At 38.5% G+C, this 72,089-nt stretch overlaps 3 protein-coding genes across 3 annotated transcripts in view; 1 reads left to right on the forward strand and 2 right to left on the reverse strand.

Annotated features, from left to right (window-relative positions):
• The window catches only part of LOC140172483 (uncharacterized), an 18,700-nt gene extending 16,627 nt beyond the window's left edge, over positions 1–2,073 (reverse strand). Inside the window, exon 1 of the mRNA XM_072195630.1 lies at positions 1,836–2,073. The gene's annotated coding sequence lies outside the window, so the exon portion shown is untranslated. The remainder of the gene's footprint in view (positions 1–1,835) is intronic.
• An 18,311-nt stretch (positions 2,074–20,384) lies between these two features.
• On the reverse strand, positions 20,385–39,007 carry LOC140172485 (uncharacterized). The gene is made up of 2 exons (XM_072195631.1): positions 38,919–39,007; positions 20,385–25,453 (listed from the first exon to the last, which is right to left on the reverse strand). The coding sequence occupies exons 1-2, from the start codon at positions 38,932–38,934 to the stop codon at positions 20,385–20,387; spliced, it is 5,085 nt and encodes a 1,694-aa protein (XP_072051732.1). The 5' UTR covers positions 38,935–39,007.
• A 23,876-nt stretch (positions 39,008–62,883) lies between these two features.
• LOC140135707 (uncharacterized) lies at positions 62,884–68,728 on the forward strand. The gene is made up of 2 exons (XM_072157302.1): positions 62,884–65,801; positions 67,297–68,728. The coding sequence occupies exons 1-2, from the start codon at positions 62,930–62,932 to the stop codon at positions 68,259–68,261; spliced, it is 3,837 nt and encodes a 1,278-aa protein (XP_072013403.1). The 5' UTR covers positions 62,884–62,929; the 3' UTR covers positions 68,262–68,728.
• Positions 68,729–72,089: the final 3,361 nt, after the last annotated feature.

The following is a 72,089-nucleotide window of genomic DNA, read 5'->3' on the forward strand; positions in this document are numbered from 1 at the left end:
TGCCTTAACCTTAGCATATCGCATTCTAAACCCAGATAAGGCATTTAAACCTCAGATAATGCGCCGTAACCCCAGATAAGGGACGTAGACCGCCGATAAAGCAGTCCAACCCCCAAATAAGGCGCTTAAACCCTAAATGAGGAACATAAACCTAAGATAAGGCATCTAAACCCCACATAAGGTGCCCAAACTCTAGATAAGGGTTGTTAACCCCAGATAAGAGACGTAAACTCAGATAAGACATCTAAACCCAAGATAAGGCGCCATAAATAAGGAACATAAACCTAATATAAGAGAAGTAAACCCCAGACGGCGCTTTATCTGGGGTTTAGACTGCCACATCTGAGTTTACGTCTCTTATCTGGGGTTAAGGCGCCTTATCTTGGGTTTAGATGCCTTATCTGAGGTTTACGACCCTTATTTGGGGTTAACAACCCTTATCTAGAGTTAAGGCACCTTATGTGGGGTTTAGATGCCTTTTCTGGGGTTTATGTTCATTATTTAGGGTTAAATTTGATTTGTGGGTTTAGAAAAGTGCTTTGTATCTGGGGTCTCGTCCCTTATCTGGGTTAAGCGATTATCAGGGGTTTATATGCCTTATCTGGGTTTGAACTGCGATATGCTAAGTTAAACATCTTAGCCACAGGTGAACGTAAACCCAGGACTAACGTCTAAATCCACAGATAAGGCACCTTTCCTAGATGAGATGTAAACCCAAGATAAGGCAGTTGAAACCCCATATAAGAACATGAACCCCAGATGGTGGTGGAAATGACACTTCTGCTTCTGCTCTACCAAATGGGGCCATCTGGATTTTGGCTCTGCAAATGGGGCCATGATTGGGACATTTGTTCAAAACTAAATTTGTCTGGGCAAAATGGTCCATAGAAGTCAAATTAATGTCGATTGATTTCTTGGGGTCGATCAAAGTCAAACCTGGATACAGATCAAATTTGAAGATCGTGGTCACTTGATGCCATAATGTCAAACTAATGTCAGAATCGAGTCAAATCCGAAAAAGTCATGATTGGTGGCTATTTTGATTTTGGCCCTAAAAAATGCCATGATTTTCATGAGGGACATGAATCTAAAGAAGCCTAATCAATCGTCAAACCTTACTAGCCAGAGAGTGGTCACCAAAGTGAACTTTTTCCCCTAACTATGTAGTATACGAGGCTGCATTGCGCTGTGTTCAGGTTTATACGACAGATTTATTGCTATTATTATTACCTCTTACTTGACAAAAGAAAAACAAATTTATTACAATTAAAATTCTACCAGGTTTCGAACCCTCAACTGTTGAATCCACAGTCGAGAGCCTATACTTCTACGCTAGGAGTCGTTCTAACAAAAATGTGTTCATCATACTTAATATTGATTATGGAATAAAGTGAATACACACAATATACTATTACTTGTCTATTACTAATAAATAATCAATCAATCCGATCAATAATGAACCTTGCCTCTGACTATGCAGTCCCTATGCAAATGTTTATCGGTAAAAAATATCGCGGCATGTACACAGGATTAATATTGGGGGACGTGGGACTTCCATAAAATGGAACTTTTTTGAAGATTTTTTGTACCTTTTTGGACTTTTGAATGCCTTATCACTATAAATTTAACTTTTTATCAATTATTTTGATTCCCTTTTTGGACTATTTTTTATCGGATAACATAGCAATAGCAAAGAAATGGGCCTTTGAAGATATTTTTGGGATGCTGCTGTACTGCAAGAGATGAGTTATAAAAACTGATTCTTTTTCATTTTGAAAAGGTCTTTTCCTTCGGACAAATTGAAAATTACAAGCAGACCTCAAAATTGTACCTACCTTGTTTACCTGCTTGCATTTGCAATCTGATATTTGCTTCAACCTGAAGAACATATGCTAGTGCCACAGAGTACTGTCAGCACAAATCAAGCTGAAGAACATGAACTGGTGCTCACTGAATACTGGCAGCACACCTCAGGCTGAAGAACATGGGCTGGTGTTCACCAACTACTGTCAACAAAACTTGGGCTGAAGATCATGGGCTGGTGCTCACGGAATACTGCCTGCGCAACTCTGGTTTCCTACAGTATGAAAAAAATTAAAGGCATTATTACATAAAGAAATGGAGGCTCAACATGTCTAAATTCTGTTTTTCACATTACATAGGCCTACATTGAAAACTAAAATGTCCTGTAATATTTTGTGCCAAATTTGAAATTTTTAATAAATCCTGAGGCTGAATCATAATAGTTGGTTTACCTTCCTCAAGGCAGTAAAGTCAACTCAAATTTTGTGGTTTTCTCAAAAACTTCTCATATACAAAAACTTTTGCAGGAATCTGTTATGCTTATTGAATTTCTTGCTTCATTTCCTTTCTGAAAATGTATACTTTGATGTATGTTTAAAGATGACAATAAGAAACAACAGAGTCCTTCCGATTTCCAAACATCGTATGCCCATACATCTATTCAAAATCACTCTCATGTGACTAGATTTTGAATAGATGCACGGGCGTATGATACTTACGATGTGCTTACTATGGAGCGCTTTTGAAACATGCAAACATATAGTGTACAGGGTTTTGAGCAAATCATCTATACACATAGTTACATACGAATAAGTAAACCTGCAAATTTGTGTCTCAACTCCATTAGCTCAGTTGGTAAAGCACCAGACTTTGGTACAATTTTATCATGTTTTCAAATGTGCTCAATAGTAAGTACATGTACATATGCTAACTATCGAATTTTTACGGTAGTTCAAATTATGATGGACATCCCCTTTCATGTCTGCCTTGCATAGCTCTTTGCCATTTTTTCCTAACCATTGACAAAAGTACTATGCCATTTCTCATGGCTAGACTTGCAACAACAGCAGCTGAAGGAAGTATCCCATCATGCATCGCAGGCTATCTGCTTGCACAATAGCAAATATGTACTAAAAATAAGTAAGAGATGCTAAAATATTGAGAGCTATGGATAGTTTCACAATACTTTCGATGTCATATTTTTTTCAAACAAAAGCACCCTCTGAAATGAGAGATATTGTGTACACTTTCTATGGCATGTGCAGTTCTATTATTATGATATCGCAAACTTGCACAAAGCATGATAGGATTTGGCCTATCAGCTGCCGTGACCTGCAACTAGTCTCGGTCCCAGCCGATTTGTGATCCTTCGTTACTTAACAAACCATCTGGCGGCAACCTCATAGTACGTCTTTTCTGATTGGCCAATCATCGTTATAAGAAAATGTTCCGATTGAGAATTGGCTGTCAATCAATGATGGGCTGAGCAACGCCTGCAGAGGTTGAGTGACAGCTATGCGGTTACATAAATCCACACAACATACGTGAGTAAGTGCTGCGAGTCGCTGACATGAAAGGCGATATCAGACGATTGGCGCCTCAGTGGCTGTAAGCTAGCGTATATTTTGCGCTTGCAGTATCTACAAATAGTTGAGGGGTCAACGATGTTTAGTGTCACTTACACAAGTTTACAAGTCCTATAGCCAATTGAAAAAAGTTTTATTTGGAAATTCATTAACCAATCAGCTATCGTCATTTCGGGGTTGTCGCCAGACGGTTTGTTTAGTGAACACAACCCGGCTGGGACCGAGACAAACTTGCAACTATCGTATCTAGGTTCCAGGAAATTGTTTTCCTGTCTCTCCATGTCACTTGCAGAAGTCTCCTGTAACACCAAATCTCAAAAGCATCAGCTCTTTTCATGTAATTCTTGGTCATAGCCCAAGACTCGAATCCTTAAGTACATGTAGCAATGAAAACAGTTGCACGATCTTGAGATCAATGGATGGGCCTTAGATTTTACATGTTTCTCACACCTTGCACAGTCGTCCTTGTAATCGCCAATCTTTTCTTAATTTCAGTTGTGCTATCCATTGAACCAAAGTATTCAAATTGCTTCACCTTAATCTGCTGTCCATATATTCAAAACTCATCATATTCTATCTCTACAACCATTATTTCTGTCTACTTTGTGTTCAGTATCTATACTATTAAAGAGGAACTTGTCGATAATCGATACTTTGAAGAGGAACTGATCGATTCATCGGTATCATCTCGGAGATTATAGATAAATTATAAATTAATAAATAGATAAATAAATAAGTTCTAGCATTTCCAGATAAATGGTAAATGCATAGATAGATAGATAAATTAATAAATACAAATAATTATTTGGATTTATTCGGTGAATCAACCAATGGTGGCCCGCTTATTTACGGTCCGTTGCTGCGTTGCTATCGCGGATTACGCACAGGTCGTGGCAACTTCCCGACGCCGCTAATGGTAACAAAACTTCCAGTTTCATCTAAGGCGGAAAATATCACATCTCTTAGACGGAACTAACAAATTAATGGCTGAGACAAAGGTGGTTTTAAGTTACGTATTTTGAAAATAAATGGTCCAAGTGATCTAATAATTTTGAAAGTGATATTAGTTTATCCGTTCGTGGTGACTTTCGACGGAGAGTGGGCATTATGCGGCATGGTAACCGCAACGGCTATAATAATAAATCAAACAAATCGTTTATGCAAATTATGACTTTCGGAAACTTCTTTTGTGATGACTTTCCGAAGATTTTAAATTCAAGGTAGGCCTAGGCATATATACGGTATTTGAAAGTAATTTGAGTTTATTCGTTTGTCATGTTGTGATGAATTTCGATGGGGAGTGTGGGACATTATTAGCAGATTATAGCATGGTATAAAACCGCAACCGCTAAATATCCGTGGCGTAGATTTCTTTTTGACATTAGGGGAGGGATGAAAACATTTCTTGAAGTAGGCATATTAATAGTGAATCCGGCATCTTTAGGCAACATTAACAATGGCGTAGATTTCTCTTGACATGGCATGGGGGATGGGTCCGTTTAAATCAATTTCTTGCAATAGGCCTACAGTGAAGCCAGCATCTTGGCGACAGAATAATTTATGGCAAGCTAATTAGGCCTACTGGTGAATTATATTGTGCAAAAGTGGAACAAATTAGCACGAAGGCCGCAAAAATTGGCACTTTTTAGTTTGGCCAAAAATGAGGTTAATTTTGTCAGAAACCCACATCTATTATACATGTGTGAACTTGGGGTGATTATGCGGACCATTGACCTTATCAAAACATTGGGGGGGGGGGTATACCCACCCCCACACCGGAATTTACGCTATGTAACTCAACCTTCTTGAAACCCAATGTTGCTATAGGCCTACTTGATGAAACAGAAAGACATATAAAAAAGAACGAACGAAAGAAATAAAGGAACCCACATACATGCGTCTACATGGAGGTGATTCAGTAGATCATGCCCCTTATCGAAATATTGAGGAATTTATTACTCATCCCGGGATTTATGCCTATGTAAAGAAAGAAGAAGGAAGGAAAAAAAAAAGGAAGGAAAGAGGGAAGGAAAGAGGGAAAGAAAGGGAAAGAGCGAAAGAAAGAAAGAAAGAAAGAAAGAAAGAAAGAAAGAAAGAAAGAAAGAAAGAAAGAAAGAAAGAAAGAAAGAAAGAAAGAAAGAAAGAAAGAAAGAAAGAAAGAAAGAAAGGAAAGCAAGAAAGAAAGTGAGGGAAAGCAAGAAAGAAAGGGAGGAAAGCAAGAAAGAAAGGGAGGGAAAGCAAGAAAGAAAGGGAGGGAAAGCAAGAAAGAAAGGGAGGGAAAGCAAGAGAGAAAGGGAGGGAAAGCAAGCAAGAAAGAACGGGAAAGCAAGAAAGAAAGAACGGGAAAGCAAGAAAGAAAGAACGGGAAAGCAAGAAAGAAAGAACGGAAAGCAAGAAAGAAAGAACGGGAAAGTAAGAAAGAACGAACGTCCCGGTTTGCAAAGTAGAGGCAACAAATGGTAGGCCTACCACATCACTAACCGCGTAATAATTGAGCTGTTAAAAGCGATACCAATTGACATGATTACCATTTCCATCGTTTATACTAACCGATCCCGTTTACTAACCGCTCCCATTTACTCATCTAGCGGGGGCCCGCGCGAAGCCCGGGTACCCGCTAGTAGTCTATTAAAGTCAAACACAATGGTTGCTGATATTCATTTGCTTTCTCTATGATCTGGTTAACTACATGTAGGTGATCTGTGGTAGAAAATCAGCTTCTAAATCCGGCTTGTTCTCAGGGCTGGTTGAATCCGCTTCTAAATTCCGGCTTGTTCTCAGGGCTGGCTGAAGTCCAAGGTAGTAGTGAGCCTATTGGTGATGATTTAGGTGAAAAGCTTATAAACATTGGACGATAGTTTCCTAGATCTGTGTTGTTGCCTTTCTTATGAAGAAAGATGATAATGACATTACTCCAATTGTCTGGTATTCTGCCTTCTTGGATACACTGAGTGATGAGATCATTACAACTTCATCTCCTTCCTTCATGTCAGTCATATCTTTAAGGGCAGATCTTACTTCGTCTGCATTGATGTGTGGTATATTGGCATCACTGGTTGAGACTAAATGTGGGCCTTCTACTGGGATCTTGCTGCTGCAGAGGTCCTGGTAAAAATGTTCAACTCTGGATACAATTGGTTGAGAAGGCCATTGATTTCTTCAAATACTTCATCAACTGCATCATCTTTATGGCTTGTGGTTGGCATATAGATCTGGATTCTCAGTTTCTGTTGGTTTGATAACTTGATGATCATCTGTGCCACTCTTATCAGATGTGCTCTTATAGCGTAAGACATTAGTTGTGAAGTCTTTTCTTATGATGAATCCTCCTCTACTAGCACCACCCTTCTCTGTGCCTCTGTAGTATATTATATTCCAACTTTGAAGATCATATAAAACCTCTCCTTTTCGTCTTACTTCACCGAGTCCAATGATGTCCCATTTTAAGTTGTCTAGTTCATTCTCTAGTTCGCACAATCAATCATCACTCAGAAAGGACCTTCTGTTGTACGTTCCAAAGGTCAATTCCTTTAGGGAGCCTGTCCTAACCCAGAGATTCTTAGCACCCTCTACTCTCTCACCTTTCCTACCATTCCCGTGGTTGGTGGCTTGAAAGCTGCTGGGGACTGAGGCCTTGTCCTTAATTGTGCCGTCATAAATACTTGGAGGTTGTGGCATACTCGCCATGCTTGCCACAGATGCATGTTGGTGAGACTTACATTACTTGCTTTCCAGCAACGTCATATATATGACAAAGTTTTGCCAGCCATTGTCCTAAAAAACATTATCCTCCGCCCGCCAGAATGCAGAAATTGCCGGTGACTACTTCTGTAGTTCATATGGCATCTTTGCTACTTTGACTTTGCTGGCCAATAAGCCAAATCAGCATTGGAAGTTTGCAATGCATTGTGGGACATTTTTGCAGTTTTGGGACACTTTGCCCTCTGACCTATTGGGAAAATTCAGGAAAATTATTTTTGTGCATACAAAATATAATCTAAAAAAATGTTTTACAAGAATATAAACAAATCCCAAAAAACATAGTTATTTTAAAAATTAATTATTTAAATATTTTTAATGATAACATTATTACAATAAATAAATTCATAATAATTACAACAATTTCCCTGATATGTCAGAGGTCAAAGTGTCCCAAAACTGCTCTCAAAAACCGGAAGTTACAATGCTGATTGGGCTTATTGAAGGAGGTGCTGGATGGCCGATGGCTCCTATGTGAGCTCATACGGCCTTGTAGGTGAATCTTGTTTTTAATTTCACCAGGGTGTCCAGCCACCCTCCACACCAGTGATTTCCTCCCGCAAAAAACTGGTGATTGTGACGGTTTAGTCGCCGATAGCTCGACCCTGAACAGGTAGCACTGGTTACAGGTTACCAGTGGCAGTTAATGGGATCTCACAACTAACTGACCTGACCCCAGGGGCTATTTTAACGTGTCTCACTGTCACGTTCGTGCAATGAGATAAAAGTGTTGATGAAGTAGAGTGCGTTTCAAAAATTGACATTTTTACCTGAATGTGACCGTAAAAAGGCTCTACCATTGTCTACTATTAAAGCATATATACTCGGATTGTTAATTGTCACTGCACAAATATTTTATCTCGTCACGTACGTGACAGTGAGGCACGTTAAAATAGCCCCTGCCTGACCCTTCATTATCTTTGTCTTCTTTGTGTTCAAGAGAAGGCCTTTTTTCTTCACTAACCTTTTTGATGAACTTCAAAAGATCAATCAGCTCTTCTCTGCTGCCAGAAATAAGAGTGTTATCATCAGCGTACCTTAGGTTACAGTCAGTCTGCTCTTAAGTACAAAGTACTAACATGGACGCACACATTGTAATGCAACTGTTATGAATTCGCTTACAGAACTATTAATTGTATTTACAATAAGGTGGTTTATGTACACACATTTTGATACCCCATTCGCCTATTTTGTTCAATATCAACAACACACCATTATTTTTAAAATGAATACCTTGGAATTTTAAAGTTGCGCTTACAACAACCAATGGTTATTAAACCATTGCATTGTGCCATGTAAAAACCGCCATTATCTTTGCGCTGAATTCAAACCAATGCAATTGACTGCAACTTTTAAATTTGGGATGTTTTTCTTTAAAAAATAATGTTGTTGTTAAACAAAATTAGGATATAAAAATGCACATATATACATCATCTTTCTTTATGTTTTCTATGTTAAAAAATTGTGAGTACAATTAATATTTCTGAGGCTAAATAGTCCTTGTCATGTGGGGCAGGATTAGATTAAGGCATAGAAACGAGGATATGAGATATTATACAAATATTGAATGTTTATGAGTTCAATGGTAAGAATATTTTCACAAGGTGAAATATGGACAGATATTTCAACCGAATTAAAATAGTCTTTCCATTGAACAAATCAAACATTCAATATTTCTTTTATATAACGCATATAAAAATTCTTGTTCTTCCACTTAATTTATAAATCACCAGTTAAACAAAATATATTAAACAAATATTACAAACTGTATTTATTTTAGAAGCGAAACCCACACCTATAATTGGCGAGTCGAGGTGGTGCACCGTGCCCCGCTATACATTCGAGTCTGTCAGCGTTGCTACGGTGGCTGTGCATAAGTGAAATGGAAAATGGACTATTGCACTGGCAACAAAGTTTATCGACAAAAAAACCCAGGTTTTTCTGTTCTATTGTGCAATATACTTGCCATACATGCCAGCTTTAAAACACACCATTTTTTGTTAGCTTAAGTGGTTTCTTAGACTACTAATTATTGAGTGATCACTACCAGGGCCGGATTTACCATTGGGCCATATGAGCCCAGGCCCAGGCCCAGGACCCTCAAATTTTGGGGGCCCCAAAAACACCATGCTGTGGGTTAAAATAGGGTAAAATTGCAACATTTTGTGCACTTCACATGCACTGACACATTTTATGGCAATATTCTTCTTCAGTTGGGCTAAAATAGTCTGAAATTGAAATTTTTTCTCGCGCTTTGCGTTTAAATGTCCTAGTGAAATCAATGCTCGTATCATGCTAAATTGCAATGCTCCCACCGCCACTGTCGATTTTATACCTAAACCAAAACTTGGCCACTTGAGAGCACATGCCTTCCTCATAGTGTGTTTGAGGGCCTCCAAATTTTGGCCTGACCCAAGGCCCCCAAAAAGGTAAATACGGCCCTGATCACTACAATTGATATTCTGTAACACAGAGGAAAAAAATAACATAAAAACACTGAATACAAGAGCGCACCTTTTTTTATTTACAAACAACGTCACAAAAATGAGATTTGACACATTTTGAAAATTGGCTAACGCAGAGACGCTTTCAGACATCACTACCAATTTTGAGGCAACAGGAATTATATAGAAGAGTTACTTTTGGACAGAACAGGTCACATAAATCCCCCAATATTTTGCCAGGGGATGATCCATACAATCATCCCCAATGTTGGCGCCTGTATGTGGGTTTCTGACCAAATTAACCTCATATTTGGCCATTTTTGCCCCCAAGTCCAAATTTTTTGCACTACGCGTGAAATTATTCCACTTTTGCACAATATTTCATCAGTTTAGCTTCAAAATGGCAAAATTTTTGCGCGCTTCATGCGCATTTGTACCATATACTTATTCTGTCGCCAAAAGGTGCGGATTCACTATATTTCAAGAAAGTTTTTCTAACCCCATCCCCCCAATGTCAAAAAGAAATCTACACCACTGCATGTAGTTACAGTACTGTTTGCATGATGTCATAGTATAAAAATAGGTACCTTTAATGAGCTGTTACTACCTGGAAACAAACTGATAAAAAAACTATAAACAATACAAAGAGTTAGTTGTAAATACTGATAAACTATATTACATTTCTGTTAAATCTCACTACGTTAAAGGTCCTTGACCAAATCGACAGCCTCATCCCCCAACTTGCTTCATCAAAATTGAGATTTTGCTATCAGAAGAAAGCTCATATTTTCTCATAAATCCCAGTGAAATTGAATGCCCAAGGCATTATGCATTTAAGGGATCAGATAGCAACGTTTGCACAGAGCACATCAGACACACCAAATTGCATTCTGAATAAGAGGAATGTCCTTCTGATATCAATTGTTTTTTAATTTTGCGATATTTATACAAAGTTTATGGCAAATTATTTTAAAAAAATATTTTTAATATTCAACAGTCTTTTAAGTAAACTTTATCAATCTAATGATATGTACTTACATGCAATGTGTATGTAGCTGGGAGGAAAAGCAGTCCATCAATTGAAAATTTTGACCTTTCGTATTGAAGATATACATTCCCCCCGACCAAAAAAGTTTTGTTGCTTTTGGGAAAAATTGTATATCTTCAATACAGGTAGTCAAATTTTCAAATGATGGATGGCTTTTTACAGCTACTGTACATAAGTACGTATCATATAAAGTTTACTTTAAGGACTGTTAAATATATCAAAAATATGTAAAGTGTAAGTACTATCCTATGGCATTGTCATACATGTTTTTGCTTCTCATATCAAAAGCACTAAAGCAATACAACTCAAAATTTGGAAACACATTGTTTTATTGGTTAGGCCTATATCTAAGATAAAAAAAGAGAACATGAAAATTTGGACCATGCCTCTATAAGTTACTGTTAAAGCTCACTTCTTGATAATGAAAATAATCTACTGTGGTTACAATGGTACATATGTGATGCGATGAAGCAAAATCAGTCGGAACTCAGAAATGTTAAATTTTCAGTTTCTTATAGGATAGTAAAAAGCATTTACAAAGCTGGAAAACCCCATTGAAACTGAACAACCAGTTCCAAAGATATGAGCACAATTAAAGAGTTTCCAAAACAACTGGAAACAACAGGAAATTTTTCTTTTGTTTGGCTATATCTCAAAATCAATATTTCCGAGTTCCGACTGATTTTGCTTGATTGCATCACATATGTGACATGATCAAGGGGAATGAGTCACATGTCGACCCTGGTCGAAAATGAGCTTTACATATTTTTCTAAAGAGGACATTCAGAGCTTTCAGAAACTGAAAACTCTGTCTTGATACTTTTCTTTGCGAAGTTACAACAATTGATCAGTTGCTGAAAACAATAAAAAACAAAAGAATTTCAACACTTTCTTTGCCAATATCTCAAAATCAATATTAGTGACATCCGACTCATTTCCCTTGACCGTGTTACATATGTGCATCTCAAAAAATTTTACAATAAAGAAAACGTATCCAATATACATGGGCTCTCTTTGTTTACCCAACTCATTATGTTAGTAAGTGGAATAATTATTCAACACAACGGCTTTTATCTACTCCCTATTCTAGAAAAATACAGAACTTATTTTTTTGGAATTAAAAAAATATTATCTTGTTTTATCAAATGAAACATAGCTAAATCCTAATTGTTTAGTTAGTTCTAACTGGCAATATAATATAATATTTGGTCAATTTGAGGGAAAATGGGCCAAAACTCCATGTTTTCTTGTAGAGTCACAAAATTTTAAGACTTGACACACTGATTTTGAATGCTTAAAAGCATTCAAAATCTTGAGTACAAGCCAAGATTTAGCTCAAAATTTGAATATTTTATGTTATTTTTGATCATTAGTTATGAAAAGGATTAGAAAATGTGTTTTCCAAAAATGAGAATGCATAACTTGAAATTAGTCTTTGTACAAGTCTTTGGGCTTGATTGTCACAGCATACAAAAAATGCCCTAAAAATGCATGTTTTTTTGGCCTTAAATTCAAAAATTGACCAAATAGTAAAATTTGACTGACTTGGACAACATCATGCTACACACCACCAATGAAAACATATTTCTGATATATCCCTTTTCTTTCAATCAGAAAAAAAATCTTTAAAACTGCGGAAAAAATCATTTAAAATTGTAAATTTTTTAGATACACCCTGTAGGTTTGGAATTTGTAACAGTGAAATAAATTCTAACATGATTTTTAATTACATCTTAAAAATATATATATATCAGTGAAGTAAATTTACACTAAATATCACAATACCATTCTATGCCTTAATACGAAGTACTACAAACAATGCAAAATATTATGTATGGCCATGTGTCAAAAGTTGGGACATTTTTTTGAAAATGTGTCTCTTTTTTCGAAATATTGAAGAAAACATGTGAAAAAAAAGCAATTTTGTCACTCTATTAAGCTAAAAATTGCACATGATGGTGTATATAACCTTCCCTAAGTCTCTTCTTCATGAAAAGCTAACTAAAATTGATTTATTCTGAACCAATTTGTTTTTATCTTGTCACAAAAAAATTTGGGTAAAAAAGTGAAGTCCTTTCTAAAATGTACAGTTTTATATACTTTGGACATATAATTCAGAAATAATGATGCTCAAAAAGGTCCATGGTTTCTCCCCGAACTCTGGCCTTAAGTATTCAGCTTTATTTTGAAAATATCATTTCATTTTGTCAAGAAAAATGTCATGCCGCCAGCCTTTTGGGGTGTTAACTTGTGACACATGGCCATAGCTAGATGTTTCCTTCTAAAGTAAACAATAAATGCTTATTTATTTAAACGAGTTGAATTTCACTATCTTTGACCTCCCTGATTTTTATTACAGTTTTTGTCAGAGAAGAAAGAATGGCACTTGTTTACATTTTGAGAGCCTGCAGAACGTAAACACGGAAGTGGGGTTCTGATTGGCTGAATCAATCATCTGACAATCATAGCAACAGACCGATAATCTGATTGGCCGATTGTGCGTCAAATCGTTGGTCGGCGCAGATCGGCGTCCTTGAAGTGAACACAAAGCTCTGAGTATGTCGCTCATTAACAGGGTTCGGCGTTAATCTGAGCAAGGGACTGCCGCTCTTCTCTGAAACCCAATGTAATTAACATTCCTGCCCTGACAGAGAGTTTAAAGAGTACAGCGTGCATCTCTTTAATATTTTGTTTCTTTATAATTTGGACTTTCATAAAAAGTGGACCTTTTTGTCAAGTGGGTGTCACACCCCCTGGCTACAGACGAGTAAATGCATTTTAGGAGTTAAAATTAGAGTTAGAGTTGAAGTTAGAGTTAGAGTTACAATTTAGAGTTTGATTTAGAGTTAGAGTTACAATTTAGAGTTTGATTTAGAGTTAGAGTTGGCATTAGAGTTGCATTTTCGAGTTTACAGGCCTGTTATGACATGTATAAGTAGTTGTAGTACAATCTGATCCAATCAGGCCTACAGTTTGATCAGCTTGTAATCGACTGGCCTTATAACATCGCGGATTAATATCAATATATTTTATTTTGAGAATTACCTTGTGATGTCTCGCCAGAAGCATCACAAATTTTTAATTGAAGTCCTATGCTTTGTCTACTTTATTTAACACCCACAATATACTCCAGACAGGTGAACGTGGGTCTTAACGTGGGTCTACTTTTTGGCGTAGTGGTAAAGCTTAACAATTCCCGCACAAGCTGATCAAAGTACAAGTAATTTTTGAAATTAAATTCTTAAATAGTTGTTGTTTTTCCTTTTAGAGCACTGCTGGGTGCTTATTGAACCGCACCATTGCTTGTATCGTTTGCGTTACGTATAACATGGTAATGCGGAAGTGAACCCAACCATGCCAACAAACTTGTTATTTGTTAATATTTTTCATGTGTTAATATTTTCATTATTGTAGCCATGGTCCTGCGTTCGTGTTGTATTTTGAAATACAAATCATATGATCATGGTCAAATCGCGTACAGCTGTTGGCAGCTATGTTCATTCAAATGAAATTTTTACTATAGCACTTCTCAATGGAAAATAATTCAAATATACAGAATACATGTAGCGAAGTACGTACATTTGTACAGTCCAATCTCTCTTATCCAGACCTCTTTTATACGGATCTCTCTGTTATCTGGCTGTGTGATCTTCATAGGAAAGCATCTTAATAATTTTCATGTTTCACAATACAATGGGCCACCAGCAGTCGATGAGTCGAGGCCAAAATATGCAGTGCATCATGGGACCGAGCCCCATGTCGACATCAAAAGCCGCGTAATATGAATACAATACAGGAACATACATCATTGTGGGTTTAAATGTCATTATAATGATGTTACATGCGAATGCACACTAAAACAACAATTTACAATTGTAGTACATCCATTTTGTATCTATCGATCACAGGGAATCTTATGTGGAGCTGTTTTCAACGTATTTATTATCATACTCGCGTAAAAATTCAATAGCAGCTAGAATGGCAATGTCGACTCTGGAAAAATTTGACAACCAAGACCAACCGCTGGCTGCTCATTGTATTGTGAAACGGAAGAATTCTTTAACACCTTAATTTCAGGCTCTGATGCATTTAGCAAGACGAATTTATGTTGCATACAGCACTCAAATAGCTAATCCTTCAGTGTTATATTAACCCATAAAAATAACACTAGGGATAAGGTACAATTTATCCTATACTGATCACTCACTACTTTTCTCTTGACCCACCACCACCACCGACATCTTTTCTCCAAGAATTACTCAATGATGTCACATGCAGGATGACTGGTAATACTTCCGTTGCTTTCATCGCCAACCATCTCGCCCCATCACTGCGCACTCTCTACATGACCACCAGCCTCTCTTTGGTACAAGTGTTGTCCAGGATGGGTCACAATAGGAAGCCTCCTGTTTTGTTCTGCATCAAAATAAAAAGAACGTAATGGAATTTAATAGAACTCATCTCATTGCATACAAGTCAACTGAATCGGTGTTGCTAATGGATCATTGTTAAATATTATCAGGAATTAGACAATTTAAATTTAATGCATTACTTTAACTATTTGTGTCAGTAGCATGGCCAAGGGATAGTCAGTGCTGGCACCATGGGGAGGGGGATGGAATTTTCTTTGCCCCCCCCAGACACCACCACTGGGGATAGCTTCACCCTATAGGACGTAATGTGGGTTGTTGGCTGCCATGATATTTTAGATTTGCAAGTCATTTTCATCACATTTTCTCTCTGACTGAACGTCCCCAGATCCCCCCCACGGCAATTGCAAATACCAATATCTTTGTTCGGGCCCTGGTCAGATACTGCCTGTGTGACCAAGGATCACACCCATATTACGCTACAACCTGGGAAGCAACAGAAGATGTAGCTTTTTAAATTCATGTTGTAGTAACAGTTTTGAAAGCATGAATGCTTGTGACCATAGAACTTTATGACCCCTTCAGTTCCTTACTTCTACATCAGTCTTTAATTAAAGAAACTAAAATTAAGCACTTACTGGCCCTAGATGATATGATGTCTGGTACATGTCCAAATGGTCCCTCTCTTCTACCAGTCCATTGTGGTGGCACATGATGAGATGGTTGCAATCCCGGATGATCTCTACCACTTGGATATGGACTGACACCAGTCACAGTCTGATGCCCACTAGAAGGATGTCTTTGGCTCTCATGTTGACTATAGTCATCTTGCATGGAGTACTGTGACCTGTTCTCTAGGATATCTCTCAGGTGTGATCTGTTGGGATCAGCTACTGAAGAATGTCCTGTGGACGTACTTCTTTGGCCCTTTTTGGAGTGTTGATTGGAGTCATCCATCATGTGGTACTGAGAAGACCCGCTCTCTTGTGTTTCTCTGGGGTATCTACATGTATTTAGATCAGCCACAGCAGAATATCCAGTGGAAGTACTACATCGGTTCTTGCTGTAATGTCGACTAGGGTCATTCACCATGTGGTACTGGGATGTTTTACTCTGTTGGATCTCACTGGGGTATCTATTGCTATTGTTAACCACTGGGTATACTTGGTATACCATTTCTTGGTTCTGACTTAGGGAAGGGTTTGCATGGAACACTGGAGAAGTAGGCATAATTCTTGGATCTACTGATGAAGGATGAATTCTGGAAGATTGTATACCTTGGACTGCTTGCCCAGACAATGCATGACTGAAAAGACTGGAATGATTGGGAGTAGTGACTATGCTTTGTGCTGGGTTTTCTCCATACGGGAATGACATGTTCCTACTAGCTGCAGAGCAAGAGTGGCTCAATGCAATCTGTAGATGATCCCAGTGATGAAGACATACAGGGCAGACAACTTGTTGAGTTGATGGGTCTATCTCCAAGTACGAGCACTTCTTGTGAGATCTTTGGATGTGGTCAACCATCAGGGGAAGCTGGAATGACTTAAATCCACATGAAGAGCAATGATAAAACTCTGCATCTGAATGCAGTGGACGACATGCTCTCTTCCCAGATGCTCTTGGATTGCACAGCGTAGCTCCATTGTTTCCAACAGTTTGCCATTGACATATATGAAAGAAATGGCAAAGGTCAAACAAACTGGCCGGATGTAGTCGATTGACATGATCTACCATGGTCTGTATGTTCATTGAAGAGAATATACAACGGCAACATCTGAATGGGGTCTCACCACTGTGATGTTCTCGCACATGGCTCATCACTTCTTTTGTAGAGTCTTTTTCTATGCTACACACTGGACATTGAACAACCTGTTCTTCCCATATTAGTTTCTCACTAGCACTTGGGGCATAGACAAAGTCAACTGATATTTTTGATGTGGACGATGGTTGAGGATTCCAGCTGCTGGTGGAAGATGGTTGAGAATTCCAGCTGCTGGTGGACGATGGTTGAGAATTCCAGCTGCTGGTGGACGACCAGCTGCTGGACGAGCTGCTCTGGTTATGGCTTGTGTTATTGGGATTAACATTACATGTCCTATTCCTGACAGCTGGCATTGAGTTGTTTCCTTGCGATGACTGGAAACCTGACTGATGTGATACATTTTGATCTTGATCTGTGCTTTCTCTCACTCCTGCATTTCTATGGGAGTGTGCATTAGTGAAACTAGCTTTGTTAATTGCTGGAACACTCTGCTTATTCACCTCCCTCATATGTGATGAATTTTGCATCCTGTTGACATGCAAACCTTCACCTGGAACAGTATTTAGCCCATCTTGTTGTAGTGCTGGCTCTTCTGAACATTGATTTGAATTTGATTTTGGATCTGGGACCTGGTTTGGCAAATTGCGCAGTTCAATAATCCAATCTTCAACTTGTAGTGCTGGCTCTTCTGGACATTGATTTGAGTTTGATTTTGGATCTGGGACCTGGTTTGACATATTGGGCAGTTCAATAGTCCTTTCTTTAACTTGTTGTAGTGCTGGTTCTTCTGGACATTGATTTGAGTTTGATTTTGGATCTGGGACCTGGTTTGACATATTGGGCAGTTCAATAGTCCTTTCTTTAACTTGTTGTAGTGCTGGTTCTTCTGGACATTGATTTGAATTTGATTTTGGATCTGGGATCTGGTTTGACAAATTGCGCAGTTCAATTATCCAATCTTCAACTTGTAGTGCTGGCTCTTCTGGACATTGATTTGAATTTGATTTTGGATCTGGGACCTGGTTTGACATATTAGGCAGATCAATAGTCCTTTCTTCAACTACACTACTAGATTGTCCATGAGAAATCTGTCCTGTTCTGTCTTTACTTTCTTGTGTATGCCTGTCTTCAGACTCTTCCACATTAGTACAATCATTGTTATATGCTTCCATATCTCGAAAAGTGGTGCCAGTACTTAATACACTCTCTTCATGGCTTTGGTGGATACCATCTCTTAAACCAGCTATGGAGGAATCCATGGAAGCATCACATTCTCTAGGACTCGTTGGTTCTGCCTTGACACAATTGCGAGTGATATCTACATTGGCTACTTGCATACCTGCATCCGAGTTCTTCACTATGTCATCAACTACTTGCATTTCATTCTTGAAGAAATTGTCGTCAGTGTCAGTGTCTTCAGAATCTCTGTGCAAGGCATCAAGTTCAACTGCTTGCATTTCATTCTTGAAGTACTCATCATCAGTGTCAGTGTCTTCAGAATCTCTGTGAAAGGCATCATCATCATCATCACTTTTCTCATCCAACATTCCCGTATTCTTCTGCTGGTTGCTTTCTTTGTCATTGATATCAATGTTTTCTGATGCACCATCAACCAATCTTTCCTTGATCATCTTTTCTAACTTTGCTTGAAAGGAATTTCTATCTAATATGCCCTCATTTGTATCATCATCATCACCATTCTCATCAACCTTTTCTACTTTTACCTCCTTAGCATCTGAAGTGTTATCACCTTTCTTGCCAATCTTTTCTGTTGTTACCTCTTCAGCAGCTGATGTTTCATTACCATTCTCATCAATCTTTTCCACTGTTACCTCCTTAGCATCTGAAATTTTACGACTTTTCTTGCCTATCTTTTCTGCCATTACCTCTTCAGCAGCTGAAGTTTCATCACCTTTCTTGTCAATCTTTTCTGTCGTTACCTTTTCAGAATCTGAAGTTTCATCACCATTCTCTTCAACTTTTTCTGTTACGTCCTTAGCATAAGAAGTTTCACTAACTTTATCTTCAACTTTTTCTACCATTACCTCCTTAACATCTGAAGTGTTATCACTTTTCTTGCCTATCTTTTCTTCCATTACCTCTTCATCAGCTGAAGATTCATCCCCATTGTCATCAATCTTTTCTACAGTAATCTCCTTAGCATCTGAAATTTTACCATGTTTCTTGCCTATCTTTTCTGCCATTACCTCTTCAGCAGCTGAAGTTTCATCACCTTTCTTGTCAATCTTTTCTGTCGTTACCTTTTCAGAATCTGAAGTTTCATCACCATTCTCTTCAACTTTTTCTGTTACCTCCTTAGCATAAGAAGTTTCACTAACTTTATCTTCAACTTTTTCTACCATTACCTCCTTAGCATCTGAAGTTTCATCACCTTTCTTGCCAATATTTTCTGTTGTTACCTCTTCAGCAGCTGAAGTCTCATCACCATTCTCTTCAACTTTCTCTGTCACCTCCTTAGCATCTGAAGTTTTAACACCTTTCTTGCCAATCTTTTCTGTCGTAAACTTATCAGAATCTGAAGTTTCATCACCATTCTCATCAATCTTTTCTACAGATACCTCCCTAGCTGCGTAAGTATTATCACCTTTCTTGCCAATCTTTTCAGCAATTACTTCTTCGGCATCTGAAGTTGCATCTGCTTTCTCGTCAATCTTTTCTACAGTTACCACCTCAGCTTCTGAAGTTTCATCATCAATCTTTTCTACTGTTACCTCTTTAGCATCTGCAGTTTCATCATCTTCCTTGCAATTTTTTTCTACTGTTCCTTCCTTAGCATTTGCAGATTCAACATCTTTACAATCAATATTTTCTACTGTAGCCTCCTTTGCGTCTGAAGTTTTGTCTGAAGTTGAATGGTTTGCTGCTTCATCCGGATCACTGAACAAACCATCATCACCTTTCTCACCTAACTGTTTGTACATCACAGCTTCACTCTTCCTCACATCAACCCTTCCATCTGACGCATCAAACACAATTTTTTCCTTACATCGCTTACTACTTTTCCCTCTTTGTAGTTTTGCTACGCGCCTCTGAAAATTGTTGCCATGCTTTGCAAAGATATGAGCTTGTGCAGCCATTTTAGACGTGAAGTGAGATGCACACACAACGCAACAGAAAGGCCGAATATCTGGCTGTGTACATACATGCTTGTGTCTCATTTCTTTACACACCTTTGATCTTGTCCCTGCTTTCTTGCCGGTGCCACACCATGCTATCATCTTAGCAAATACTTCATTCGATCTCTCCCAGTGCTGACGGATGATATGGAATAGCATATTTTGTCTGTGTACACAGCGGTGCTTGCAATGAAGGCACACGTATGGGTTAACACCTGTATGCAATCGTGTGTGAATTATTAAATTGGAAAAACAACCACATATTTTGCCACAATATGGACATTTATTTGATCCAGCACACTTCAACTTCTGTGCGAGTTCCTTCTCTGCTTTACTCTCTTCAATGATGTAGTCATGGTTAAGCTTAATTATATTATCACCATCAGTGGCATCCCCAAAGTGTGCTCTCCTTTTTCTTACTTGATGTTTGGCTCTACCAGTAACACGGCCTCCACCAGTAACACTGCCTCCATTACAGTACTTCTCTTTTCATCTCTTTCATTCTGATGTCTCCACCACTATCAGTATCTCTATTTTGAGCTCTTCTCTTGGCATTGTCTACACCATTGCCATTGTCAGACTTTCGCTTGCCAACCTTTGGAGAGTCTCCCACCATAATTCTCTGTCTAGTTTCACTCCTAGTTCTTGGCTTTTTCACTTCAACCAAGTCTCGATTACTAGCTATCTCATCAGTCTGAGTCCTTTTCTTTGTCACCTTGGTACAATCTCCACTGCAATATCCACCAATGGTTAATCCGCCACAACTGACACACCAGCCTAGTCCTTGTAACTTTCTGGTTTTTGTAGGCGAAACAAAACCAGGATCATTGCCCTTTTCTTCTACATATATTCTTTTTCTAGATTGGTTCCTATATAACCTATTGGCTGCGGTTTGTTTAGTATTGCAATTTTTCACATGTCTTTGGTGAAACTTAGGTGGCTTTTGACATCTTACTCTGCTGACATAGTCCCCAGTTTTGTTTTCTCTGTCGGAATATAAAACCGCCATCTCATTTTCGTCATATGGCACCTCTGGAATTTCACAATCATTGTGAGATCTGTCTGGATTCATTTTGCAGAACCACTCTTCCTCTTCGGTAACTTCACAGATATTGGAATCAGCAGGCAGTTTCCTCCATTTTGTGCACAAATCACACTGAACCCACCAGCTTGGCCGTGATTTCATTCTTTTTGATTCTTTGTCTGCACTTGATACTTGATTGACTTTGACAACCACTTCTTCATTGTCCGAGTCTGCATTGTCACTTTCTGTATCTGTGAAATCATATTCATCCCTTCTCCGATTTCGACAGTTTTTTGTTTTCATACCTTGCAAACTGTTTGCACCTGTTGGTAAAGATGCACTTGGTGAATACAAGATATCACCTCTGGTTCCATCTGTTTTCTGAGATGTTTGCTTGGAGGAATTCAAGCTAGCTATTTGCTGGTCTTGCAATTCTTTCTCGTTTTCTTTTTTCTTTGTTATTTTGGCATTCATCTGCGTGTCCCCATTTCTCTCATCTTTGCCACTGGCAGCAGACATGACATCGCAACTTTCCTCTGTCAAACTTGGATGAAGATGTTGAAGATACTTGCCCAGTTCACTAAATATTCCCTGAAATTGGTCTGCCCCATTTGATGTGGCACGTAAACATTTGTCTAGGCTTCTTAAGTTTCCATCTGGGCAATCTTCATGGTGAGAAATATCTATTGGTGCATTCTTGCTTGGCAAATGCATATCCTTAAAACCTGCACAGCTTGATGTTGAAGCATTACTTCCATCTCTTTCTTGACTCCCATCTTTTTTAACCAAACATTTGTCGATAGCATCCTCTGCATGCATCTTCCAGATGTGAGTTGCCATTTGGTTCCGTTGACTTGTACCTTTGCTGCACAATCTACACTTAAATGGGAGTTCACCAGTGTGAATTCTGATATGGATTTTCAGATGAAATCTAACTGTGAATGTTTTCGAGCAGTAAGGACACTTGAAGAGCTGACTTCTAGCATCTTGTTTCAAGTTCATCTTCTGCTCTATTTCTCCACATTGGAACGTAAAGAGCTTGGATATGGATGAGCTAGTTCCCCAATGCTGGCTACGTATATGCTTTACAACATCTGCGGACTTTGCACTCTTGAAATCACACACTTTACATCTATGCATCCCTTCAGGTGATACTTGACTTGTATCTTCAGGCAGACTCAAGCCATCCTGAGTGGTAGTGTCATTCATATCAGATTCAGTAGTCTGCATTACAACCAATTTATCTTGCTCTTTGTACATACACTGATTGATGGCTGCAGCTTTGTGTACCTTCCATATATGTTGAGCTATTATCTGCTGCCTTTTTTTCTTGCAACCGCACATACTACACTGATATGGAAGCTCACCAGTATGACCTCTAATATGGTATTTCATGTGCATTTTCTGGCTTATTCTTTTAGAGCAGTAGGGACACTTGAAGAGCCGATTTCTAGCATCTCGTCTCAAGTTCAACTTCTGCTCTATTTCTCCACATTGGAACGTAAAGAGCTTGGATACGGATGAGCTAGTTCCCCAATGCTGGCTATGTATATGCTTTACAACATCTGCGGACTTTGCACTCTTGAAATCACACACTTGACATCTGTGCATCCCTTCAGTTGATACTTGACTTGAATCTTCAGGCAGACTCAAACCATCCCGAGTGGAAGTGTCATTCATATCAGATTCAGAAGTCTGCATTACAACCGATTTATCTTGCTCTTTGTACATGCATTGATTGATGGCTGCAGCTCCGTGCATCTTCCATATATGCCGAGCTATCTTGTGCTGATATTTTTTCTTGCAACTGCATACATTACACTGATATGGAAGTTCACCAGTATGAGCTCTAACATGACATTTTATGTTCGTTTTATTGCTTGATCTTTTAGAGCAGTAGGGACACTTGAAGAGCCGACTTCTAGAATCCTGTTTTAGGTTCATCTTCTGCTCTATTTCTCCACATTGGAACATAAAGAGCTTGGATACGGATGAGCTAGTTCCCCAATGCTGGCTGTGTATATGCTTTACAACATCTGTGGACTTTGCATTCTTGAAATCACATACTTGGCAGATATACAGGCCACTTGGACCAGACTTTATGTCCCTATTCTTGTTGATGTCATATACTTGTATAACCGGTTTATGACCTCCGATAATTACAGTTATATCCTCACTAGGTATGTGTTTGACTGGATTCTCAGTACCGAGATTAACATCAACTTCATTTGTTTCCTTCCCTTGTTGTCCTGTTTCCGGTTCCAATCTGTCCCCCATAGTTCTTTTTGATTTACTTGGATCGCCACTGTTTATTTTGTCTGGTTCTTTTCTTGGTATTAGGTTGGTATCCTCAAACAGAGTCTCAATCGGAGTGAAAGTTTCATCTGTATCAGGTTCAGTAGTCTGCATTGCAGACATTTCATCTGGCTGTTTGTGCATATATAAGTTGATGGCTGCAGCTTGGTGCATCTTCCATATATGCTGAGCTATTGCATACTGTTGTTTTTTCTTGCAGCCACACATATTACACTTAAATGGAAGTTCACCAGTGTGTAGTCTTATATGGGCTTTCATATTTTCTTTAAGAGCTGACTTCTTGGCACAATAGGGACACTTGAAGCATCTTTTTGAATATCTTTTCAGGTTTAGCTTCCGTTCCCGTTTTCCAGGCTTGAAAGTGTAGATCTTTGATATGACTTGACTGGATCCACCATGAACTTGACAAATGTGATCCACGACAGCAGCTCGTACTTCATTCTTGAAGCCACATACTTTGCAGCTATACAGGCCCCTTGGATCAGATTTTGTGCCCTTGTTCTCGTTGTCATCTATGTCTGGTTTATGATGCCCTGTAACTACAGCTATACCCTCACTAGGCATGTGTTTGACTGAATTCTCAGTACCAAGATTAATGTCTACTTTGTTCGTTTCCTTCTTCCCATCACTTGAATCATTACTCTGTACCCTCATATTGCTCCTCAGCACTCTATCTCGATGTCCTTTCCTAGATATATCTTTGTCTGCTACACTTCCAAATACCGAGACTATATTACTTACAGATTCACCTTCTGCTTCTTTCTCGGATGCAGAATTCTCTTCCAACTCTCTATCTAATTTTCGAAGTTCATTTGTGGATATTTCAGGCATCACATTGCAAGCTACATTGTGGGATTCAGTCCTTGACAACTCAGCATCATCAAGCAAGTCAAGATCATCTCTTGATACACTGAAGCCATCTCCTGCATTCATGGCTAACTGTGCAGCATCAAACAAATCCTGGTAGATCTCTTCTGTGTGTTCTTTCACATATGATGAAGCAGAAGTAATCACTGGGCTTAAATTCTTTGAAGGATGCTGCGATGGATCGTCGCTCTTCACTGGTGTCAAGTTGACTTCCAGTAGATCAGAACTTGTATCAGACTGAGTCAGACTGTCACCATCGCTAGACCGTGAATCTTCTGAGCTTAGCTCCAATGTTGACTTTACCAATGCAACTTCCCCAACATCTTGCTGAGATACATTCCTCTTATGACAATTCCTTTGAAATAGATGCAATGCTAACCTATTTTTCCTCTTAAATGATGCATTGCAGCTTGGGCAGGTGAGCAGCCTTCTTTCTGCTGCCATATTTTCCTTTCTTTCTCCTGTTGTTTCTTCATCTCCTGCTGCATCTTTTATTGATAAACCATTGTCATCACCTAGTGATGTCTTCATTATCCTTTCATCTAGTGAGACCATAGGACTTCCACATTGTCCATCTGCTTCTTTCTCCGATGTAGAATTCTCTTCCGACTCTCTTGCAGATTTTTCAGGTGATGCATTGCAAGCATCATTGTGAGATTCATCAGTCCTTAACAACTCTGTGTCATCAATCAAGTCAAGATCACTTCCTGATACATTGAAGCCATCTGCTGCAATCATGGCTAACTGTGCAGCATCCAACAAATCCTGATCGACCCCATCATCTTCTCCAATCTCTGCTGTGTATTCTTTCGCTGATGATGACAGATTAGCAGCACAGCTTGAATTCTTTGAAGGATGTTGAGGTGGATTGCCGCTCTTCGCTGGTGTCAAGCTGAAGTCGAATAGATAAGAACTTGCATTCGGCTGAGATGGACAGACATCATCTCTAGACAGTGGCACCTCTGAGCTTAGCGCCAATGTTGACTTTACCACTGCAACTTCCGCAACATCTTGCTGAGAAACATCACATGAGGAGTTAGCCATGGTTGAATCAAGAGTTGGAGACGTCTTTCTGTGTCTCTTCCTGTGTCTCTTTTTGCCATGACAATTATCAAACAGATGCTGATGTACAATAAGTTCTGATTTGTAGTCGAAGGGTTTCTCACATCGCTTGCATGTGTACCTACTTTTGCCTGGTGCAGAATCCTTATTCTTCTTCTGACAGTTAGTCTTTCTACATAGATGCAAATCTAACAGACACTTCTTCTTGAATGATGAATTGCACTTTACACACATATATCGTTTTCGTTTTCTTGGCTCCATCTTGCTAGGATCTGGAGAATAGTAATCAAGAAATGGGGAAAATGGAAAATGTTAGTAGACTGTTAAAATTGCTGGATTTCATTGATCTTGAAGTGAAAAGTGCAATTGTTTTACAGGTCTTATAGCAGGTATAATATACAGCTGCAGCACACAAGACTGAGCAGGAGTGCTAAAGCCCTGCACCTGGTGCAAGTCTTCTCTGGCCAGACTTTTGTTGTAAAATCTAAACAGACCTGTCCTGGAATTTGTTTTCTTTCCTGGTCCAACACTTCCCTGTTGCAACTAAATAATCCAATCAGACATAACCTTCTTTTATCCATATGCAGGGGGGTGCCACCTGAGAATTTGGGGGAAAAAAGAAAAATAAAGGCCCATTTAAAGCCATTTCATGGAGTGTCCAATACGGCTGTATATTTCAATTTTTTTTCTCCAACCGTTAAACGGCGTTTAAGCGTAAAACAAAACAAATTTAATCATTTTTTTTTTTGAAAAAAAAAAAACCTCAGACGATTGGCCCAGGTCAATAATGGTTGATAACAAAGGCTGGCCAAAACCTTTTTAAAACAATTTAAAATTATTGAATAAAAGTCCAATTAACTTGAAAGGTGCACACCATATTTTTACCAGTCTGTGTGCATTTTAGGGGTGGTGCAATAATTATGTGTACCCCTGGGGTGGTGAATTATAGAGGGGAGCAAAGATTTTTTGGCAGGCCAAAAGGGAGGGCAAGCATTTTTGGCAGGTTGAAATGGGGTCAAGCAATTTTGGCAGGTCAAGGGGGCAAGCAATTTTGGCACAGCTATTTTGGGCACCGTTTCTATATTACGCCCTAAAAAGGTGTAGGAAAACATTAGGAACATGTTCAAATATGCAAAATTTCCTGCTTGCTGCACTTGCAATATATGTTAAGTCAATTTAAGGTTTTAAATTCAAGTTCCCCAAAATCTTAGTGCGTAAAGGGGGAGGCAAAGGATTTTGGCATGTCAAAAGAGGGGTGCAAAGGGTTTTGGGCACGTCAAAAGGGGGCAAAGATTTTTACTCACTACAATATTTTGTCCTTCAAATCGGAGGACTTCAACAGGTATGACTGATTGACTGATCCACTTTCCAAAACTGTGATTAGACTTACGTTGGCAAAACCTTGAACAAAGCATAGACTATAGAAGTTTCTAGGGTCTATGAACAGAGCATAGACTATAGAAGGAAAGGACCCACAGTTTCGGTCTATGAACAGAGAGGGGCACATATTTCATAAGCCATGTATACAATCAGCTCTTGAAGACTGGAAAAGAGACTAAGCAACACCAGAAATCAGTTTCCTTGGAAAGTGGATCAGATTTCTATATCAGTCATACCTGATGAAGTCCTCCCATTGTGAAGGACAAAATATTTAAATTGTAGTGAGCAAAAATTCACTTGGTTTTGTCCAGCATGGCCGTTGCTGCTCTACAAAATTCACCACAGACTGGAAGTTCTGATCAAATTATAGCTCTTTTTTTATTGCCAAGTTAGTTTAGGCTTGGATCATCATAAAGTTAGGCAATTTTGGCTGTTTCCTCAGTAAAGTTAAGCCAATTCGCTGTAGTAGTAGTAGTAGTAGTTTTTTTTAATGTTTGTACTTTTAATGTGTAATCTATAAATTATACCATAATTCACCATTTTTGGGGTTCAGTTGCTTAAATAATGAAGTATAAATAGTCAAACCGGGACTCAAACTGGGTACATATTTTTTTCTTTCTGTACACTACCAATGCACTAGTTACGCGAATCCATATGGATTCGCCCAGTTGATGTTTTACGAGAATCTTTGCACAAATCGATTCACAGATTCACAGGTCCGATTTCTGAGCCTGGTGGGGTCCACTCATCTCTCAGATGTCAGTGCTTAATTTGCCACTTTTGCTTGGCTCTGGCAGCCCTTCCTTGCTGGTGTAATTCTGCTGTTCTTTTATTATTGAAATGCCAAATGAATAATAAATCCAGGTCTTTATCCCAGTTCATTGATAATCTAGGGTACAATGAAGAGGAACAGCGTAATGTCTAGTGCAGGGCAATGCATTCAAAACTAGCGTACAAGCCCATTGCTATGGTAATTAAGAAGATCCACTAAAAATCTTGGAAAAACATGTTAACTAACCAAACATAAACTACTTCTACACAGCAAATTTAGACCATCTTTATAAAGTTAGGCAATTTTAGCTATATAAAAGTTAGGCAGATTGTCATCTATAATAGTAGATTCCGGAGCCAAAATTGTCTAGTGCAATGACGTCATGGTTATTTGTGCTCAATTGTTGTCAGCCTTCATCATGTTCATTGTATTACTGTGACGTCATTGCACTGGACAATTTCGGCGCCCGGTAATTTTGAATATCGCGTGTTGATTCGTGCTTGATAATTTACAAAAAGTTTGCATCAATAAAATTACGACCCACCCCCCCTTTTTATGACCCCTCACCACCGATACACCTTACCCCTTAGACTATGCCATAGTCGAATTTTATTTTTAAAAATATCTTATTATTAGTCTTGATGAACCCATTTCGTTGAACTCAAAATTATACTTAAAATTAAAGTATTCAATAGTAAAATGGTCATAAAGAGTTAAAAATATTAGATAATTAGTGACAATAAAAGTAACTGAATGCAACATTATCTTGCATAATTATAATGGCTCACTTTAATACTGAACAATTCTGATTTTGGAATCTACCAGTTTATTGATAGCGAACCCGAAAATCCGACTATGGACTTTGAATTTTAAGCAGAACTTTACCCCGGGACTTTGCTCTCTAAAAAACACACAGTCAAGCATACTTGTTTATCAGTCCATTAACCACAAGTACTAAGCATGGTATAGTACAAGACGCGCTAGATGTTTGATGAGAGATTAACATTTGCGTCAACACAAAAGCGCAGCAAATACCACAGATAGTTGTGTACGGTGTAGTTAATGGTAATGGCGCGGGCCCGGAAGATTTAAACAATAGCGAGATATGGGTGACCAATCACAAGGCAGATCCATTTAAAGATGCATTACATCATGGCCAATTTTAGTTAGGCCAGAAATTGGCCTAACTCTCCATAGAGTCCCGTGTTAAAAATCTTAACTGCAAGGCAAAGTCAGTAGTCCACTTGGGAAGCTAACAAACAGAGGGAGCGCGGTGACTGAAAAGATCAGATACAGATGTGAAAATCTATCAGTTGCACACAAATCAATATAAATCAGAGTTTTATGCTTAAATGTAATGGCCAGAGTATGCAAAATGGGCAAGTGGACTACGGAGAAGTCTACTTACCCCTAAACTAGTCCGAGGTGCTCTGACGATAACACTCCGATCGCCAGGCAATCTACGTTAGTAGGCCAGTGGGACAACGAAACCGCTACGTGAACGAGCTACCCCTAAACAAGCTAAAATTATATTGAAATCAGTCTTTTTGAATAAAATAAACACACTATCTGTGGTCATCTTATGACTCCCTATACATTTTGGTCATCAAAAATCTTATGACCCCCTAATTTTCTTTCCAACAATTAATGACCCTGCATATTTGGGACCCTCTCCTTCCGAAGAAAATGATAGCCCCCTAACAACAACACCAAAATGACCCCTAGATGCAGTTGCATTAAAATCTATTGCATTCTCTGGAAGAAGCATTTTGAGCAATTTCGGAAATGACCTTTAACCCTAGAACTACGAAGGGGGAAATTATTTCAAGAGCTACTGCCGGGAGCTACTGACTCTTGTAAGTCAGGTAAAAATAGTCATTTCCTTTCATATTTAGGAGAAAATTTGGTGAAATTTTGTAGAATTTTTAGCTGAAATCAATTTTGCCTAGGCCTATACTTTTGTACGTAAAATTGTGAGGTGCCCTCACATCATGACGTCATAGCGACATTATGAGGGGAATGTTTGTACCTATTTTGGTATCACTGGATAGAGAAGACCCATAGCTGTACATTAGTACCAAATATAAGGGTATATGACGTTTATAACTGAAAATTAAGGGTGAGGCGCAACAACCCCCCCCCCTTCATAGTTTGTGTTACAAAATATGGCTACAGTTCTAGGGTTGATGACCTTACATAATACCTATACCTCACTACCACTATGGACCACAATGGCCTCATCCCAATGTCATAGTTCAATTATGAATCTGCATTCACAAATGCAAAATCTGAAATCCTTTTTTATTACAAATGCATGTGCAGCTTGTCTATGCTACAGTGCTAGCAAATAACGATAAAGCCCCAGGAAAAAACTCAAATATAGTATCATTCAGGCAAAATTGAAGATGAACTTGTTATAAGCAACTATTTTGGGCACAACAAGTTTGCTTTTTTTTATCTCTAAAGCTTGTTCGGTTTTTGAGTTTTTAGTTTTTTTCGAGGACACACAAACTTCAAAATAACCAGGTACCCAGGAGCCATTTACCCATTGGCCATAACATTTTGGCTCCTGCACCTTTGTTTCCAATGGACATTTTATTGTGAAATGTCATTGTACAAGGAACACATTAAAAATAATTCCACATAGCCCCCGAATGAAAAGTATTTAATTATCTTTGTAATCACTCAAAAAGCATTTTGTGTGAATTTTACATCTGAACTAGGTGAGCACTATTAAATTTTGAAGAGCCTTTTTATTTTACATGTAAAGTTTATGGGAGTGACGATTAGAAATGGACGGCAATATTGACAAACCCTCATTTTGGGCCATTTTAGACACTAAAATGCCCATAAAAAAAAGAACAGCACTTAGTTCGGATGTAAAATTCACATACAATGCTACCTGAGTGAGTACAAACATAATTAAATACATTTCATTCGGGGGCAAAAACAAAAATGTCCTATACCTTAATGGTTATGGAACAAAGGTGCCTGGTCCACACCAAAATCATATGAACCAGGCTCTCTCCAGGCAAAAACAAAAAATGTCCTATACCTTAATGGAACAAAGGTGCCTGGTCCACACCAAAATCATATGAACCAGGCTCTACATTTTGTTTTAAATAGAGCCTGGTAGTGGTACTTGCCAACCCTAAAACTTCACACACAAATTGGGACAAATGGGAGAAAAAAAATCTGAAAATAGGGACATTATTTCCTATACATTACTGTAGTCAAAATTTTGCAAAAATAGGGACACATGGTAAAATATTATTGCTCTCTTTTATGCTTTTTGTTTCAGTAAAAATAGGGACAATCCCTATTAAATAGGGACAGTTGGGTAATTAAAGCAGCTAGGTTCTGTATTTAATGTGTACAATGAAATTTAAATGACTCTTAGCTCTTTAAAAATGGCTCCTGGTTCACTAGATAAATCTCAGGACCAGGAGCTGCTGTTTCCAAATGTGTGGCTCCTGGTCCAGATCTGAATATTTTGAGGCTTGGGGACACATTTTAGTTGACTACCTGCCACTATAAATATCTGGAAAACACATTAAGTTGGGAGCTGTATAAAGTTTGGTGGTATAGAGGTGAACATTGACTTGATTATATTTTAAGCCTACTTAATTGGGTTGTCCTTGAAAGTTTGCCTGGTCAACTGGATCCCCCTTTAAGGCGTGGGGTATGAGCGACCTTGAAGTACAGGTATCTGGAGAAGGGAAGCAACGAGTTACCCCAAATCACAGCGACAGGCAGTGACTGGGCCGCCGAGTGCTAATATATATTTATTTTGGAAGGTTCGTGTTTGTTTTAAATTCTGGGGCGTTTTTCCAAACATTTGATATTTTTGGCGATATTTCAAAAAAGCGACATGCCAATAAGACAAATCTTTTTGCACATACTTTGTTATTGCTAATACAACTCTTTTCTGCATACCTACGTTAAAATTCGTTTTGGTGATTTAGTAATATTATAAATTTGTGACTGCATTTTGGCGTTTTCGATGCGATTTTAGGCTTACCGTGATTTAACGTTGTATCTGGTCTTGCTCCTTTTATAATTTCACTTTGATCGTCGGCTTTTGTAAATAACAGAATGTAGATTGGCTCTGAATAAGTCTGGTAGTCCTCTTGGTGGTTTTTTTCATGATATATTTAGTTTGCATTTGCATGTAACAACCCGTGGACTCAAACAAGTGCACGAGTGGCGACTATGGTTTTATACTTCCCGCATTGATGATTGCGCTCGCGCCTAACAATATACTTCTTTTTATATGTTGACTGTAGCTGGTATATACACTGGTATACAAAGAATTGGTTACATGTCAATGACCAACTTCAGGGATAGACCCTTAGATTATTTATGCGCCTTTCTATCATGCAGTATCTTTACCCGCAGACATGTGCCCGTGTCATGTGCCAATATTGCGTAACGTTAAAGGTTAATACATTTTTTTGACTTCGAAGAAACTGTGTGATTCTATGGCCTAGCGGTCTAAGGCATTGTGGTTTCTAAGTTGCTGTTCTGGGCGTCGCTTGTTCGAAACCGTGCGTCTTGTCACTTTTCTTAAACCACAAATGTCAACCTTGAACCACAGAAACGAACTAGCAAGTGGCTGCAGGCATATAAAAAAACATTTACTGTGTAACTATAAATAAGTCGCTCTTTTAGCATGTTTAGCAATAAGTAGGCCCAGACATGGATACGCACTTAAGACGCGTATTGTGTTGCGTAACTTTAAGATACGCTGGTTGCGTTAATTCCTCTTGCTGCATCAAAACTCAAGACATATTCTTTGTCATTTTACACATTACAACTGATTTAGTGTGGATGGGTGAAACCATCCATACTGAAACAAATTTGTATTACGATGTGGTAATTTCACTAATAATAATATATTTCGCTCCTATATTTTATAGTTGAGCACTTTATCTAGTGATGGTTTCACTATAATTTCTTACTATATTTATTTATTTATTTATTTATTTATTTATTTATTTATTTATTTATTTATTTATTTATTTATTTATTTATTTATTTATTTATTTATTTATTTATTTATTTATTTATTTATTTATTTATTTATTTATTTATTTATTTATTTATTTATTTATTTATTTATTTATTTATTGACGTTTTGGGGCTTGAGAGAACAGACACATTTATTTATTTATTTATTAAGAAGTAAAAGTATCACAGACAGCTATACAGTGCTCGATACCAATAAATGGTAGAGCTATTTTAAAAATATAGACACAGATATTAATACATTTCACAACAGCTACACAGTGTTGTGAAATGTATTAATATCTGTGTCTATATTTTTATTTATTTATTTCTATATTTTTCGATTGATTATTTGATGATTGAGTGGGCAGATTTATCGATTGCTACTTTAGTTGTGGGATTTCTATTTGATTTTGAATGACATCGTACATTAGTATTGATTTTTTCTGTTAAGCCCAGTGGGCACAGGTTATGATTTCGACGTTGAATCAACGTTGATACAACGTCGAAGTTTCAACCTAACCTGATTTCAACCTGATTTCAACCTAGACGTTAGTTGAAATCGGGTTGAAATTTCAACGTTGATACAACGTTGAAATTTCAACCTGATTTCAACTAACCTCTAGGTTGAAATCGGGTTGAAATCAGGTTGAAGTCCATCAGGTTGAGGTCCATTTGTAAATACAACGTGATTTCAACCTGATTTCAACGTCGAAATTGATTTTGACGTCGAAATTTCAACCTGATTTCAACGTGATTTCGACGTCAGTTGTGCCCACTGGGAAGCATTATTAAGAATTAATATCACATGTTTTAGTGCAGATAGAAAGTTGGCTTAGTGATACTATCCGTTGATTCAGAACCGGAAGGTGCCGGGTTCGATTCCCACCTATGCCTATTTTTTTAAAGCTTGGAAAATTTCTGCAGTAAGTTTATTTGGCGCGCGATCTCAGCTTTTCATTTTCTGATGGCTGTGCCTCTTACAGACACCCTCCCTCTGGAATCCAAACCACGGTTCGCTCATTACACCTCCCTTAAGGTGGTTATGGAGGCATTATAAAAGTGCTCTAAACATGTTTTAAACAGATTAATTGAGTAGAGCAAAGTACGCTGATCAATATACCTTTTGTTTGGAGTCAATCGGACATACGGTTTTCAAAATATATCAATTTATATTTTCTTTGTATCTTATTGTTTTTATCAATAATCAATCAAGTTAATGAGCTAAAATGACTGGAGAAGCTCATTTACATATAATTTTTGCCAATATTTTGCTAAAAATCCATGCATAAATGTTCAGGGTACTTTTATTTTGCATAATATTGCCCTGAAACTTGGTCAAAGTGTTTCTAATATGTTCTAATGTATTATATAGTGAAGCCGCCCCCTAATTTGCATATTTGCATAATTAATTAGCATTTATGCAAATTAGCTCATTAATTATGCAAATATGCAAATTAGAGGGCGGCTTCACTATATAATACATTAGAACATATTAGAAACACTTTGACCAAGTTTCAGGGCAAAAGTATGCAAAATAAAAGTACCCTGAACATTTATGCATTGATTTTAGCAAAATATTAACAAAATTACATATTAATGAGCCTTTCCAGTCCTTTTAGCTCATTAACTATATTGATTATTGACAAAAACAATAGGATACAAAGAAAATATAAATTAATGTATTTTGGAAACCGTATGTCCGATTTGCTCCAAACAAAGGGCATATTGATCAGTGTACTTTACCCTACTCAATTAATCTGTTTAAAACATGCTCAAAGCATTTTCTAATTTCTAGAAAATGCATCCAATACCACCTTAAGGTGATTGTTGGGATAACAACTAATCTACTCAGTGTGAAAAAATTGTCACCAAAAAAATGTCCACTTTCGGCAAAAAAAACGAGACAAATCAATTTAGTTCTAAAAACTGAATCTTCACATATATAATTTTACCCTAAATATGATAAGCTTTTAAGGTAGCTGCCTCGGATACAACACCCTTGCAGAAAAATAGCTCCTGTGTCTGATCAATCAGGTCTATTCATTTAAATCTTTAAAATAGCAAAGAAAAGTATTTTCCCCACCTATTTTAAGAGTCTTATAAGAATTGTAACAATTCTTATGTTTTTCTTTATTTTTTGAAAATTCCCTTAATTTTGACATTTTTTGATTTTTTTTGCCCACTTAGGAAGGAGCTATGGTTACCAAACTTTCAGGGATAGTAAATAAGCTTAATATCTAAATTCTCTCGTCAGTTTTTCCATTTTTAATTTTAGGGAATGTTCAAAACACTGTAGCTTAAAATAGAAACACTTAATTGGAAAAAACTGACGAGAGAATTTAGATATTAATCTTATTTACCATCCCTGGAAGTTTGGTAACCATAGCACCCTTCCCTGTTGGCTAAAAAATCCTAGAATTTAGGTAATTTAGTGTTTCTAGAAAAAAATAAAAAAATCAGAAAAAAGTACCAACATTCCTGTTAAATATATACTTAAGTAACACTAAGTCAGAAAATAAACTTGGTTTTTATTTTGTGATATATTAGCAGCAAAATGAAACTTAAAACTTTTATATACAACTGCTATAAAGGAGAGAAAATTCAGTTTTAATTAAATCTTTGTTTTCAAAAATGTTGCTATTTTGAGAAATTGACAAAGTGCCAAAAGCCCTTCCCTGTAGTAATTCAATGGGATTTTGAGATGACAAAAAATTACGTAACTCAAAAACGCTTTGTTGGGAAAAATTTAAACTTGGCAAGTAAGGTTTTCTCATCAATACACACATCCTATATCATTTTCAAGAAATTCTGAGCATGACACCGTAGCCGATCGATACAGCCACCTTAAGCTGTTTTCACCATAAATACTTTTTACACGCTGTTGCCATCCAATGGTGCCAAGATCTTGAACGCCCATCATATTGTTGACAGACACTGTCACACATACAACACACACCAACATTAGTCGTGTTCACATTGTCGGACGTACGCCCGGCGGAACTTGATCGGCGTAAGTTGCTAGGAGTAGTGGTAGGCGCTGCCAGAAGTAGGTGCAGTGTGAACGATGGTCAGCGTAAGTTCCGCCAGGCGTACGTCCGACGATTTACTCCTGACAAAAGTCAGGAGTAGCGTAACCTCTGCCAGGCGTCAGTTGCAATGTGAACGCTGCTACTCCTGGCACCCGGTGTAAGTATGACCTTTTGTTAGTCGGAACTAAGAAATTACATATCGCGCGGTTGATAAAGGTCACAGAAACACCGGAAGTGGTAGCCAATGTTTACGCCGACCAGAAGTAAATGCTTGGTGGAACTGGTCGGCGTAGTGCTAGGAGTAGGCTAGGTGTGGACACGCCGTAGGAGTAGGGAAAATATTTGTGAATTTTGATCAATGTTAGCGTAAGTTTACGCCGGGTGTAACTCAAAATGTGAACACGACTATTGGGTGTTCCACACAGTTGTGATCAGGCTGACAGGCTCCACAGTTGGACATGTGTATACCGTAAGATGTTCCTGGAGTAGCCCTAGGTTTTTAAACAAGGGATCAAAAATTTTAAAGTTTGTGAAACTATGGATCCAAACAATAGAAATAAAGGGTGCAAATGACCCTTTAGCAACCACTAATTGGTAATTTTGTGCGCCAAAAGCTAAAAGAATGCACCTATGACCCCATGGCGCAAATTAGCGCTACCCCTGAGATGCACACCTTCAGAGTTCATGTCAAATGACTCGTGCTTAGGCCTGCTAAGAATACGCGCGATTTTTTTTTTGTTGCGATTTTTACTTTTTTTTTCGCGGATTTGGAGAGTCCCTGGCCCTAACATCAAGTGCTACCATCATTTAAAATAATGTGTAAAAAAAAATAATAAAGAAAATAAAAAAATAAAAAAAATAAAAAATTGTGTTAAAAAAAAAATAGTTTGCGGATTTAGAGGTCCCTTGACCTAGAGTGAAGTACTGCAATCATTTGTGTGGTTGATTTTAAAAAATTTGGAAAAAAGTTACCAAAAAATTACAAGTTTATATCCAAATGGGACCGATTTGTAACTTGTGTTCACTGCATAGTCTATTGTAGATATAAAAATGCATTGGTTTTGTACACAAGTCTATATCTTAGATAGATTTTGAAGTGAACACAAGTTACAAATTGGTCCCATTTGGATACAAACTTGTAATTTTTTGGTAACTTTTTTCCAATTTTTTTTTAAAATGATGGTAGCACTTGATGTTAGGTCCAGGGACTCTCCAAATTTAAAAATCGTCAACAAAAACACATTTTATTTTTTTTATAGATTTTTTCAAAAATGTCAAAAAACGCAATTGGAGCCAAAATACGCAATTTGCGGCGCAAATAACGCAATTAGCGTATTCTTAGCAGCCCTACTCATGCTGCTATGAGGGCACCAAAGTCTCTCCTTCGGCGACCTACAGCCAACTAGAATTTTGCGGTTCTCAACAAAAAACGTTGGTGACAATGCCTCCACCTTGATGATGCGCATCTATGGCAGTCTTTTCCACCAAATTTAATAAACCAGCAGCAGTCTATGGTAATTTGACCCCAGATGACCCCAAAATGACCTTGCCATTTTTATCACATTTTTGTCACAAAATTTCACGAACCTCTGACAATCTATGGCGGTTTGACCCTGGATGACCCCGAATAACCACAAAATGAACTTACATGTAACATTTTTTGTCTTGTTACAGTGGTCGTTCCCACCAAATTTCATGAACATGCAACAATCTATGGCGATTTGATCCTGGATGACCCAAATGACCCCACCATGACCTTGCGATTTAGCATATATTTGCACTGAACATCTAATTAGGCCAAGAACCTTTAGCTGTACTACTCCCCACCAAGACCCATACGGATCTCCAGATAATCTGTTCATAAGGTCAATTATGCAAATTAGCTACTTAATTACCATATTCTGCAATAAAACCTTTGAAGACTGCCACACAGCGTCATCATCCCTATATCTTTGTGTCAAAAATTGCCGTGATAGTACAGCAAATCCTCTCATTTTTCAATAGCTACGCATGGCGATTTTGTTCGAGTTAGGCCGAGGGACTCAGGCTAAGCATACCATTTACATGTACACCATACGACTATCATATGAGATACCACCAAGTTTCTATTCTACTAATTATTACGATTTGTGCATGGTACCCCATATGATGTTGCTAATACAAGAAAATTCGATTTGTTTTCAGGTAAAACCCAGGTTTTGTTTTTAATACACTACCTTGAAATTAAATACACTACCGGTAATGATTTTTAAATCGTAAATTAAAATTGTGATATATTTAATTTTGAGAAATTACAATTATATAAAGGAACACATTTAGCCCATTCACCTAAGATCCAGGTGTTTGTATAGAATATTCAATCACTGTGTCTATAACACAATGCATATGTAAACTTTCTTTATCTGTGTCAATAATAGAGTATTGATTTCAAGAATTGAATACATTTTGAGTTTGTACTTTCTGTCGATTCTAGCCAATCAGATAGGACTCCTTTTCTTGCGTTCGGTGAAATACCAATCACCTGTCGCTCACCAACGGAGTATGGAGCTCAGTGTTTACTCAGAGGCTGTATGTCTCAATTTTGGCCCAGTGAAAATTATTTTTGGCCCACACAAATTTGTAATGCTGTATTACAATTAGTCAATTTGGGGAATTACTGAGCCAAAATTGGGCCAATTTAGAAAGAAAATGTTTCATTTGGTGCACACAATTTCCAGAGAGAGTAAACACTGATTGGAGCTGTATGGAAAAAATATTATAATAGGATGTTGACACTGTGTGCCAACTGCCACCCATCCATCATATCGCATCACTATACACCTTACCAGTTCCCTAGAAATTGTACTCACAACCTCGGACAGACTAGTGGACGTACGGACACCAAGACCGAATGACGGATGGGCAGACACTCAGCACTCAGAGGCTCAGTGGTCACAGCCTTGGACTCATAATCTGAGAGCTTGCTTGACATGGGTTCGAGTTCCTGTCCCACCACCATGTTGCACCCTTGGCTTGCCTCACCCCACTCAGGAGCAATGGGAAGCTGTTAGGGGTAGTCACAGTCGCTGTACTGATGAACCTGCCCCATTTGTAGGCAGCAAACGTGGGTCCGACACATTTTAATGACGGCGGAATAAACTTTGAGGCTGTTTACGGCATAAAGCGCTCGGGGTCACTCCCTTTGTGGCCTGTACACCATCCGAGATAATGAAAACGTGTAAAAAGGGTAGTTTTTCGTGGGTAGACACGATACGCGTGTATCGTGTTTAGGGTGTCAAAAACATGAAAAATCTGAAAAAAGGGTAGCAAAATTGCAATGGCTAATACGCGGAAAATGAAATTTAGGGTATGAAATTTGATACAAGGAATAAAATCCCTGTTTATGGTTTGAAAATCCCTGTTTAGGTATCGCTTTAGCCAAGGGTTAAATCCTCGCTTAGGGTGCTTTTCAAAAGTTGATTATCGCGGATGGTGTACAGGCCACAATGGGAGTGACCCCGGAAATTGCTATATAAATATCTATATTAAAAAAAAACTGGACCATACCTTGTTTTACTGGCATCTTGCATTTTCAATCTTCTATTTGCTTCAACAAGACCATGTGCCACCGTAGTATTGTCAAACTCGGGTTTCCTACAGTATGAAATAAAACAAATTTACAACCATTATTACATTATAAAATGGACACCTAATATTTTCTTGAAATTCTGTTTTTATAGCACAATCGATCAGGTGTTCGACTATGGTGCAAGAGGTTGCAGGTTCGAACCCTTGCGTTGGTTTGTATGATATAGTGTAAAAATTGAGTTAGCTTGAAATTCCACTGGATAAGGAACTTTATACTGCTAACTGTTTTGTTGTAACCCGTACCAAACTCAAGGAGCTGATCCTGGCTGTGATGGTCAATTGTAGAATGTCTAGGGTGTGTGCTTCTTAGCTAAAACTCCCTGTGTTGTTGATTTTAAGGTTTATGGAATGAATGAAATGGGTCAAATTCCATGATTTTTTAATAAAAACTCAGGTGAAAATAGTCCTGCCCATTTTTGTTCCCAAACAATAAAACTTTCACAATGCTAAAACTAGAACTTTGCGGTTCTCGATCTGCGCAAAGTGTCGCCCGCAATGCCTCCATCTTGAAGCCCATCATTTTAACCGGTGCAAATTTCATGAACCTGCAGCAGTCTATGGCGATTTGAACCCAGATGACCCTGAATGACCCCAAAATGACCTTGATATTTTTGCCTTGTTTCAGTAATCGTCCCCACAAAATTTCATGAACCTGCAACAATCTATGGCAATTTGACCTTGGATGACCCCAAAATGATCTTGACATTTTTTTCTTCCTACAGTAGTCGTTCCCACCAAATTTCATGAACCTGCAACAATATATGGCGATTTGACCCCGGATGACCCCAAATGACCTCACAATGACCTTGCGATTACGCAAAATTTGCGCTGAAAAGCAAATCAGGTCAAGAACATCTGGCTGTGCTACTCTCTGCCAAGTTTTATCACTGTAACTCGTACAGATCTCCAGATACATGTAATCTGTGCACAAGGTTATTTTGCTTGATATGCATAAATTATGCAAATTAGGTACTTAATTACCATATTTTGTGACGAAAACCTGCTAAAATTTGGAGACCGCCAATTGCCACCCCTCCATAAAATTGCATCACTGTACGCCTTACCGGTTCCGAGAAATTACACTCGCAAGCTTGGAGCTGGGGTCAAATTAATAAAAACTGTTTTTCTCAGAGACTGTGGGTCGTATGTTCCTCAAACTTGGTGGTGGGTGCATCTCATGATCGACCCCAGACAGTATTGGTTAGTAGATCAGGATCATCCGAGGTCATCCAGGGGTCATCTGAGGTCAAATTAGTAAAACTGCCATGCGCATAAAACTTGGTGGGTGGGTGCAACTTTACCAGAGACAGAAGTTTGTTTTGGTTAGTGGTGTCATCAGGGGTGAAATTAAGTGGGAGACGGGAGCCGTTTGGCCCCCAGAAACTCTGAAATGGCCCCTAGTTCCATCTCAATTTTAGTTGACCAGGGGACACTTTTCTCACAAAACTGGCCCCCTGGATACAGTGGATAGTGAACCAAAATTATCAAATGACAAGCAAATAGTGCTTATTTAACTCATCCAGCACATCTTTATTTTTATTGGCCCCTTGGTAATTGGAAATGGCCCCTGGTTCTTCCAAATTTTGATGAACCAGGGGCCACTTTTTTGCCAAAGTGGCCCCTGGTTCAAGCTCTCTTATTTTCACCCTTGGGTGTCATCTGAGCTGAGGTCAAATTAAAAACTGTTTTTCTTGGAGACTGGGGTTGCACCTTCCTCAACTTGGTGGGTGGGTGGGTGCAACTTGACCCAAGACAGATCATGTTTATTTTGGTTAGTGGTCAAGGTCACCTGAGGTCATCAAGGGGTCATCTGAGCTGAGGTCAAATGAGTAAAAACTGTTTTTCTCAGAGACTGGGGTCGCACGTTCATCAAACTTGGTGGGTGGGTGCATCTTGACCCCAGACAGAACAGGTTTGTATTGGTTAGTGGATCAGGGTCATCCAAGGTCATCTGAGGTCAAATTAGTAAAACTGAGTGTCATGGGCATAAAACTTGGTGGTGAGTGCAACTTGACCCGAGACAGAAGATTGCTTTTGGTTAGTGGGTTAAGGTCACCCGAGGTCATTAAGGGGTCATCTGAGCAGAGGTAAAATTAGTAAAAACTGTTTTTCTTGGAGACTGGGGTCACGTTCCTCAAACTTGGTGGGTGTCTGTCTGTGTCTATGTGTGTAGGTGTGTCTGTATAAAGTCCGCTTATTTTCTCAGAGACTGGGGGTCGCACATTCATCAAACTTGGTGGGTGGGTGCAACTTGATCCGAGACAGATCAAGTTTATTTTGGTTAGTGGTCAAGGTCACCCGAGGTCATCTGAGCTGAGGTCATATTAGTAACATATACTGTTTTTCTCTGAGACTGGGGGTCGGATGTTCCTCAAACTTGATGGGTGGGTGCATCTTGACCCCAGGCAGAACAAGCTTGTATTGGTTAGTGGAGCAGGGTCATCCGAGGTCATCCAGGGGTCATCTAAGGTCAAATTAGTAAAACTGTCATATGGGCATAAAACTTGTTTATGAGTGCAACTTGACCCACAGAACAAGTTTGTTTTGGTTAAACTAGTGGGTCAAGGTCACCTGAGGTCATCAAGGGGGTTATCTGAGCTGAGGTCAAATTAGTAAAACTGTTCTTCTTGGAGACTGGACACACCACTCCACGGCATACATAAATTCTCCCAGTCACATTTCCCCAATATGAAATTTAAAAAAAGTTAAATTTTAATTTTACTTCTTTTAAAGTTTGACAGAGGCGGGTTCGAACTCACGGCGCACCACGCCGCTTTGGTTATGCTCTATGAGCCTAGCGCCTTAGACCACTCGGCCACTTGTCTTGATGGAATCCATTTGAAACTTATTTGAAGATATAATCATGATAATCGCAACTTCAATATAGGCCTGCCACGTGACAAGCAAAAGCAGAAAACGTACCATATTTTGAAATTTTATTTGCCTGCTGCAGTTATTTTGCCGAGATAATACCGATGGATAATAACACGCGAATTTGACGTTTTATGAAACAAAATGTTATTTATGGAATGTTAAAAAGAACATTAGAATAATATAGGTCAAAATGTAGAGTGATTGAACAGAAATCCTCCAATAAAATCAGGTAAGCGAAATATTAAGCTTATTTAATACCATGCCGGCCGGCACGTTGACTGGTGTGTAGCCTATTTTGACTTTTGTTTACGATTTTACCGTGATAGTGAAAATATTTATGAGGTATAGTAAAACAAATACAACATGTTTTATTTCGGGAAGTAGTCAAATCATCCAACACTCGACCAGTAGTTTTGACTACTTCCCTCAAAACATGTTGTATTTGTATAATATCGATTTTGACATGTGCTCATACGGTGTCAGTACATTTCCATGGTCAGTAAAATACTATAGAGGAACCTACCATTTTCTTGTATACACATTCGATGTTTTATCAAATACATATAAACTCCATTTTAGACCCCAAATGTTTTTTCAGGAAATAAAAGATTAGATTACCATAAAAACGAATCAGTAATCTTTTGCCGGGTCTAATGTTATTGATACATAGAATTTTCAGTGTTTTTTCTATCCTTATTCTTGCTCAATTAAAAAAATATTTTGGCGTATATAAAATTGAAATAAAATTCTCTGCCTCATAAACGACATCAAATGTGCCACAATTGGGTATCACGAATCGTTATATATGATGTGCAGTTAAAGGTCCGTAACCCGATCGACAGCATCATCCCCCCGATTTTTTTCATTGTTGATGAGGTTTTGGTATCACATAATAGATACTATTGTTCTCATTACTATCCTGAAATTTGACGCTCCAAGTCGATGTATTTCCGGAGAAATCATGACTCACAGCGGTTTTTACAGGTTACCAGTTTGTAAACAATGGTAAATACTTTGGATTTCTGGGAGGGAATTATGAATGAAATATCAGTCTCCGCAACAGCTACTTTGGTTTCGAGTCATACACAGTCTGTGAAAAAAGCGAACCACACTAACTGCTGAGGAGACGGTGCGCCGTATATAGTTATGAAAACGGCAACAGTTATCGTGGCGTGCTAAATAGCTCAATTGATTAGCGCGTTTATTTTTACCCGAGAGGTACCCGGTTCAAAACCCGGTATCGGAAGGTTTTTTTTCTCTCCATTTTACCCAAACTTTTTTATATTCATTGAAATGTACATATTGCAAGGGGAAATATATTTTGTTTCCTTTTTTTTTTTTACGGTACGAAAAAAAAACAAACATTTTCCGTTCAATACGGGCCGGGCATTGTACAGCATGTCAGCATTCGTCATTGCCTGCCCAGAATGCAATTCACGTATACCAAGGTATTGGATTGCAAATTTGGCTATTTATTCACATTTACGCTGAAAATGCTCTCGTTTTTTCACAAAGCAGCATAAAGGAGGCGATATTTGATATTATTATGTAATTTTAAAGACAATCCATATCCAAAACCAATAGGGTTACCCCCTTTAATATTCATATTTTCTTTTATACAGAGGATGCTTCAGTTTTAACAGGAAAAATATTTTCTTGAAAACCCTCTCACTCGGTTATTTCAAAACGGTAACCACTCTTCCCTAGAATGTGCAATAATTTAGCATCAAAATTTTTCTTATTCTAACAGCAAGCGTTTCTAGAATGCAGTATGGCGAAATGTGGTGTAGAGACTGGAGAACAAGTTTGTATTGGTTAGTGGATCAGGGTCATCCAAGGTCATCAAGGGGTCATCTGAGGTCAAATTATTAAAACTGTCATATGGGCATAAAACTTGACCCGAGACAGACGTTTGTTTTTGGTTAGTGGGTCAAGGTCACCCAAAGTCATTAAGGTATTATCTGAGCTGAGGTCAAATAAGTAAAAAACTGTTTTTCTCGGAGACTGGGGGTCGCACGTTCCTCAACTTGGTGGGTGTCTGTCTGTGTTTATGTGTGTATATCCGTTTATTTTCTCAGAGACTGGGGTCGCACATTCCTCAAACTTGGTGGGTGGGTTCATCTTGACCAGACAGAACAAGTTTGTATTGGTTAGTGGGTCAAGGTCACCTAAGGTTATCCAGGGGTCTTCTGCTGAGGTCAAATAAGTAAAAGCTGTTTTTCTCAGAGACTAGGGGTAGCACATTCCTCAAACTTGGCGGGTGGGTGCAAGCAACTTGACCCGACACAGAACAAGCTTGTATTGGTTTGTGGGTCAAGGTCAACCAAGGTCATCCAGGGGTCATCTGACTGATCTGAAGTCAAATTAGTAAGAACTGTTGCATGGGCATGAAACTTGGTGGGTAAAGCCTACAGTCAACATTTAGAGCCAAATTTTTGGAAGGCCTGTCATTTCAGGGTCACCAGGGGTCATCTGTGGTCAAATTAGTAAAAACTGTCGTATTGGCCTGAAACTTGGTGGGTACAGTCACCATCATCAGTGAGGTAATACCAACAGCCGAGAACCATCAAATACGGGTGACCGCCTAGATGTAGACTTTTATAATATTCGTTAAACTCATATGTGTACATCCATATCAAAACGATGCACTTGTCGGCTGCTACATGTGTCTCATTTCACATAATAACTAGGAATAAATACCAGACTCATCTCCAAAGTGGAGGTCACTTAAAAATATCACCAAGTCACATGGTTATGGAATATTCTCTGTATTCCTAAACCATATAACTTAATTGGGATGCTTTGAAGTGACCTCTACTTCGGAGATGAGTCTGGTATTATTCCTAGTGAAATGAGACACATGTACATGTAGCAGCCGGCAAGTGCATTGTTTTGATATGGACATGTACACATATTGCCTACAATCCCCCATGGTCTCATTTTAGAAATGTATTATCAATTTATCTAATGTGCAATATTTGATGTGTTTCATAATATTTGTTTGTTAATTGTGTGCAATTATTCTAAATGTTATTTGATGTTTTTTACAATTTCTAATGTGTCTTAATGTTAGGCCGTATAAAATTAATGTTTTGGTTCTCGTCCAGAGGATTTTCATGAATTGATGAGGGAGGGAGGTGTTTTTGTTTTGTTTTGTTTTTTCCAATGTAAAATTAGCATTGTCAGTAGTTTTCGGTCTTCTCCAACAGTGCTCGAGGAAACGATGAGGCCCTTTTTTTTTTTTTCAAATGTGAGATTGAGGGATAAACCCCCTAGAGTACCACAAAAATGTTTTGGAAGTGATGCTTGTTCTCTAATAAACTTTATATTTATATGTATGAAGATTTCATAAATCATTCCAAAGTCTAAAAAATTGAAAAATCTAAAAAAAAAAAAAAATCTGACAAATCCCAGAAATTGAGGAGGGAGGGGCGAGAACCAAAATATTAATTTTACACGGCCTTATTTGATGTTTTTATACTATAGCAATAATTATGAGCCCCCCCCCAGTAAAATTTCCGAACGGCCCGCCAAAACCGCTTGCTCCCCCTCTTGGCCTGCCAAAAATTGCTTCCCCCCTCTCGGCAAGCCAAAAAATCTTTGCCCCCCCCTTGCACATGCCAAATTTTTGAGATCCCAATTTGCAAACCTTATAATGTACATATAGACCTATGTTGCGAGCGTAGCGAGCAGGAAATTTTGCATATTGAACCGTCTCTGTACTGATTTCATAAGCCTTTTCAGAGCATTTTATTTTCAAAAGGCTCCCCATAAATGTGTGTGCCTAAAATCGCTTGCCCCCCCCCTCTTGGCTAGCCAAAATTGCTAATTATTGCACAGCCCTTAAAGGGGCATTTCGTGATCCACAGCCTCATCCCCCACTTTTCCCAAAAAAGTTGAGATTTTTACACCACTGGATACCTCTGGCTACATAATGTTTATGTACCAAATATTTCTTGCAGATTAATTCGTTTAGCAAAAATATTGTTAAATTTGAATTTCGTTCTGGTGCACCAGAACGAAATTACAACACATTGTCTATGGAGCAGTGTAATACACATACATAATCATGCATAACTCGCAAACGCAAAATCGGAATCAACTGAAATTTTGGAAATAAGCTTTTTTCGTGGATATCTACTGAAAAATGTCATAAAAAGAGGATGCTAGGATCACGAAATCCTCCTTTAATGACTGTAAATTGCCATCACTCTCCCCAATTCAATGTTGTTGAAAGCAATTTTGATACGGCTCTCCAGTCTCCCCAACATTAAAACCTATTAAAAAAAAACAATTGTCGCTGTCCCCGAAGCGGGGGGAGTTAACAGTCAATTTTGGGTTTCCTGTCACATAATTTTCCTTGGCCTCATTTTTTCTTCATCTGATGCCCCTTCCTTTTTGCCACCCTCTGCTTTTAATTATGAGCTATAATTTTCTTTGGAAGTGGGTCCCAAATTTACAAAAAGTTGGCATCAATAAAATTGCGACCACCCCCTATTTCGGCAACAAAACATTGATGACCCCCAGCCTAATTGAATAAAATAAACACACTATCTGTGGTCATATCTTGTGACTCCCTACATTTTGGTCGTCAAAAATTTTATGACCCCCGTATTTTTCTTTCCAGCTTCCAAAAAATTACATGTATGATGACCCCTACCCCAGTATATTTGGGACCCCACCCCTTCTGAGGAAAATGATAGCCACAGCCCCCTAACCCTGGGGGATTCGAATTTCCAACAGGAAAGTATGTCGGTACGCATCCGAATGTAAAAGCTCATAAGTTGAGCAAATTGAGACTTCTCGAGCCAACCACCTGCCTGTACTCTACTACTACTAGTACTAGTAGTACCAAACATGAAATACAAATACAGTGGTGGATTGAATACTATAATGCTTTTCCAAGACAGTAACTCAGGTTCAAACTACATACAGCTAAAACTGCATATTTCACATTCACAATAATAGTACCGATCTAAGGATGAAGTTGAAACTTATACAAATTTAAAGCAGTTATTTGTGGTTAAGCTTACCTTGCACACACCAGGGAAGAGCTTGTAGGCCCTACTGTTTAACATCAAGTTCATGCAAACTCAGCTCAGATCAGAACTAGAAACAGGGTTGAAACTCGAATCACTGACATCTAGCTGCTCGCTGCATATACCTGTATAACAGTAAAGTATCCGAATATAAAGCATGAAACACGAAAAAGTACCAAAAGTGACAGCAACCAGAATCGTTCAGAAAAAGCATAGCATCCTTGGTTGTACCCCCTACATGATGTAATAAATAAACATTCTACATGTGCGGGATGACTCTTTCACTCCCCACATGTGTTCGAGCATAGAAGATGGTCCCTAGGTCCAAGTTTTGACAGGTTGCAACCACAATGAAAATAAGGGATGCATGTTATGTTATTTATATTTTATCCCGAGATTTTATCGTAATTTATGAATTATTATTATGTATCGTGAAAATAAGTTGGGTAAGTTGAAAAGTGAATTGCTGAAAAGAATTGCTAAAACAATAATACACGGATTGATTTTATTTACTCGTCAAATAATTGAAACTGAATACTACAACACCCCTATTGTAAGTGTAGGAGTCCATCTTTATCTTTGCATCTGAGATGATCATAGCAAATCCACGTGATTTTGCCGATAAGGAGCTTTACCAATACCACTTTGCAGCATGCAAGCAAGCCATCGTAATGAGTGACTGTCATCGTAATTCTTGAAGACTGACTTTGTAATGTTTATTGAAAAGAATGCCATTTCGGCCTTCTTCCTTCCTCCACAGGCCAAGACAAATTTTATTATGATGTAGACATGCTAGACGGAGAATATCGCCCTGAAGCTTTGCATGTTTGGTCAGGTTTGGCAAAACTCTCTTCAGCTAAAAAAAAAACTTGCAAGTTGTCATTGCATTGATCATCCGGCCCGAAGTATTTTTGGCATCAAATGAAATTCGACAAGATACTTTCTTCATCGAGAACTGTCGGTGCCTGTTGAAGAATTGCAAGGTAAGTATCAAATCAATTATTATATATTTTATTTATTAGTTTTGATAAGAAAATATGGTCATGCATACATGTTGTTGACATGTTCACACAACCGTGACAACAGCCAGAGATAGAAGCCCGAAACACTCGGTCTTCTTCTTCACTACGATTTCCACTGACATTTCCGATACGAATCATGTCGAATGTGAGGAAGGAAGGAAGTTCATGAGTTTCGGGCTGAAGACATAGAGTAGTTTACACTACGATTTCCACTGACATGTAACAGATATACGAATGTGAGGAAGGAAGGAAGTTATAGCCCGAAACATCATGGCCCTGTTCCTTCCTCACTACCGTAGTACAGAGAAGGACAGTGGAAATCGTAGTGACGGAGGTGTGAGTACCTCGGGCTAAGGAAGTTATAGAGATGCAGTAGTTTACAAATTACAAAATGACTATCACTCCGGGTATAATTTAAAAAAAACAAACACCAGGCTAGTTTACCTGGGACTGGGTTTTAAAACACAAAATCCAAAAGTTTGCAGCCTCTCTCTTCATTCATGTCATTTACATGTAACTAGATGTAGTGCCACGTCCACCTCTAAGGGCTGGAAACTATATTGGCCCATTACTCAGAAAAGCATTTGGCAAAAATAGCAAGGTTTCATGATTTCATTTACAAAATATCCAAGTACAGAGTCAGTGCTATTTATACGGTATATTCAAAAAAAGTAACTAACCCCCTTAAATAATGACCATAATATTCAAAAATGGGTGATATTGTGTTACAAATCTGTAAAATGCGTTGGAAGCAGAATTTATTTCCGCACATTTTGACACCTCATTTGTAGCAATTGACTAAATATTGCCCGGGATATATTGATGTCACAGCGTACATTCATGGAAATAGTAGATGAGAAGGAATCACAACGAAATTGATTGCCTGTGACTTATCCCTCTTTATTCTTCATTACAAAGGAAGAGGACTCGATCGACAAATTACCTTTTGAGGGCACTCATATTGCCGTCATCAGCGTGATTTGGTAGCATAACTGGAAATTCATAGCGATAAATCTTTGCGAACAAACAAATTTGGAACCGGTTGTTGTGACCTTGGTTGATAAAGCGCACTTTTAACGTTCATTTAGACTGGATTCTATAAACATTTGCAACAAGTTTCTGCATTTTCAGATGCAGAGAAGTCAAAACAAGTCAATACAAATATTGGGAAATTTAATCAAAATATGTTGTATTTTCGACTAAAGGCACTTTTAAAATAAGTTAAATTTTGTAAGGATAATCGTATTTTTGCTGACCCCAAATTTAATTAAAATGTAAAGGTATAAAGTTGTTCCGGTTGTTTCCGAAAAATGGGAATAGATTCTATCATAAGACAAACAGAAAATCAATTCTATCAAATTGCCTTCATATGAGCCCCAGACCTCCCACATAGGTAAATTTGCCCCTAAATGTTTCAAATATATATGACTTTCTACTTCCGATTTTGGTAATACATCCTTCCTACTATTTTTGGCTATGTTATCCCATCTGTCCCATACAGGCCTCGAAATAAGCCAGAATTTCTTAGGGCCATTTGGACCCTCGATCTTAAATGTTTGAGGGCCCTCACACAATTTTTGTGGGCCCAAATTTGGGCCATTGGTTTTAACCTATGAACCCCGCAAAAAAGTGAGAAAATTGTAAAATTTTTATGCGGCCATTTGGGCCCACTGGATGTATCTTTTGTGGGCCCTCACTATTTTTGGGGGGCTGCGGGCCCTTGGGCCCTCCTTATTTCGAGCCCTGGTCCCATAATGCATTCATATTTCCCGCCCTTTCCTGCTCACAAGCCCGCATTTAGTCCATAAGCAATGATCGCTTGACTGCAGCTTTAGAATTGAAAATGTTACGTCACCGATGACCATCGCATTGGGATATAATCCTGAGGATTAATGATATAACAATAGCGGTTGAAGTTTATAGAAACGTGAATGTACATGTCGTTTGGAACTTTGATGATGGTTAGTTGCGGTTCCTTCTCATCTACTATTTCCCCCGGGGGATCACTCATATATGAAAGTTGTAAGCATCCGCGTGAAAGAAAACGCGGATTTAGGGTGTTTTTGAAAAGCAAAATGAGGATCCGCGCGGATCCGCGATTAGGGTCTCAAAACACTCATTTTACTAAAAGAAGGGGTGTTTTTTTAAAGGATGATCCTAGCTTAGGGTAGTTTTTTAGAATTACCCAATTAACAGACATTAGTGGTGACATATTTATCAAGTTATTCGGCACAAAAGAGTGGTTTCTAAGCAATTTTACTAACCAGATTGTTAAAAAATCGGAGCCGACTTCAACAACACCAATTTTAAGCTTACTGATATCATCACTGTGTCACTGTATGGCACTCTACTGACACACGCAATGAATAGGGGCAAATTTCAAACCAATTCCTCACTTATGGTGTTTTTATATTGTCTGTCCTTGTTTATGGGTAAATTTCAAACAAATTCCTTGTTTAGGGTGTTTTTATTTGAGTAAAATCCTTGTTTAGGGTTTATAGTTTGACAAATTTTCGACATCCTAGCTTAGGGTCATTTTTGAAAGTCAATTCACGCGGATGCTTACAACTTTTATACATGAGTGCCCCCCCCCCCCCCGGGCTATTTCCATGGTACATTTAAATCAATGGAACCCAAGATTTGAAAGTTGCAGTAAATTGTATTGATTTTGTATTCGGTATAAAATGGAAGGAAATCTGTGTAATGATATGTGAGTGTTATTGTATTGTAAGTGCAGCATTCAAATCTGGACCTCACTACATAAATTGATAGGTGTTTTATTGTTTTCTGGGCTATCTATCAAATGAGGTGTCAAAATGGGCAGAAATCAATTCTGCTTCCAACACATTTTACAGATTTGCAATACAGTAGTCCCTTTTTGAATACCATTTTTAATTAAGGGGGGTTAGTTACTTTTTTTGAGGTGTTTAATTTTGGTATCATTTTAAAGCTTATTGTCTATTGTCTACATTTTTATTCAAATCATGAAATGTCAAAAATGCAACTTGTTCCTGGTTTTGTCAGAACGGGTCACATTTGGTCATGTTTTTTGAGGTGGGCACCCAAAAAAGGTGGAGCTGTCACATTTTCCAAAATTTTTTTTCTTCTTCTTCATATATTTTTGCTAAAATCCATCGTGAAGAAATGGTTTTGGTCTCATTTTGAAGATAAATTATTAATCTAATGAAATAGTAACAAATACAGTTGAACAAATGTATTAATTAATTACAACCGCTTAATTAAGTTAATTAGCCAGGGGTGGAGCCGGTAGAGGAGGAGCCGGTAGAGGAGGAGCTCTGTGTAAATCCAATGAGAAGTTGGTGTTCAATAATAAAATTTATGCACTTTGTTGCCTAGTAGAAGTAAAAATGCATTTGCATAATGTTAATCTTATTTTTTAACTTTCTATAACTATAATTGCCTAGCTAATCTTAATAAACTTAGTAATTAAGGATTTAACGATCTTTTAATTAATGCAGGGGAATGTATGTCATGCAATACAATGGGCTTTAAATTTTGCATGCATGAAGAAAAGAAAGAAAATAAATTTCATCTGTCATAAATAGATCTTTTAAATTGTTTTATCTTTGAAATATCTATCAAATAAATCTTCTCAAAGGAGATTATTGCAGTCAAAGGATTTAATCTGATGACATATTGATCTCTGGTTATTGTTAAATAGTTTATTGATGTAGGCTAATTGTGCATCTATATGCCTACATGTACATGTACCATTTTTACAATTTATTCACTGTAAATTGATTTTTTAAACACCCTATATGGAATTGGATATTTAAATGTGATATTATAGCAATTTGTTAAACTATTTTGTTTCCAAATTTGAAGTGCATTTGCTTACAAATGGCACTTAGGGAAATTTTACATTAAATTAAACATTTAAAATACAACTTTTTTCACACCCTGTATAACACAACGGGCTTAACAAATATAGTGCAAACTAAATATTTAATGAAAGGACTAATTGTGTACATTCCAAATATCAAGTTCATTTTCCAATTTAATATACTATGTAGAAATATTGGAGTGGTAAAGAAATGTAATTTTTTAGGTATTTTTCAATGGAATCACCCTGTATATTTTTGGCACACCCTGTATATCCACTCAAACTTAACAGATTTGCAATCCTGACAATATATGCTTTCTAAAAATATATACTTTTACATAGTTTGAGTGAAAACTTTTTGAATATAATCAGAATTTCAAAAAGGAGTTGATTTTGACAAATTGCAAGATGTGACGAATTGGGTCCCACCTCAAAAAACATGACCATTTGTGAAGTTTTTGTCATTCGAAATAATTAATAGACTGTAGTGTACTACATGTAGAGCATTTAGGCCTATATCTAAGCCCTACTCTTGTGTCTTCAGATGGTAAGGGATCATCTCAATTTTGCTTTCAAGTTTATTGACCACCCTGCTTCCTTTGCATGCAGCATGAACAATCATAAACAATTTTGTAATTGTCTGCATCCAGGCCTATTTGTAATGCCCATTCATGACATAGATCTGTGTTATTGTATGGTATAATAAAAGCCCATCTTGATGGGTCCTTTTCTTTTGTAGTCCAATCATAATCATAATCAGGCTCATTTGACCACAGATATTGATTGGACAGGATTTCTGCAGAGTTGCCACTAACATTTCAGCCCAAATGGCAGGTCACTCAGGTCACTAAAATAGTTGTCCAATTTGGGATTGAGACAAGTTAGGAAAGTACCCAAAAATTGTAGAAGGCCAATGAACCTGAAAATTAATACATTTAAAATATGTGTAGGCCCAGCATTCGAAATAAGGCCGGTCAGCCGGCCATTGGCTTGTAACTTTTTCGTCAGGCGGTAACTTTTCTGACTAGCAGTCTAGTTGCCTGCCAGACTGGCCGGAAACTTTTTAAAGGTGAAAATATTAAGTTTTTAAATATTCAAACACAATAAGGAGGAGGCCCTTTTTATTCTATTGTTTTGAGAGGTAGGCCCCTCTAGTGATCACAAAACTCTTCTGAAATGATGTATTATGCATTTACAAAGCCGTAAAATAAGTTTCAACTTCTGAAACATCTTTTTCAACCTGTTATAACTGAAAGTTTTAAACAAAATAAAAAGAAATTTGAAAAATCTTCAAAAAAAGGAGGAGGGCGCGGACGAGAAACATGTATTTTTTTTTACTCGGCCTAATACATCTTCAATCTGTCAGTATTTTTTTTAATCACGCACGAAACAGGGTATAAAATAAATTTAATTTCGATCCAAACATAATCCCGAAATGGAGATTTTGTCATCTGAAGAAAGATCATTATTTTTCTCATAATCCCTGTGAATGTTAGGTCTAAAATGTACAAAACACAATATGAAAATATCTACAAAGTTATAGGCTTAAATGTTTTGGTAATTTTTTTTTCCAATTTTTGTAAAAAAATGTGTAAAATTAAAAATCAAGGGTCTCTCCAAATCTGTGGAAAAAAATATATTTTAAGCGGCCAAATAATACACACCTTGTTTTACGGCCAGAGGAACTTTACAAGTACCGTACTAAGTAGGGTCGGTCAGTCTGGATTTTTTTTCCTTTTAATTTGTGGAGGCTAAAATGAACCTTAAATATCGCAACTTGACAAATCTGGCAAAAAATTGATAATTTTTTTGCAAAAATATTTTGAAAAATGTTCTGGATTTTTTTAAATAAAAATTCGGTCAAAATCAATGAACAGCTGATTTTACATGATTTTAGCAATTAAATTTCTCCCAAAATGCAAAATTTGTTTCAGTCAGGCCGTAAGACAGGGTTGGGTTTTTTGTCGCCTAAATTATCATTAATTTTTTTGGGATGACTGAAAATTTCCCGCAAATTTGCCACACATCCTCTGACTTCACCTATTTTTCCCACCATTTAAGCTAAACCCTTTAGATTAAAATATGTGAATATTGGGGATTATCACATTGTTGTACAAATGTGCATCCTGTGGTCTATTCAATCAATATATTAAGTTGATATGAATGACTGATTATCCTCAATAGGCTTTCAAGTGGGTGGTATCATAAATAGTGATGTTTACTTTGATACTTGAGGCACACTTTTGATACTCTTGCAGCTTTTCAAGTAAGGGACGCACCATTAGATTCTCAGGGTGGGGGTAGGAAGTTTTCACAAAAAAAACTTCACCCACTACATGAGCAAAAAAAAAAAAAAAAACTTTCCCCACCAACACTAAAAAAATATAAAAAAACCTTCCCCCACTTAACTGTGTATAATGCATGAAATTAAAAAAAAAGCGAAACTTGCCGCCTTTACGGTAAAAAAAAAAAACTTCGCCACTTGAATAATTTCTACCCCGACCCTTACTTCCTACCCCCTGAGTATCAAATGGTGCGTCCCTAATTGGCTACTTTGCTTGTGTAGGTTTTTCAAGGGGCCTGTCAACATTGGTGACCTGATAATTGATAAGATTTATGTAGTTGCATGGCTCCTGTGTGGCTAGCACAATTATTGTGAAATTTTACAAATTGCAAACTATTTGTGTGTTGCAATAAAATAAATAATTACATGTATCAAAGTATTGCATGTATGGAGTTTGTATTATCTCAGGGGGTACCCATCATGTGCCTGTCAATAGACTTCTTTCTTTCATAATGGGGGCAAGCTCTACATCCAATGACTGCTGTTTTTCATCCCCTTAAAATTATTTGTATATATTATATGTTTGCTTTTTAGGCCAAGTAAAAATAAAAACATGTTTCTCATCCGGGTTTTTAAAAATTAGGAGGATGAGGGGCTTTTTATTTTCTATTTTTTACTGGAAAACGATGCTAAATACCTGTATTTGGCACCATATTTTGGGTATTTGACATACAGATTGATATCTGAGAAAAAAGGAGGAGGCCCTTTTTATTTTATTGCTTTGAGAGGTAGACCCCTCTAGTGATCACAAAACTCTTCTTAAATGATGTATTTATATGCATTTACAACGCCGTAAAATAAGTTTCAACTTCTGAAACATCTTTTTCAACAAGTTATAACTGAAAATTTACAAAATAAAAAGAAATGTGAAAAATCTTCAAAAAAGGAGGAGGGCGCGGACGAGAAACATGTTTGTTTTTTTACTCGGCCTTAAGGCCAATTACAATTGATTCTTAGTTTCCTGTTTCCCGCCCGCGTCCAAAGTAGAGAATTGCAAAATATTTAATTATTTTATTTATATTTTGGATTTTCTCTTAAAAAATAACTTTTAATGACTACCATTTGCTACTTTCTGAGCTTTGATCATATCATCTATAATGATGAATAAGCATAGAACCTAATTGTACCATTACTTATGTGTAAAATCAAACATAGTAAAATAATTAAATGCATGCTCCTTGTCAAAATGACTTGATGTAGGTTGCGACCACTTATTTTAAAATAAAGAAAATAAAAGATAATTAATAATTAATGATTAAAAGTCGCCTCATCCCTGGTTTTCAACCATGAAACAGGAAACTAAGAATTAATTGTAAAGAGCCTAATATATGAAGTTATGAACCATGATGCTGGTAAGTGCACTCTCCAAATGAAAGTGGAATAACCTTGCTGTTCAGGGTTGGCAATTTTTTTATTTAAAAAAAATTAAAAAACAGATTTATTTGATTTTAATTGAGATTTTATTGATTTAGGCCGAGTAAAAAAACAAACATGTTTTGTCCTCTCCCGCTTCCTTTTTTGAAGATTCTTAAAGTTTCTTTTTATTAATTTCAGATTTAACTTTTTAATGAAGATGTTTTAGAGAAGTTCTATAGCCTTAGATTAAGAAGCACTTAAGGAAAGTTTTGTGATCAGTAGAGGGGCACCAGAAAAACAAAATAAATAATGCCTCCTTTTTGGGGTTTTACACCATTTTTCAAAAGAAAAAGAAAAGCCCCTCCTCCTTCCTAATTTTTTTCTTAAAAACTGCCAAGCCCACCCCTTGATATCAAATGGTGGACCACCTTCAAGGTATTTTTGACCTGTTGATTGTTGACCAGTTGCCTTCAAATGCAAATGCAATGTACTTTGCATGTTTCTTGCACCACAGACATTTGAAGGTCTATGCTTGCACAATAAATGCCTGTTGATAGACATAAACCACTCATTCAGAAATAAACAGGAGCCAAAATGAGCTCCTGGTCCCAAAGATGGTGCCTCCTACAGTTTGTAGTATAGGGGACCGTTCACAAACACTTGTTAGGGGGGGCCTGATGCAAAAGGGGGGGCCCTGAAATTTTTTGACCCACCAAAAGGGGGGGCCTGAAAAAATGACCACAAATTTTCATGGGAAAATTGAGTTTATATATGCTTTTCTATGGGGTTGACCCATAATTTTCATGTCAAAAGGGGGCCCTGAAAATTTTGAGATCAGTAAAGGGGGGCCCCGAAAAAATTTTGCGATGAAATTATTTTGCATATCAGGCCCCCCTAACAAGTGTTTGTGAACGGTCCCGTAGATATTGTAGTTTATGATAATATTAGACCAAGTGCTACGGATCAAAATGTTCACAACCGAAAGTTACACCCTTTTATGTTTACTGTGTAAATGACCATATATAGCACATGATCCAAGGGGGCACTCAAATATGAAAGTAACACTACATGTAGGGGACTACATGTAGTATGGGTCAATCAGTGTAGAATTTTGTTTGAAATGCAGTGTGGGCTCAGTGGGGATCATTCAATGTGGACTGTAAAAAATAGGGTGTCATTCATTGACATTAAAAAATGACATGGTTAAAATTGCCCCAAATTATTTGAATTTGTTCAACATGCACTTGAAGCATGCAAAGATATATGCAGATTTGGTGTAAACTTAAAAAAAAACAAGGTCATTGGGTGTGAGCTGATCAGCTGATGAAAAAAGGGGGTCATTGAGTGTACTTGTCTAAAAAAAAGGGTTAACATTGATGTGGGAGAATCTGAAAATGGATTCTCGTAATGATTCTCGTAAAATTTGTTGCGAGAATCAACTTCTTTCATTGAATCATACAGTAAGAAAAACAAAAGACTTCTAGTTCTAACATCAAGTGCTGCCACACCGCTTTTTTTCCCGTCTAGGGGTCATACGTTCCTCAAACATGCCAAATAGCAGAAAACAAATGCTTATTGTTATTATTATTTTTATGCCTCCACCGGAGGTATTATGTTTCCTGGTTGTCCGTCCGTCCCTCCATCCGTTCATCTGGGTGTCCATTCTCTTGGTCGGGCTGACGTCACAAAGGGGAAATAGCCTTGTAAAACCAGTGTGCGCATGTGCAGTTCCCCTTTCTCGAGCTGGTTGCTATGCGCACGCTTGTGCAAAGGGGACGAAGGGGACAATGTTCCCGGATGTCCGACCGAGTGAATCTGTCCGTCCGTCCATCCGAGCTTGTGAGTGCAATTTCTCGGAACTGGTAAGGTGTATAGTGATGCAATTTGGTGGAGGGGTGGCAATTGGGTTTTTGTCACAAAATATGGTAATTAAGTACCTGATTTGCATAATTTATGCATATCAAGCAAAATAGCCTTGTGCACAGATTATCTGGAGATCTGTACGAGTTAGTACAGTGATGAAACTTGGCAGAGAGTAGCACAGCCAGAGGTTCTTGACCTGATTTGCTTTTCATAATCGCAAGGTCATTGTGAGGTCATTTGGGGTCATTAGGGGTCAAATCGCCATATATTGTTGCAGGTTCATGAAATTTGATGGGTACCACTACTGTAGGAAGAAAAAAAATGTCAAGGTCATTTTGGGGTCATCCAAGGTCATCCGAGGTCAAATCCCTATAGATTGTCGCAGGTTCATGAAATTTTGTGGGGACGACCACTGAAACAATGCAAAAATGTCAAGGTCATTTTAGGGGTCGTCTGGAGTAAAATCGCTATAGACTGCTGCAGGTTTATGAAATTTGGTGGGAACGGCTACCTTAGTGAGGCAAATAATGTGAAGGTCATTTTGGGGTCAAGTGAAATTGTAGCTCGGTTAAAATGATGAAAACCACGCATGTCGAGTACCGCAAAATTCTAGTTATTATTATTATTATTATTATTATTATTATTATTAAAGATTTTGAAAAATTGTATAATTAACCACCAGTGCATTCTTTCCATATTGCTGATAATACTTATTTTGCAATAGTTCATTGCTACTTGATCATCGTTAAACCAGGTAGGCACGAAAGCAGGCTAGACTTGTGTTTTAAGAACTGTTTTGGCAGTGGTGCATTTGAAGAAATGTAAAAATGGTGAATTGTAACTTGTTTATAATACTTTATCTTGTTTCCCATTTTCTACTCTACAGCTACATCATCCGCTTCATCATCAGCTACATCGTTGCCACTGATGAGCAGTATCCACTATGCAAATAGATCAGACAAACAACATGGCTGACACATCATTCAGCAGTCACAAATGCCCTGAGTGCAACAAGGTATTTCCAAAGCGACCATGGTTGGACCACCACCGAATCTCGTGCCACCCGGCCAATCCTCCAAATGGAGCAGAGGTCCACCCAGCCAATCCTCCAAATGGAGCCAAAGTCCATAGTCGAGCAGAAGGTGAAGGACATCCAACGGAAGCAACCAATCACCAATCTCAGCTCATTAAACCTAAGCTGGTAAAGGTTTTGTATAAATGCACCGAATGCCTTCTAGTGAGCAGCTCGTTCGATGATGTCAAACAGCACCTGCTTATGTTCCATCAGGAAGTAAGTCCTTCCAAATCTGTTGATGTCATAGAGACTAGGAAAACATATGGTTTGCAAAGGGAAGAGCCAAAGAAGACCACAGCGTCAAAGAGTCCTCGCAAGGGTTTCCGTGTAGGTTGTCCATTTTGCTACAAGGATAACCACAAGTACCGATCCCTGTGGCATCTGCAGAAGCACATGAGCGCTAAACATAAAAGAACAGCTTCAAGTACCAGCATTCCTAGTCTTACTCATGATCGTCAGTACTTCTTCCCATCAGCTGGCAAGCAGAGCTCCAAGCCATCTGAAGGAAGGACTTTTTCATTGACAGAAAGATCAGAAGATAGTTTCACAGCAGGTTTACCACCACCATTACATACTTTACAACAGGCCTCAAAGCCATCAGAAGAAAGGACTCTTTCGTTGACAGAAAGATCAGAAGAGAGTTTGACAGCAGGTGTACCACCATCATTTCACATGTTACAACAGACCTCCAAGTCATCAGAAAAAAAGACTCTGTCATCGTCAGAAAGTTCAGAAGAGAACTTGACAACCTACTTTCTAGTACCGCCATTGGAACAGGCAACCTTTAAGCCATCAGAGGAAAGGACTCCAACATTGATAGTAGAATCTGAAGAGAACTTTACAAACTTACTACCACCATTAAAGAAGGGCTCCGAGCCATTGGAGGAAAAGACTCTGTCATCGACAGAGAGATCAGAAGAGAACTTAACAATAGACCTCCCACCACCGATACATTTGAGCTCTACCCCATTAGAAGAAAGCACTCCATCGTTGACGGAAAGATCAGAAGAGACCGATATGACAGATTTATCAGCACTATTAAGGTGCCCTCTATGTACTGATGGAAGCCCAGTCTTCAAAGACTCACACGAATTGTCAGTTCATAGTCTCAGCAAACATTCACCAAGAGTGCTTCTTACAAAGTACAAAGCATCGGAAGATTCAGAAGAGCTGAGTACACCAAAGAGATTGAAAATATACCTGTGGAAGTGTCTAAAGTGTGCAACAGGTGGACATAATAAGATCTTTAAGTCTTACATGGACCTGAACAAGCACATATCATCCCATTACACTCAAGCATGTACCAAAGATGCTACTACATCAGAAATTCAGATGGAGAAAGCCAACAAGGTTGATGAAGACACAGTGTGTGGAGCTAAGATCCCCTGTTCTCCAGAAAATCAGATGGAGAAAGCCACCAAGGTCGATGAAGACACAGTGCGTGGAGTTAAGATCCCCTGTTCTCCTCTGGAAGTACAACAGATTGATTCAACTTCAAATGAGAACCATGGTCTTGAAACAGTTCCAAACAATGAAGATGATTCTGAAGATTCTCTTCCTGAGGTCCAACTGTATGCTTCAAATGAGAATAATGATTGCGGAAGTCGTGTAACAGAAAAGAATGCAACAAAGGAAGCTGTAAATGATAATGACAATCAAAGTCCCGATTCTCCACCAGAGATCCAACTGTATAATACAGTGGAAAATCAGTGTCATGTGAGCTGTTCACAAGGAGACGAAAGTATCGGCATGGGTGCTGACAGTCCTGACACACAACAAGTTGCTCATGATCCTTCGGTACTGGATGCTGCTGAGGAAAGAAGAGATGCAGCAGATAACCCCATGCAAGGTGGTGGCCAACTGAGTGGCCATACAAGTGAGATCAGCGATGGCTTCACTAGTGCAGTTGTTGGTACAAAGACTGAGACAGTGGAACCTGATCCGATGTTAAATGGAGAAGAAAGAGAAGGTAGCAGTACTGAGAGTGTTGGTGAGAACAAGACAACGGAATTGGATCTCCAGATGTTTGTAAATGAAGAAAATAGAGAAGGTAGCAGTGCTGAGAGTGGTGCCAAGGATCAAGCAACTGAAGTGGACTTTGATCAAATGTTGGAAGGAGAGAAGGGAGAAAGAAGCACCGGTGAGATTGGTGGTAAGAATAAGACAATGGAAGTGGTCTTGGATGACCTGTTGGATGGAGAGAAGAGAGTGGTACATGGAGGAGGTGATAGAGACAGTAACAGTGGTGTTAAGATCAAGACAGGGACATCAGACTCTGGTCAAATGTTGATAGTTGGCGAGAAGACGAGAGAAGTGTCATATACCAAAGATGAGGGTGATAATGTAGCTGTGGATGATAATGTAGCTGTGGATAGATTACCTGTTTTAGATGTGATGTTGAAACTTTTAGCAGACATTGGTAAAGATGGTGAGAAGACGTGTGGTGGGAATGAGGGACTGGAAGAAGCACATAGATCAGAGGTACAAAGGGATGAGTACGATGACGATAGACTTGAAGGATCATTCTGCAACATTTCAGGAAGTAACGACCATACTATGGAAGAAACTGAAACGACAAATGACAGCAGTGACCTGTGTGTGGCAGATGTTGTTGAAGATTATGGCATTGCTGATGTTAAATCAAGTGAGCAAGCATGCCAGGACAGTTTCAAATTGGAAGAAATTCCTGAAATTGAAGTACATGTACAGGTCAAAGTATATGAAGCCATTCCTTCAATCGCAGATGAAGAAATGGATGTAAGAAATAGAAATTTTGATGGGACTTCTAGCTTAGGTGTTGAAGAAATGGCGGTACCAAATGGAAACATTGATGGGTCTTGTAGTACTAGCGCTGAAGAAAATGGAACACAGCTTAATACATGTACATCCAAAAACACTGATGGCCCTTGTGTACTTTGTGAGTGTTGTGGAAGTGTGGAGCAGCACAAAGGCAACTCTTGTAATGACGACTTGTGTAGCGAGGGAAGATGTACCTTTGCTGAGGCTAACAGAGCTTATGATGTACTCACTGACAAACTCCATGGCATAAATCCTGAGAATAACAAAGCCTATGATACACTCAGGGACACACCCCACGGCACAGAGCCTGATGATAACAAAGCCTATGATACACTCAGTGACACACCCCACGAGACAGAGCCTGAGGATAGCAAAGCCTATGATACACCCCATGACACAGAGCCTGAGGATAACACAGGCTATGATACACCCAGTGACACACCCCATGACACAGAGCCTGAGGGTAACAAAGCCTATGATACACCCAGTGATGCACCCCATGTGGAGAAGAGTCATTACACATTCCAAGAAAACTCGTTCAGGGACCAGTTAGCCATGATCCAAGAGTCGCCAGTATCAGCAGGGTACAAGTGTAGAATTTGCAATGTAAGATTCTCAAAGGACGTGCTACCGCTAGTCCATATGCGAAGTCATGTACGTAAACACAACTATCACTGCAACCTGTGCAAGTTCAAGTCGTCTTTCAAGTCACCGATGCTGAGGCATCTCGAGTCAAACCATAAGGTATGTCATCCTAGAGGAGCGAAGACAATGCTGACATTTCCAAGACGAGATGATGGCAGAGGCGGCAAAAGTGGTCAATCTAACATGACAGAAAGGAAGAGAGAAGAGGATTTACAGAAGAAAAGAGTAGAAGCAAAGAAGAGAGTTTCGAACTCCGAAGCATCCACATCTTCGTCGGCTAAAAGATGGTGTCATAAAGAGAAGGCATTGCTAAAGTCTATTTCTTCAAATGACTGTGTGGAATTTGCTAAATTTGCCCCACTAAAATCCAGAAGGAAAGATCATATACCGAGAAGGGTAGATATCAACTTAGAGATGGCAGAATTTGGCGATGATGATGACGAGGGGAGTTTGTGTGATGATGATCCTAGCAAAGAAATGGATGTTGATGGTGGAGAAGATGTTGCTTCTGATCTGGTCATGGATGTTGGTGATCCTACAAGTATTGCAGAGCAAGCTGTCTTAGAATCAAGACTTACAGATGCAAGTGGTGAAAAAGATGAAATTGTTACCATGGTTACCAATGTTCCTGATTCTACCACCGAATTGGAATCTCCTGTAAAGCACCCCTCAGTTGAACAGGTGACTGGTGAAATGCCTGAAGGGACAGTGAATGATAGTGGAGCAGATCATTGTCAAAGTCGCAGTACAGATGCTGAAACTATCACTTTGACTTTGTCATCAAAAGAAGCCACATCAGCTGAAAATGTGTACTTAGGAAGGATTGTCGAAGGACTGTGCATACAGACCAATGATTGTGCATTCCTACCAAGCATAGAAGCCCAACAGTGTCTGCTTGAAGTGTGCGATCCCATGTCAAAGCTACCGAGAAGATGTGACAAAGAACCTTGCATAAGAGCAGGAAAGGGAACCATGTACCGCTCTCTGCAGACCCTTTACCAACACGATTTTATACCATGGAAGTGAGTGTCCGTACTTGTGCAAACATTGCAAGTACCGAACAAGATCAATGACATTTTTGACGAATCATATGAAGGCAGTGCATTTGTCGGATATTTCGGTAAATTGGGCGCTACCATCTGTTGATTATCTGAACTATTTGCCTACAAAATGGTACCCGATTGATAGGAGCTATAGCTCTGTCACACGTCCTGTAGAACTCATCAATAGTAGCAGTTCCGCTGTGATGAGAAGTCCAGATTCACAAACCAGTGAGAGGGCCCATGCTGACAGGCTAGGGAATAATAGCAGTTCTGCTGTGGTTAGACACCCAGATTCACAAACACGTGAGAGGGCCCATGCTGACAAGCCAGTCAATAGTAGCATTTCTGCTGTGGTTAGACACCCAGATTCACAAACACGTGAGAGGGCCCATGCTGACAAGCCAGTGAATAGTAGCAGTTCTGCTGTGGTTAGACACCCAGATTCACAAACACGTGAGAGGGCCCATGCTGACAAGCCAGTGAATAGTAGCAGTTCTGCTGTGGTTAGACACCCAGATTCACAAACACGTGAGAGGGTCCATGCTGACAAGCCATTGAATAGTAGCAGTTCTGCTGTGGTTAGACACCCAGATTCACAAACACGTGAGAGGGTCCATGCTGACAAGCCAGTGAATAGTAGCAATTCTGCTGTGGTTAAAGGTCCAGATTCACAAACAAGTGAGAGATCCCATTCTGACAAGCCAGTGAATAGTAGCAGTTCTGCTGTGGTTAGACACCCAGATTCACAAACACGTGAGAGGGCCCATGCTGACAAGCCAGTGAATAGTAGCAGTTCTGCTGTGGTTAGACACCCAGATTCACAAACACGTGAGAGGGCCCATGCTGATAAGCCATTGAATAGTAGCAGTTCTGCTGTGGTTAGACATCCAGATTCACAAACACGTGAGAGGTCCCATGCTGACAAGCCAGTGAGTAGTAGCAGTTCCGCTGTGTTGAAAGGTCCAGATCCACAAACAAGTGAGCGGTCCCCTGCTGTCAAGCAAGTGAATGTGCCGGACAAGGCTCGCCATAGGCAAAAGTACGTCCAGAGAGTTGAATACATCTACAGTCCTAGTTATGCTGAGAAGGAGCTCTGCTGGTTTATACACAGCCTGTCTGCAAAGACCAGTCCAGACTTACGTATGCGGTGTAAATTCTGTAGCAGACAGGACATCATACACAACATGCCCTTGCATCAGCGAAGAGCACATGAGCAAAGTAAGCCATTCAGTTGCTGCCGATGTAAATTCCGGTGCGACATGGTAGGAGATATGATAACGCACATAAAATCACACAAAGAACTAACTCGTGAACTTTGCGACGTTTTCCACATCTGTAACTTGCAGAATCAGGTGTTCCACCAAGTGTATATGAAACCAAGTTACAGGATGTTGACTGGTATGCAAGTTTATCACTGCAACGCTTGCAAGTACACTAGTTTCTCTTTACAACAAATGCAGCGGCACGTTCAGGCTAATCATAAGGTGATACTCGGCTTGGAGAAGAATCCTTTCGATGGCCAATATCTATGCAACATGTGCAACCGTGCATGGAGTGATAAAACAGAAGCAATTGACCATAAGTGCATTACGATAGGATGCATGTTAGAACAAGCACTCAACGGCAACCGAATACCAACCAAAGCAGACAGCACATCATCCACTATTATATGCAAGCTGTGTCCATTCAGTGCAAAGACTACAGCAGCGATGCGAGTCCATAATGTTTTAATCCATGGACACAAGCAAACTGTAACCAACCAGCAGATTCAGTCAGCACAGGTTGATCAGCGAGAAACAGCGAATGATCTTCAATCAACAGACAGTCAGCTCCAGTGTACAGACAATCTGCTTTCCCCAACCACCCAACTGTCTCAGTCAGAAGGTGGACACCAGCCTGCAGCTGGCAAGAGCAATCAGGTGGTGATGACGCACTGCATGCGATCAGAAGTTGGACCCCAATCTTCAGGTAGTGATAATACCAGCTCGAGCCAAACATGGAGTAATGATCATGATACAAGCAGTCACCAAGAAGCTCAGTCAATGAGGGCAGAAAATGATCAACTAAGTCCAAAGAGTCAAGGAGATACACTGTTATCTTATCTACATGCCCAGGCAACCAAGTCGGATCAATCAAATGGTGATCTGCACAAGCAACCTGCAAACAGTGAACTTAAAGAGTTATTAACTAGTGCCGAAAATGACAGATTTTCAACAACCAGTCAACTCACTCAGTCAACTCAGCGGCCCTCAACACACCCAGAATATCAGCGTCAAAACAGACCAGCTAATCAACCAACTCGTCCATGGGATGGCCCGCTGTCTCCAAATAGTGAACATGTCCAGTCAGTGCAATCAATAAACGGTCAAACCCAGCCTTCAAACATCATTTTGTGTCAGCCGTCAGCTAAGTCGTATCAGCCAGTGGATGGTTATCAAGGCACATCATTTATATCACCTAACAAGCCACCACCACCGTATACTCAGGCTATATATGAGAGATATCATCCCTATATGATGCCCACCAGAATCCCTTTGCTACATGGTCAGACTCATCCATCGAATATCCATCACCCGCAGCAGCAACACCCATACCCAGCTATTCCTGTAGGCTCACCCAAATGGAATCCTATGGGACCAGCAAGACCAGCGGTGAATGTGCAACACAGTAATGGCACCAATCAGCCAAACTTAGCCACCCAGTTTCAAGCTGCATACCCAGATGGAGTGTATTTGCCACCTGTAAACCGTCTACAGCTACAGCAGCAGCAGAAGTGGTATCAGCAGCAGCAACAGCAGCAAAAGATACCTTACCCTATGCCACAAGACTACCAGAGAAGAGGAGCAACTAGAGTGTTTCCATCTAAAAATGTGCATCAGTCAACAGGTTCTAAATCAGGTAAGACTTAATGAGAAATGTCGGGTCTCCACGTCGGTCTGAAACACCGTCAATCCGAACCACCATCAGTATGAAAATCTAATTGAAGTTAGGGTTAGGATTGACGTAGTTTTCAATTAGATTTTCGGACTGACGGCGGTTCGGAGTGACGGTGTTTTGGACTGACGGGGTGTACCCAGAAATGTAAAGTTCTGTAAATATTTAATTGTAGGACTATGTATATCAGAATACCGTAAAAAATGTGCAAAATCTCAACAAGAATTAAAGGTCCCATGCCCTTATTTGCTGGTGAATTTTTACGAGAGGGCACTTTTAGTTTGTGCCTAAAATTCCAGTTATGCCAATATACCCCACCCTATACCATTAGGCGAATCTTTGCGGTATGACTGTAATGACAGTAACAATAAAACAACTTTGAGTTGAGTAGCAAGAAAGTAGCAAGAAATTGTTCACTACCACAAACATTTATCAAGAGTGTAAGCAGTAATAATGCTAGCTTCAAAGCCATCCAGATTACAACTATCTGACAAAACTGCTCAGTTGTATGGTAAGTATTTTGCACCATAAAAGAGAAGCCTGGTTTACTCTGCAAAGAACCTGTCTTGATTTAAAAAAAATATATTTTGTGGTCAAAAAACGTGGTTTGCCGATCAAGTGACCAGATTTTTTAGTGATAAAGGAAGTTTTTTGCTAAAAAACCAGGCTTCAAAATTATGGCTTTTGTCTCTTTTATGGTGTTTGCCATACACTCGAATGCAGAAAGGACTTTTACAGCTGATGTGAGGTCCCGTTCAATATGGGTGATATCAAACTCAGACACTTGTTGAACAATTATTTGAACATTGTGGACTAAAGACAGATTCTGGTACCTATGACCTAAACATGAAATTGGTAATATCGGACTCAATTATTTGAACACTCATTTCAACAATGCGGACTAAAGATGGCTTCAACAAGCATAGATTAATAAAGTTATTCACAAGGCAAAAGAAAAAATTTATGGAGATTTAATGGTACAGTACTATAATATGCATTGAAATTGATTCTGTGTTTAATTTTCAGGAGGTAAAATTGACAGTCACTCACTGAAAATTATAACTCAAGAAGACAAACACTGTTCATTTTCAGAGAAAACAAATCGCATATGTGATGCGATCAAGCAAAATCAGTCGGAACTCAGTGACAAACTGCATGCGATCAGAAGTTGGACCCCAATCAGTCGGAAATATTGATTTTGAGATATAGTCAAACAAAGACAATATTTCCTACTTGTTTTGGAAACTCTTTAATTGCTAATATTTTTGGAACTGGTTGTTCAATTTCAATAGAGTTTTCTGCAAAAATACAACTTTGCAAATGCTTATAACTATCCTATAAGAAACTGAAAATTTAATATTTCTGAGTTCCGACTGATTTTGCTTGATCGCATCACATATACATTCAGTTCTTCAATATTAATCTCTTTGCTCATCATGATTACATTTCATTCATACAGGTCCAGCCCTGCCAGACACCAGACTCCCTCCCAGTCCAGTAAGATTGATAGACTCCGCATCACCACCAGGTCAAACCCTAACTAGTGTGACCAACAACTTGACACAGATACTGAGAGGTACCGCCACTAGGCTACCGAATGGTATGCAAAAAGCAATGACTCGTCCTGTGCCTGATGATGACAGTTCTGCTCCTTCAGGACCACTTGTGATGACAGGAATGATTGCAGCAATCAAGTCCAATCCAGTCCGTAATACGGAGAACGATCAAGCAGTATCGGCTGCACTTGACTTTTCTCGTTCATCCATCGCGAGTGGTATATCCATGCATCAGAGTGCATCAAATGAACAGACAAATAAACAGAGAACTGAACAGACCACCTCCTCTCAGCCGAAAATGCTGCCTCAAACTTCGATCCCTAAAGGTGCTGATAATATTGAAACTAACAACCTGCCTAATCACACAAGGGACAGTAGCGGTAAGTCACCATTGCCTGGTGGAAGCTGTGATGGCAAAGGTGATTCGTACGAAGAAGAAGACGATAACTTTCTGGATTGGATGCTGCATTCACCGAGTGCCGACGCACCCACTATAACTCCTCTGAACGAACTGAACTTTGATCAAGACGGTCTTAATGCGTCTTCATCATTTAGCTTGTCACAAGACCAAAGTCAAGACAATCGTGGAGTTGAAGACTCCCATGTGCCTCGGTCGTCACACTTGTCACATGATCAAAGTCAAGACACCCAAGGACTCCAAGACTCAAATGGACATGAACATGTAGCTGCTGGGACAGAGACATCTTCCCGTAGTCGGGAGCAGGTGGAAGTTGAACTTGAATCTTCCACTAAACTTGATGATGATGATGACGGAGCATTGCAATCGGAAGCAACACCCATTGTTGCTCATGTAGTATCTATCAAGAACGGACTTTGTAAGAAAGTTGGCATTGGTAGACCATGTTAACGAACAGGTGCTGTAGTATATAGCTTTGGTAGACGATGTTAGCCAGTGCTGCTGTAGTACTAGTACACATGTACATGTACTTATATGTAGAATAGTTTTGGTATACCGAGTAAGGGTACTATGTCGTTGGGCAGGAAAAACCTCCAAGTGTCATTGGCCCCTGGACATGTTTACAGCAAAACCTTCCTATGTATTATGTTGCCAGTTTTGTTTTAAACATGTTCAAGGGCCAAAAGCACACACGAGTTTTTCCTGCCCAGCGACGTAATATTGCACATAGAATTTGGTAGATCATGCATTGGTGTTATAGTACATGTAGATACCAGTGGCGATGTAAGTCAAGTTCACATCAGTGAAAACCTAAGCCCTATTCCAAATTGAACACAGTACTATTGTTAATACGTAATGTAAAAAAATAATTTTTTGCAGTTGCACTGAATGATGATGACCCCCCTACAAACAATCCATTTTTTGTGCAAAATTTACAAATGTCACTTTTGTGAAAACATTGAAATCAACCCTTTTTCAAGGAAAAGTTACATTGTTTTGTGGCCAAGTTTTAATATTAGAAGTGTTTACTTAAATTTGGTGGTTTTTTTTGTGTTTTTTTATAAATGTTACAACATCATTTTGTTTTTGCTGAGATAATACATTTTAGCTCCATTAGACAAAACTAGAATACCTGTGCAGAAAAGTTGGGCCAAAGAATTGAAAAAGAAAGTTAACTGATTGTAACAACATAAAACAGCAGTTTAACAAACAAAATATCTTTCAATTAAAACTTACCACAAACAAGATTTAATGTATTCAGTACTGATTCAAACTTTCATTCAAGTCTTTCATAAGTGCTCTCTCTATTGCCATAGTAACTACCGTATTTCGTCAAATAGTCGGCCCCCCCCTCAAATAAACGCCCCCACCACTTTTTCAACGAAGATGTTTCAAAAATGCAGATATTTCCATGCTATCTTGTGTAGTAAGCTTACCAAGTTGTCCACATGGTCGATAATAGCGTCAATAATTGGTGAAAATCTGGATTGGAAACCCGGAAGTGAACCAGAAGTCAGTGTTTCTAGTTCATAGTTAGTCATTTTAGCGTGAGTTATAAGTTTACCTAATGATTTTAACGGGAATTATCGTTCTAAAATTGACCTTGAATAAATGCCCCCCCCCCCTTGGGAAAATGTAACACCCCGGGGGCGTTTATTTGACGAAATACGGTATGTGATTTTTAAAGATGCCGATCCAAGAATAATAACTTACATATTTGCCTTCTCTGTCAATGCAAGTTATTATGAATAGTTTTTGTAAACACTTGGGCAAGAAAGTCAAACTTTTTTACTGGGTTGAGTGCAACATTGGGACATCTTTTAAACAAGTCACCATGGTAACACTATGTAGAGGACCCTGAAACAGAATGTGCTAAACATAATAATATATTCAACTTCCTATTGCTATGAGGTTTAAAACTGTGTTGCTCATAATTATTTGAGTTGGTCTTTGAAATCTTGAGAAGTCAAGACCCCCCCAGCACTGGGAGTCAGCACTTCACAAAGTCAATTTTAGAAATGGTTTCAAAGAATAATTGAATTATATTTTACCTTGTAACATGGGGAGTCTTGTCCTCTTCTAATGCAAGGTGGCAAGATCCTCTGAAACTGCAAATCAACTCTGACCATGGTGGTACTACCTCCATGCTCTGACCATCTGTGGTAAGGGCTACTTTAATTTAAGGTTGGTGATGATTTAATAGTCATCATGACGATTCTTTTAGATGTTGCATACACTAACACTTACATGTATGACAAGAAAGGAAAGTATTTGGCAAAAAGCTTCTTTTTTTCTCCATTTTTCTTCTTTTTTGGGGGGGTGACTATGCAAAATGGAGGATTCCCTGTTTTTTATTGTTTTTAGCTTATATTTGTTTTTTGCTTGGTAGCAATTGTCTTTTCACTTTTTTCTGACAGCTACAAGGCAAAAGTGATTTCACATAGTGCACAAGTTTGAGTGACAAACCTTTTTTTTTCTTGGCCTAATCCTAAGCAAGCAACACATATAAAATGAAAAACCATACTTGTTGTGCAGGTGCATATTTACAAAAGTCTACCCTACAACTACCAAAGTTTTCCACATTCTAAAGTTATCTGTTATGGTGCTATTCGCCGTAGAAGTAGTGATGTAACAGGATTAATTGCCATAACAAAGGGTTTACACTATTTTTGAATGTCTTGCCCAGCACTCTAATGTTATTAGGCACTCATCACCTGTGTATGTGTATGAATACAATACTGCTCTTTTCTACATGTGCGGGTGAAACATAATGTGAAATTACGATTATATTTACGATCCCGGTCTTCATACCTGTTCTTTGAAAGTATAACGACTAGTGCAGGGCAATACATTTAAATATGGTGTAAACCCATTGCTATGATAATTAATCCTGTTACATCACTACTTAAACAGCGAATTGTAGATTATAAATTTCAATGTGCATGTAGTATTCAGTACTGTGTATATAAGTTAACGGTAGGTTTATTTCAGAACTGAATTTTGAATGCCTGCAAAAATATTTTTTACTCAACGGCTTTAAAAGTGTAACTGTTTGTAATTGCAGATATAATAAGTTTTTTTACCACATACCTGCTCTAAAAGTGAACAGTTCAAATCACAAAAATAAACACCTTGAAACTATCATGCTTTACAGTATTATGTTCTTAAAGTTTGTAAATATTTTGTATTGTAACTGCGTTTTTAATAAGTTCATGTTTGTACTTCATTCAAGTGCAGCTGTGTTAGTATTGTAGGAAGAACACTTCAAGGGATCAGCGACACAAAGACGTAACTCCAATACCAGACCTGAAACTTTTCCTCTTTTCAGCTGATTTCTTTTATTTTCAGCCCAATTTGAGCCATTTTACGCTGTTATTCAGCATTTTTTGAGCATTTTCAGCTTTTTTCCTCTTTTTTTTATAAAGACCATGTTTCAAGTCTGCAATACACATATAGCAGTAACTCCATTTAGCACCCCTTTTCCTCTTTTTTTATAAAGACCATTTTTCAAGTCTGCAATACACACATAGAAGTAACTCCATTTAGCACCCTATTGAAATCAATGGCCATTGAAACATATAAATCAATGTGCACCATTCTCTTTAAACTCATTTTTCTCAGAATGGTCAAAATGGAGTTGCATCTTTGTGTCAATGACCCCTCGACTCAAGTTGTTGTAGTCTGAGGTACAGTTTGTTTGGCTTATAATTAGCAAAAATTATTTGGTTTTTGTTACTGCACGCCAGTCATGCATTGCGCAACTAACGTTAGTAGTGTTTGGCCATAACTGGGTGCGCACTATATCAATACACAATTTTATGAGTCTTAATTTTTTTTTTGCCAATTAGAAGCCAAACAAACTATAGCTGTAGGGCCTACAAATGAACATGTATATAAGTAGTCTTTCAATGAAAGGCATAAAATGAGAAAAATGGATGGACATGGGGAGCCTCAAATAAGGAGCATTTGGTTGGGTAAACATACCAAAAAGTCACAAAGTCTGGGGTTTTTTGGTGCAAATTTTTCAGCAATATTCTTGATTTCGGGGGTCCTTTTGCTTTGGTTTTGATTACTTCCGTAACCAACATGTATCTTAGAAATAGTAATTCTCAGCAGCCTTTTTTAAAAATAAAAAAAAAGGTGTCTGTGTGTGATAAAAATCAAAAAGGATCTTTGGGCACACCAAATATATTGGGTCTTTAGGCCCTTTGCACTCGATTCTGAGTTTCCCGTCACCAATCTTGTGTTTGAAAATCACACCCACATTTAAATTCATTA

This window comes from Amphiura filiformis, chromosome 16, assembly GCF_039555335.1.
Source record: "Amphiura filiformis chromosome 16, Afil_fr2py, whole genome shotgun sequence".
NCBI classification, from domain to species: domain Eukaryota; kingdom Metazoa; phylum Echinodermata; class Ophiuroidea; order Amphilepidida; family Amphiuridae; genus Amphiura; species Amphiura filiformis.

What these genes read in the sequence shown, in the direction of transcription:
- LOC140135707 (XM_072157302.1), top strand. Translation starts at nt 62,930, where the DNA reads ATGACATTTTTGACGAATCATATGAAGGCAGTGCATTTGTCGGATATT. An exon ending in GTCAACAGGTTCTAAATCAG is followed by an intron (nt 65,802 to 67,296) that starts GTAAGACTTAAT and finishes TCATTCATACAG; the next exon opens with GTCCAGCCCTGCCAGACACC.